A 72089-nucleotide genomic window follows, 5' to 3' on the forward strand; every position below is an offset into this window, starting at 1 on the left:
CCCTACACACCAAGAAACACTCCAGCCAGGGAGTCACCCCGGGGGCATCCACATATCCCATACAGAAACAGTAACACTCCGACAGGGAGGATAACTGGGGGTGTTCACAGAACTCACAGAACACGCAAGAACTGGCAACCCAGCTAGGAAGCAGGTTTAATTCTGCTACTGCTTCCAAACGGAGGTCCTATGTAAGTGGGGCAAGCAGAGAGGCCTCTCCTGACTCAGGCACTGCAGACATGACTGTGGGGTCCGCCGAATACACAGACCTGTTTCACAGGGCACGTTCGAAAATGGTCGCTGGCTCGAGGACATAGGTTCTCAGGAACCATCCAGACTAGTTCTAGAATTCTCAGGCAAGGTTGGGAGAGTGCAGCTGCTCTCACAGAGCCTGGGGGAAACTCTGGCATTTCTGCCAGTATGCCCTACCAGGGGTCACCTGCAAAACCTGTGCATAAAAGTCCTGGTCTATCGAGCCTATCAGGCGGGCCGGTAGGCCAGGCGCCCTTAAGGTCAAGTCCTGGTCTGTCCAGTCGAGCAGGGGAGCTGTCAAGCCAGGCACCCTCCCTCATCCTGCGAAGGTCCCAATGGGTTAAGGCCCTTCCTAAACACCTAGATGAGTATGTAAGGTTCTTGTCAGCATAAGAACAGTACAAATCTATGGTGAGGAGATGGAACCTATGTGGGTAGCAACAGAACCTGCAAAGCACACATTAGAGAGTGGCAATAAGTTGTAGCAGAATGGAGTGTCTGTAGGATGGAAAGAAATTTATTATTATTTTATATTTTGTATGGATTGTAAGAACAAGTACCGTGTGTGTTCTAGCTAAGAAGGGAGGAGTGTTGTGTCCTGAGCCTGCAAATTGCAAGGTTCCCGGGCAATTGCAAAAGCTGCCCGGGACCAGACTGAGTGGCGCCGACCAAGCGTGCATGCGCAAGGCACAAAAAGTGCCTAGTAATGTTGCCATCTTGTCTGGGGAGTGGGGATGTATAAAAGGAGGCCTGTTTGCCTTTGCTCGTTGTTGGAGTTTGAAATAAGCACAATAAAGAGCTGTTCCAGAAACGTGTATTCTTCGTTCGCCATTGCTCCCAGGACTTAACAAAGACCATATTGCTCTAAGAGATTTGCTGATTTAGTTCATATTCCAGGGTTAGTTTTACCTGTAGAAAAAAGGGCCCAAACCATCCATTTTATCTAGTTCTGGTGACATCCTGGTTAAGTCGTCCAGAACATTGAGTTGTACTATCTCTAGGCTGCAACTGATGTGCCCTTTCCTTTACAGTAGTGCGAAATAACAGTGATGGTTTCAAACCTTGGGTACCTAATGTTGATTGGATGGCTGGAAAAATGATTAAAGGTAAAGAATTAAGGAGCACGAGCGATGGCTTCTGCTGGGAGGTTGAGATCAGGTTTATGTCAGGTTTCACTCTTTTTTTCAATAATATGTTCACTGATAAATGTATTTTCATTAGTTCTTTATAAAAGAGAAATGTTGCCATCTATACAGATTCTTTGCAGATAGAGTGGTTTAAACCTTTCAGAGTTGGACTTTCATAGGATTTCTTGATTATTATTGAGTTCAATAGGATTTATGTCCTTCTGTCTATGCTTGGAAGCATAGCAGCTGTAATAAATAAATACTACTGCAAAGCAATAATTCAAAGCCTACAAAAATGCTACACTTTGGTACAAACCCTCAGAAAATGGGATTATTTGAGGATTATGAACTTTGTACTGGAAATTTGACATGGAAGAAGTAATGAGTCAAAAAATGTGGACAAAAAGATAATCTTATCAAACAGTTTTAAAGGGATGGGGTAGATGAGAGGCAGAAGCTCACATGATTAACTGTCATGCACACAGGACATGCTATTAGCCGTGCCAAAGCCCAGCTTGAGACATATTAAATGTTTCAAGCTGTGTAAGCAAGCATTGCTTTAAAACGGTAAAATTGATTACAGTGATCACAGGCAAAAACCTTAGCAAAACAGAGGGCAGACAATTTCTGTAAATCATCATGCTGTGATTATTAGCTATTGAAATAAATGGAAATGGTGTTGAATGTTTATTAGCTTTAGAATTATTCCTGCCCTCTCACCACCTCTGAGTTGGTGGATAGCAAACATGCACATACGCATACATATTACATAGAAACCCTCATACCTATATTTATCGTTAAGTTTTTGCAAACCCTTTGATGCTATCCAGTTACACAAAAAAGAATGGCTACCACAAATAGCACAAGATTTTCCTATTTTTCTATAGTCACTCTATACCTCATCCATATACTATATGCTCCAGAGAGTTGTAGAACCCTCTGTCATTTTTGGATTTGAAGGAATATGTCACTTCTTTGATGTAGCCAACTTTGAGAAACAGAAACTGTATTATAAGAAATCTATTCTATTGTTACGGGGCAGTGGCTCCCTCTCAGAATTCTCAAGAGAGAAAAATATGTTAATGAATTCCTAATATATTTCTATCATCAGAATAATTATCTCTACTAGTTTGGGGTTGTATTATAATATACTGTAGGGACAATATCCTTAATTATTATGAAGAGCACTAGAGGCAAGAACTGCTTTTTAGAAGGCCAGATCCTGAAGTTGAAACTCAAATACTTTGGCCACCTAATGAGAAGGAAGGACTCACAGGAAAAGGGCCTAATGCTGGGAAAGATTGAGGGCAATAGAAGAAGGGGACGACAGAGAATGAGATGGTTGGATGGAGTCACTGAAGCAGTAGGTGTGAACTTAAATGGACTCCAGAAGATGATAGAGGACAGGAAGACCTGGAGGAACATTGTCCATGGGGTTGTGATGGGTCAGACACGACTTCGCAATTAACAACAACAACAACAAGAGGCAAGATGGGTCTGTAGAATTCTAATTAGTAAGCTGTATGCTTACTTTTTCAGAGGTTTTACCAATGTATAAGGAACAAAATGGAAAAGGCCAGCATATAGCAGAATTCAACATGTAGGTAAAGGAGTGGTGTAAAGAGGAAGGCTTTGGTTATATTAGTCACGATGTCTGCAGTTGGTCTAATGAAAAAGTGTACAAAAGAGATGGTTTGCATCCATCAAAAAAAGAGACTGAGTTACTTGGCAATAAATTCACAGTCTTGTACAATACCAACAAAGAAGAAAAATAACAGCTCTCAAAAGAAATCAGCATGGCTGCATAAAGAACTCTCTGATAAATTGAAAGACAAAAAAGGACAGGTATAACAGGTGGAAAGAGGAGTACATAAGTAAGGCAGAATATTAGCAAATAGTCTAAGCCTGCAAAGATGAAGTGAGGAAAGCTAAGGCTCAAAATGAGCTAAGGCTTGTGACAAAAGTCAAAAATAACAAAAAAAGCTTCTTTCAACATGTAAAAAACATGGAAAAGGTCAAGGAAATGATTGCCCATTACTGAGAGAAAGTGGCAAGAAGGTGACAAGCAACAGGGAGGAAGCAGAACTATTTATCTCGTTTTTTGCATCTGTCTTTACACAAAGGGAAAAAACAGCCCAACCTATTAAAAACAGTACCGCAAAAAAACAGATTAGAAATATAAGTTAAGATAGGCAAGAAAACAGTAAGTGAGCACCTGTCCAGCCTAGACGAGTTCAAATCACCAGGACCAGATGGATTACACCCCAAGGTTCTCAATGAACTGGCAGATGTGATCTCAGAATCACTGAACTATATCTTTCAAAGATCCTGGAGCACTGGAAAAGAGCTGATGTAGTTCCCATCTTCAAAAAAGGAAAAAAATTGGATCCAGGAAATTACAGACCTATCAGCCTGACCTCAATACCTGGGAAGAGTCTAGAAAAGATAATCAAACAACGAATCAGCAAACACCTAGAGGCAAACAAAGTCATTACCAAAAGTCAACATGGACGGAAGTGGGGTGCCCCAGGACTCTATTCTGGGCCCAGTTCTCTTCAACATCTTCATCAATGATTTGGATGAGGGGATAGATGGGGAACTCATCAAGTCTGCAGATGACACCAAGCTGGCAGGAATAGCCAACACTCCAGAAGATAGGCTTAAGATATAGAAGGCTCTTAACAGACTTGAACATTGGGTACTATCTAACAAAATGAAATTCAATGGTGAAAAAAGTAAGGTTTTACATTTAGGCAAGAAAAACCAAATGCTATAGTTTAGGAGGTACCTTGCTCAATAGTAGTAACTGTGAGAGGGATCTTGGAGTCCTAGTGGACAATCACTTAAATATGAGCCAGCAGTGTGCTGCAGCTGCCAAAAAAGCCAACAGAGTGTTAGGCTGCATTAATAGAGGGATAGAATCAAGATCACGTGAAGTGTTAATACCACTTTACAATGCCTTGGTAAGACTATATTTAGAATATACTGCATCTAGTTTTGGTCATCACAATGTAAAAAAGATGTTGAGATGCTAGAAAGAGTACAGAGAAGAGCAACAAAGATGATTAGGGGACTGGAGGCTAAAACATAGGAACAGTTGCTGGAATTGGGTATGTCTAGTTTAAAGAAGAGAAGGACAAGGGGTGACCTGATAGCAGTATTCCAATATCTCAGGGGTTGCCACAAAGAAGAGGGAGTCAAGCTATTGTCCAAAGCACCTGAAGGAAAGATAAGAAGTAATGGATGGAAACTAACCAAAGAGAGAAGCAGCCTAGAACTAAGGAGAAACTTCCTGACAGTTAGAACAATTAATCAGTGGAACAACCTGCCTGCAGAAGTTGTGAATGCTCCAACACTGGAAGTTTTTAAGAAGAGACTGGACAGCCATTTGTTTGAAATGGTATAGGGCTTCCTGCCTGAGCAGGAGGTTGGACTAGATGACTTCCCAGGTCCCTTTCAACTTTATTATTATTATTATTATTATTATTATTATTATTATTATTATTATTATTATTATTATTATTATTACATTAACCCAAGTTGTTTACTCATTTCTAATAAAACAATGAACTCTTTTTGTTTCAAAACATTTCTAGTCAGACATAAGACAAATCTGAATGTTTTCAACAACTTACTGTAAGATATCAAAAGATGCTAGTATAATATAATAATGAACAAAATACTTTTGGCAAATAAAGTGATTTCCAAAAGTATAATGAAGAACAGTATATTCAAAACAAGGTTGATTTAGTCAAGGAACACAGTTACAAAAATAGAAGAACCAATTAACTGGTTTAATCAACAAAGTATTATTTAAGTTGAGATTTGATTTTTTAAAAAAAATCCATAGCATACTGTATATTATCATTTATTTATAAAATTTATAGGCCACCCATCTTACCTCATGGTAACTCTATAATGGAAAGACATTAAAGTATTGATAACTGCTCCAATCTTTGACAGAAGGGATGAAAATAGCAGGGTAGTATATTTTTAGAAAATGTGAAGCCTGTCATGTATCAGTTCAATCAGTTCATAATTTAATTGCAGTTATTTAGTTTAAATATTCCTATTTCATCTCTTTTAAGGCAGAGATGACACAAAGTAGAATTGATTTCGAATGAGCTTTCAGATTGTCCAACAAAGAGCCTATGTTGGGTGGAATATTGCAGAAAATACTCCAACCTAAACATAAACAGTTTTAAAAACTAAGTTGTTTCTTTCTAGATGCTTTTTGGGGTTACATAGTAGGAAAATACTATTATAGAATGCCCACTGATTTGTTTTTGTAGATGGGATGCTTTGCTGCCTATGATTACTGAGCTTTATGGGATGACAGCAGGGATTGCATAACTGGTTGCAAGCTTGTGTTGTCACGGGAACAATCCATTCATTGCTAGCAGTAGTCCAGTACAAGGTTGGGAAGAAGCCACTGTTGAAACATCTGAGCAAACGTGGTTTTAATTTTTGGCAGTATATATATTATTACCGTATACATTGGCAGGGGTAGAAGAACAGGCTGGGGCAACAAAATACAATTATACAGAGATAGGAAGTCCATAAAGAAAAAGTCTGGCACACAGAAAGTGGAATCCAAAATCCTTTTTAGAAACAAGTATACGAGCCATCAAATGGGTCCCCACTACTATTCATGAATTGGCCTTGTTTAGAATGAATCTCCATTAAAGACCTCTTTCAATGTTTTGCACAAGTCTATCACAAATTATTTAGATAAGTAAGAGTGTACCAGAGTTAGATATTCAAGCTCAATAGAGATTGAGATGAAATCATAAATACAGAAGAAAAATGGATTGCATAAAATAGAAAATGGCAGATGTCAGTAAATACAGCTGCTTTCCACCTAAGCTCACTAATTATGTTGTTCTGCACTGTACGTATGGCTTTTGTTTTGGATGTTAATAACATTTCAGAAGCTCAGCCCTTCAATTATAGGAAAATATCTGTATAAGATATTTGAATGATTGACATTTTAAAATAGTAAATGAATACTTAACAGTTGGTGCACTTACAAGTGAAGACAACTCAACTGGAACCAAATGTACACAAAAGGGCCAGATGAGTGTTGTGTATCATGTGGCCACTAATTGGCAGAAAGAACTCTTTCAAATCAAGTTCACATGTACTATGAAATAAATAAACCTGCAGCTATCTGTATGAAAGAGGGCACTGTTTATGCATAGCCATAATAAGAACAATGCTTTTTTCCACAGTCAAACCCTATGATTCATTCTCCAAGTCAAATGCAGTGATGGAAAAGAGTGTGTCAGGTTCAATGCACAATGCAGATCAAATTATGTAAATCTTTCCAATGAAGCTCTGGTATTTTAATAGTGCTAGGTTACCTTCATTCAGCCTTCACATTTTGGTTGCGTTGGGAGGATGGAGAATGTTTTCTATATACTGTATGTGTACAGCCCAAGACAACATTTTTTATTCTATAATTTATTTCACAGTGACTCTGTAGTTGTTTCTTTTTATACTCTTGTTTTTCTCTTTTCCTATATCTTTCATCATAACATGGGTTTTGCACGTGGGTGTGAGAGGGAAGTCAAGGTCATGCCACTTGGAGCTGAAATGTGTTGCTTTTCCCAAATTGATTGCCAATTTCAGCATGCTCTCCCTCTTCTCCTATTGAAGATCTTCCTCCTACAACTAGACATTTCCCAGAGGTTTCCTTATCATACACTGAATTTCTATAACTTCATTCAAGAGCAGGTAGCTTTTTTTGTTCAACTTTGTGATGTGCACTAGTTGCACCCTTTCCTAGATTGTGAGGTTATGCACCTTGTCACTCATACCTTGATCATCTCCCAGTTGGATTACTGCAATGTTCTCTACATGGACCTATCCTGTAAGAACATTCAGAAGCTACAACTGGTACAAAATGCAACAGCATAGACAGTTCTGGAGTCCCCTTGGGTGACACGTGTGACACTGCTGCCAGTTTGCTTCTGGATCCAATTCAATGTGTTGGTTATCACCTTTAAAGTCCTTTATGGCATAGGTCCAGGTTATCTGATGAACCACTTTACCAAAATGGGACTAAACTGCCCCACTCATTCCAATGGAAAGGGGACTATTTTGGATTTTGTCAACCAAAGAATTTCAACTGGTGGGGTCCAGGAGAAAAGCCTTTTCTGTTTTGGCCCCTGCCTTCTGGAACATTCTCCCATCAGAGGTAAGATCCACCCCCACACTCCTGACCTTCTGGAAGAGCCTAAAAATTTCTTCCTGCTATACAAGGGGTGGCCAGGCTGTCCATCATCTTGGTTCTTAACTTTTAATATTTTTATTACAATTTTAGTTGCTTTTAGCAGCCTTTAACTTTTTATTATATTTATTACATTGTAAGCCATCCAGGGTCACTATATTAATCAGATAGGCAGCATAGAAATTTAAATAAATAAATAAATAACTTCTCTGAAGAAAATGTTCTCTAGCATTTTATAGCATTGAAAGTTTATTTCTCATTCTTTGTAAAAAAAAATGAATCAGAATTTTAGTGTGCAAAACCATTCATCAAAGCCTGATATGGTGTGATTTGTTGCCCTAAAAGAGAATGGGAGGAAGGAGATAAAATCATGATGAGAAGTACTGTCTTACTGTAGAACCTCACTTGGTCATCAACTGCTTAGCTGGGGCTCACAATTATCCAAGGGTTGGAAGTAGAAAGCAAGGATTAGAGGAGGAGATGAATTTACCTACTTGCTTCATGGCAAAAGAAAAGTTGGGATAAAGAGCCAACCAATGTCATGTAACTGTAACTAGAAGACACACAACAAAATATACTCAAGCAAGACTAGCTAACCAGGGAAAATGGCTCTGAAATTGACATAGCATGGTGTTTCTCAGCCTTAGTAACTTTAACATGTGTGGCCTTCAACTCCCATGCTGGCTAGGGAATTCTGAGAGTTGAGTTCTGCACATCTTAACATTGGTAAGGTTGAGAAACAGTACTATAGCATTCTGAAATTTCCCAAAAAATCAAACATCAGTACTAATCTTTGGAACTGCAGGATGATAAAAAAAACAGTTGTGGACCTTGAGCAGGCCTTAAATAGCATGCCTCCTATTGGTAAGACTGATATTCTCAAGGTTTTTACCACTTCTTTCTTTGGCAACTCTGAATAACCAGCTCAGTATTTATCTGGCTCACTTGCTATCTATAATGGACGAGAGATCACCATAAATTCTTAACTCTTTCATATAGCGACCAAATATATTTCTGAGAAACTCTTGATATGGAGCAAGACTTAGTTATGCAAAATATACTGTATAAAAATCCAAAGAATTACTATCTGAGAGTCAATGTGAATGAAAAATCATTAATATCAGTATACAACCCCTTAAACAATTGGGGACCTATTAACTTAAATAATATCTTCAATTACATCAGCCATCCAGACACTAAAGATCCTTGACAGAAATACTGATCTCCACAGCACAGAACCTTGGGGAATTGCGGCTTTGTGGCAATACAAAACAAGCCTTTCTTTTTTTGCATTGATACCTGTCTTGCTGAATTATCATCCTTCTGTATCATAGGGCATATTTGAAGAATATTTTGAAAACATTCCATTTTATATTAGTTTTCCCAAGTGCTAACTTTCTAATGTTATATTTTAATGTTTTGTTTTTAATGATAATATTGCTTAAAGCAGAATTGATTGATTGATTATGTGCCATCAAATCAGGGTTGACTCTTAGCAGCCACATAGTTTGATCTTCTTCAGAATAATCTCTACCCAATCTGGCCTTTCATATCTTCCAAAAATGCATCATCACCTAATCAAGTCAATCTATTTTGATGCTAGACGACTTGTCTGACCTTCTACCTTTCTCAGCATTACAGATATCTCAGGGTAGCTAGAACTTCATATAACACATCCAAAATATAACAATTTGAGCCTGATCATTTATGCCTCAAATGGGAACTCTGAATTGATTTGCTCTATGATCCATGTGTTTGTTTTCTCGGTTATCCATTATATTCTCAGGAGTCTTCTCTAACATAGAAATCTAAAAGCATCAATACTCGTTCTGTTCTGCCATTTCCGTAGAGCATCACAGAGAATAAGATTGCTTGCACAGTTCTGATCTTTGTAGCTATAGTCCCATCTTGGCATCTGCCTTTATAGCAGCACTACCAAATGCTAGTCTGCAGCATATCTCTTCACAGCTTGTTCCTTTACTATTCATAGGGAGAAGCTATCGCTATCTACCATACCTTTATTGTTAACACTTCTAATAAAAGCAGTATATACACATTTTAAATAAATTTAATAAATCGTTGAATAATACTGTGCCAAAATCAGTTTTCTTGCACTGCAAAAAAGGGACTTTTGAGCTTTACTTCTAAGGCTGTTTCTGAGTGTATTTCAGCTTTACCTCAATAATTATTTTACTTTATTGTGAAGATGATGGACGATGTTACCACTGATATTATCTATTAAACAACTTTTCACTATTTTGAAGTTTTTCAATTGCCTACTTTTCCCGGCCTGGAAAAACAAAGTGAAAAAACTTCCCTCATGTTGCCTCTCCCTGGATTTAAGTGAGGTATGGAACACCAAGAGACTACAAACCAGTTGTAAGATTATTGTAGAGGAGGCATTCATATGCACATCCCTACTTGCCCCATTAGCACAAGAACACTATGCCTTGTTCCTGAAACTTTCAGTGACTTTTTTCCCCTCACAAAATAACTTTTAAAAGCATTTTTTCTGTTATTAAATTGAATGAAAACTGGTAATAAAACATGCAGGAGAATGTTTCTGCACTGTACTGTTTTGAATGAAAGCATCTTATCCACAGAAGGAGCCTTAAAACAGCATCAATTTAATATTATTGTCATCGTCGTCGTCATCATCATAGAAGCAAATTATCTTTATCCCTAACAATGGAGAAAGCTATAAATTGTGCCATATGCTTCTGTTTTGAGCAAAGGACAAGGAGGAACACTACCTGCCAGATTTCCAGAGTTAACTTTATTCAGTAGAGGTAAAATCTCCTTCAAGTCAAACTTGACTACTGATCATTTCATGGACACATTAATGTAATTCCTTTGACAGCAATACATAAGTAGTTGAAAGCAGTTAACAAAATAAAGCAGTTGCCTCCACATTAAAACAGAAGTTACTTCTGACAATACTTTATGTAACTGGATAAGATATTAAGAAAAGGTTGGACATTTTAAAGGACCATTCACAAGAGCGATATTTTAATGTATGGAGAAGATGGATAGAATATGTTCAGAAGAAGTATGGAACTACAAAGTTTCACTTATTTTATGAGTAATGAATTTGTTTATAAACTTATGATGTTAAAGTTTGAAGAGAGTTAAGGGTTAGTATGATTTTGGTTATTGTATAATTAGTAAACTTAAATAGATTATGTTTAATATGTTTGTATAACCCTGTACTTGGCTCTGGGAAGTCAGGGGGGAGGGGGTGGGGGGAGGGGGGTGGGGGGAGGATGGGTTGAAGTTTAAGTGGCTCAGATAAGTAGAAATAGTTTTATTGTATATAATATTGATGTTTTAATTTGGAGAGAGGAATTGCTGGGCATTTCCCCTGGACCACATCCGGAGCGAGAAGATAAGAAGAAGGGGAGAAGCAAGTAGGAAGGTTGAGGAGAAGGAGGAGAGAGGGAGAGTAAGGAAGAGGAAGAAGAGGGAAAGAGGGAAGTAGGTTAGAGGGTGGATGCGGTTTGGGGGGAAATGGATGAGCAATACCGAAAGTTGTGTGTATCAATCTGCTTTATTCTTTATCTGAAGTATTTTTATGAATGTAATGCATTGTAAAATTGAAAATAAAAATTTTTTACAAAAAAAAAGAAAAAAAAGGTTGGACATATTAAAGAAACTCTTAAAAAGACGTAGTTGAAATTCTCTTTCCATTCAGTCTAATCAAGAAAAACTAAGACATAGGCCATTGTAATATGGGTCAAGAATGAGATTATGAGCATTAAATTAAAATGAAAAAACTGGAAGGTGTAGGTGTATTATATTACCATAAAAGCTTGCACACATAAAAGGCTCAGGGTTTTGTGCAAACATAACTAAATATTAAATAAAAGAATTAAATTAAAGGTAGAAACAGTATTAGTGAATTCTCAATTGGAAAAATATTTCAGCACAACAATGAGCACTTTATAAAGAAACCTATGTCTTGAACAGAAGGCAAAATAGAAAAGCATTCTTCTATAAATATGAGAAAATAAGAAACAGAGGGAAAGGAGGTAATGGAGAATGTTCATTACCTCTTAATCTTTCTCATGTGATATTTATGCAAGATGACAAAGCCTGCATTCTGCATGAATTAATCTGGAATGAAAGCTATACCTGACAAGGGGTTGCATATACATTACATGTGCTAAAATCCCCAATCCATCCATAAGTCTGTACTAAATGGAAGAAAAGATATTTTTACCACTCTTATATTATAACTTATACATGATGTAGGTGGATCCTGGAGTACACATCACTTAGCTCCTACTCTTTTGTCTAACTTTTGTCATTTGACACTTAGAAATTGTAAAAAATTAAGCAATTAGTAATGACATGTAAGGCTTGCAAAAATAATGACAGCCTCTCAAATAATATTTATTGCAAAAGTAGCCCTGGATCCCACAGAAATAAACATGCTGAAGGCTATAACCTGGTGCTTTGTTTGGACAAAGGCCCAACTGAACAGAAAACATAGATTGAAGTAGTAAGATTTGGGAAAGGTTGGATGAGACACAAATCTCTAGATTAAATCCAAGGTCATAGAATATCTGTTACTCAAAGAAACCTGAGGGCTTGGCCAGTTCTCCCACCATTTTTCTATTAAACAATGAAACTAATGTCCATCACAATAATTTAAGATTTTTCTTAAATAAAACATAAATGAGGAGTCCAACAATATATGGAGAGAAGTTCCTTTAATTCACATGTTATAAATCAACAAAACACATTTTTCAAATGCAACAATTCATACTACCTGATTGCCTTGTCTTGAGTACAGACCTACCAACAGTTTCTAGATTCAATGTCATCATTTACTTCATTTATTTATTTATTTTTAAAAAATAAATGTTTATGTTTGCCCATCACCCCAATGAGGTGATTCTGGGTGTTACTTATCTCCAGCCACTGCAAATAAAGCCAGGAGAAAAGTTGTTATTTGTCCATCGATTTTGATGAAGACCTTGACATCTTGAGGGTTATGGGCCATCAACGATGTGTCCATAGGTGGCTAATAAGACCAATGTTAGCACGGAATGTTCTGCCACATACTGAACAAAGAAATGTAAACACTGTTACTTCTGCATTTACAGCTCTGGCTTTGCGGAGTGCTCACTTCTCTTGTGCCAAGATTGTCCTTCTGTGTTCATATGTCTGGCAACCCTGGTACACCAAGGTGCGCCATGTCGGTCGATCATGTGCCAGAAGTTCCCAAGAGATGGTGTTAATATCCAGGGGCTTAAGAGAGGCTTTCAACGTGTCCTTGTATCACTTCTTTTGTCCCCTGTGTGATCGCTTTCCTTGAGACAGCTCACCATAAAGAGCTGTTTAGGGATGTGATGATCTGACATCCTTACAACATGGCCTGCCCAGCGCATCTGGGCTTTCATCAACAGAGTGTAAACTAATGATAGGCCTGCTCTGGAGAGGACATCTGTGTCTGGTATCTTATCCTGCCATCGAATCCTCAGAATTCTACGAAGGCAAGTCATGTGGAAGTAGTTCAGTTGCCTAACGTGCCTCCTGTACACTGTCTAGGTCTCACTAGCATACAACAGGGTAGTTAGCACTGCTGCCTGGTAAACTTTAAGCTTGGTAGCAAGACTTATTCCACAGCGGTCCCACACATTAGTCCGCAATCTGCCAAATGCAGAACTTGCCTTGGAAATTCTACAGTTGACCTCAATGTCAATTGTCACTGCACGGGAGAGGGTACTACCAAGATACATAAATTGGTCCACTGCTTGCAGCTTTTGTCCCTTTACTGTGATGGTAGGCTCTTGATATTGGGCTTTTGGAACTGGCTGGTACATCACTTCAGTTTTCTTCATGTTGATGAAGAGGCCAAAGTTGTCACAAGCAGCTGCAAATTTGTCCATGCTGGCTTGCATTTCCTGCTCTGATCCTGCATTAAGGGCACAGTCATCAGCAAAGAGGAGATCTCGTAGCACAGTCTCCTTTACCTTGGTGACAACCTGAAGTCTTCGCAGGTTGAACAGTTTCCCATCGGTTCTGTACCTCAGATTAACTCCCACTGAGCTGTTCTGAAAGGCATCTGCCAGCATGGCTGAGAACATCATGCTGAACAGGGTTGGTGCCAGCACGCAGCCTTGCTTAATGCCATTAGTAACAGGGAAGGCCTCTGAGGCTCCACCGTACTCAGAACACGAGCCGCCATGCCATCATGGAACTGTCGAACCATCAGAATAAACCTGTCAGGGCACCCAAACTTCGACCTAATGCACCATAATCCTTCATGACTAACTGTGTCAAAAGCCTTGGTAAGATCCATGAAGGTGGTGTATAGTTCACGATTCTGCTCCTGACATTTCTCCTGGAGCTGTTGAGCTGCAAATATCATGTCCACTGTGCCACGCTCTTTGTGGAAACCACACTGTTTCTCAGGTAGTATACCCTGTTCCAGATGGTCACTCAGGCGATTTAGCAACACTCATGCAAAGATCTTGCCTGCAATGGAGAGAAGTGATATTCCTCTATAATTATCGCAGACTTGTTAATTTCCCTTCCTCTTGTGGAGGTGCACGATGGATGCATCTTTCAGTTCCTGAGGAATGGAACCTTGTTTCCAGAAAGATCGAAACAACTGGGTAAGTTTTTCAACAAGCACAGCACCACCAGCCTTATAGACTTCCGCTGGGATTGCATCAGATCCTGGCCCCTTACCACTGGAACATTGACTGATGGCATGTGAGGTTTCAGACTTTGATGGTAGGGCATCCAGGCTATAGTTGATATCTACCTGGGGTATCCTGTCAATCGCCTCATTATTGATGGTGGATGGGTGGTTCAGCACAGAGTGGAAATGCTCGGCCCAATGCTGTAAAATCAGGGTCTTCTCAGTGATAAGAGTTGCATCACTCGAATCCAGTAAAGGAGAGCTTCCTAAGTGCTGAGGTCCATACAGGGCTCTAAGGGCTTCATAGAATTGTTTGGCATCGTTTCTATTAGCAAACTTCTGGATTTCATCTGCTTTGGCACTCAGCCAGGAGTCCTGCATCTTGCAGAGCTTGCTCTGTACAATCCTGCGAGTGTTTATAAAAGCATTTTTCTTTGCAGTTGATGACGGGTCGTTCTGATGAGCGCGGTAGAGATGGTGTTTTTTGGCAAGCAAGGCCTTAATCTCTTCATCATTTTCATCAAAATGCTGCTTCCTATATGAGGGTCCAAGAACCTTAAGTGCAGAAGAATGCAAGATGTCCCGGAAACATTCCCAGTCCTTCTCAGCATTTTCCTGTATTTGCAGCTCCAGGAATTGATTGTCAAGATCTTTTACTAATGAAGCTACTACGTCGGGGTTTTCCAATGTACTGACGTTGATCTTTTTCATCACAACTCTGTTTCCCTGTGGACGATTCTTTGGCTTGATGTGAATATTTAACTTGGAAATGATGAGTCTATGGTCAGTCCAGCAGTCAGCACTCGGCATAGCTTTAGTTACTCTTATATCTTGCATGTCTTTCCTCTGCACAATGACATAATCAATGAGATGCCAGTGCCTGGAGCGTGGATGCATCGAGGACGTCTTTTTATGAGTAGGTAGGCGAAAGATGGTATTAGTAATGACCAGATCATGAGCAGCACATGTCTTCAATAACAACAGGCCATTGCTATTACACGTGTCAATTCCATTTTTACCAATAACGCCATCCCAGGTAAAGTGATCGGACCCCACTCTCGCGTTGAAATCGCCAAGTAAAATCAGCCTATCGGTGCACTTCACAGATGAAAGTAGGGCATCAAGATCTTCATAAAACTTGTCCTTTACTTCATCTGGATTTGTCATTGTGGGTGCATAGGCACTGATCAGTGTGGCTTGTTTTCCACTTTGTAATGGGAGATGAAGTGTCATGAGTCGATCATTCACACCCTTAGGAAGACTGGCAAGTTGGCGAACAAGATGGTTCTTAACAGCTAAGCCAACTCCAGACTCACGACATTGGTCACTGCTACGTCCACACCAAAAGAATGTGTAGCTGCCTCTTGTTTCTGTGAGCTGACCTTCATTGGCTAGACGAGTTTCCCACAGGGCCGCAATGTCAATGTTAAATCTTGCAAGCTCTCTGGCTACCAGACCCATTCTTCTTTCTGGGCGATCTGCTAGTGGATTGTCTTGAAGCATACGTACATTTCATGTACCAATAATAAGTGGTAACATCTTGTGTTTCGTCTTAAATTTTGTATTTCGGTCACATGAGATGGGATCCCCTCCAACCGCGGTAGGCTGGACAGGGTTCAAAAGAAGCAGCAATGTTTAGGGCACATTTTCTAGCCCCTTCCTCATTCTACGGAGGTGAGCAGTGTGATCCTAAGAAGGGCTACTCAGTCGCTCAGATAGATGCTGAATCCAGCTGTTGCTTCATCAGCAAGAAGCGACCATTAGACCTGAGCCGCCTATGTGCAGGTCCGCGTTCACAGCTCCCAGTGATTCCACACCTGCTGCTTCTTTGCTCGCCTAGTGCTACAGGACTTTGAGATTTATCAGAGTTAAAGAAAGTCAAGATGTCAAGACTTGCGCATGGATTGGATTTAAGTGAGGGAGAGGTGCGGATAGTCAGCCTCACTCTCTCTCCACAGATTCCATCTTATTCCAATGGCAGGACAAAAGTCGAGACAATTGGAGATGGGCTGGGTGCAGTGGTTGACCAGGGCATCTTTCGTGTCTTGCCGTGCTCTCAGCATACCACGTCGCTTGCAGAAACTGCCTTCATGACTGTTGGTTCTATTTTAATAGATCTCATCCGCTCACTCCGCCAGAGTCTGTCTTCACATGCTCGAGATAGACAAATCCCTTGCTCACCGAGTGTCGAAGACACAACGGCTACTCTCAACCTGGTTTGGCCAGCCTGTCAAAGCTGTTGCCGGGGGTGTGGCCGCTGCACATGTTACAGCTACTAGGAGCCACAGGTGAGAGTTGAATGTCAGGTGGGGACCAAAGGTGTACGAGCTGCCCTAAAAAGGCATGACATGCCCTACACCAGAGGTACTACCCCTCCCTGAACACCCCATACACCCCAGGAGAAAAGTAGATGGCACAGGGAAAACAACATTCTTGAAATAAAATAAAAAACTATTATGTTTCTGATCAATTTCAAACTGGGAATGCTATGTATGTTAAATAAATGTTATATCCACTATATAGTACCCACTATATTAGGTATATCTAGTAAGACATTCACAGTGGAAGGAAAGAGACTAGCAATTGCTTTCCTGAAGCAAAAAAAAATAATAGGCACCAAAGCAAGGGAATTGTCCAATAGATTACAATCCAAACTGAATTGGTTGCAGGCTATTGCCAAAGGATCTTAGTGTGGCCAGTTTTTTCTTAAACTGGAAGGCTGAGGGTGCATTTCAAGAACATAAATGCTCACTCAGAATTGGCCCATTTACAAATTGGCTGCTATGATATGTTTAGTCAATCACTGAACACCTACCCACCAGATGGGGAAGTAGCCCAAAAAATTTTCTGCCATCCTAGAAGAACATTTGAGAACCCTAAACAGTCCCACAAATAAATGTGATCCTGAAAGCTGACATTATGAGTTACAACATGCTAATCTTGTGCACATTTTTAAATCTTTCTTTTTTAAAAAATCAACTGGGAGAGGGAACCTGTAAGGAATCAAATGTAGTGTGCCTACCATATTGGGGTCCATGAGTATCATGTTGCCTGTTCTTGAATAAACTGGAATGCAATTATCATTTGTTTTTGTAATTCTCTAAAGTTTAATTTCTAAAGCTCAATTAAATTTTTTTAAAAAGTGCATTTGGGTAATACTTTTTTATTAGAAGTGCAGGACATTAGAGAAATGTATATATAAAAAGATATATGGAAAAAGTTATTGGAAAATAATAAGGAAAAACATGGAAAAATTATTTGAAGGGACAAAAAGAACTTTGGCTCAAAACAATAACAGAAAGAGAAAGCTAAACAGATAATCTTCTCTCCAGTTTCAAGAAAATTATAACTTTTCTTCTTTACAATGTGTTGCATAATAACTTCTATCTCTGATATCCTTTTCCTTGTTTTATTTTCTTGCCTACATGGTCTTTGAATTATTTTTGTTCAGATATGGTGTTTCTTCTGCTGATAGTAAAAGAAAAATAATTAGATGTTTTTGCACACCAGCATCCATTCAGGAAATGACAAGGAAGCAACTTCAGCAGAGTAGCACAAAGTGACAGGACGAATATCCTGAAGGGCATAGTGTGATGCAATTGGTGTCAAGGTTCTGTCATGTAAAGTGTCATGTAGACATAAGCTTCCTGACCAATTAAGACACACAGAGATACTTACCACGAAAGTGGTGACAATAAGGCTTGATTGTCAAGCTATGAATTAAGCAAGACATGCACAAGCAGATAACCTTATTGTAGTCTTCCATATGGTTGGACACCCATTAGAAGTGATGAACTACATCTCCAAGAATTGCAGACTAGTATACCTAATGGAGGATTCTCTCATGATGGTTGGTGGCTTCTATTATATCTGAATGAAACCAGACTGATGTGGGCTGAATTGTGGGAAAGAAAAGCAATTGATGTTCTGTATTCATGGGAAACAGAATTAGTGTAGGCTAGGACTAAGAGGTTTGGTGGAATCAAAGTGAGACATGGTGTTTAGGATGGGCACAGGAGATAATGCAGTCCTTTCATGGGTTTGCAGTTGTTTGAAGGCATTGTCATCCACTGACTTTTTAATGAAAATGGCATTATTTGCTTTACCTTCTATTGAAAAAAGCCTTCTGATCTATTGAAATTACTTGTTAATAAACAAGTTACCAGATAATCTCTACAAAGATCAACTGACTTTATTTTCCCACAACCAAGTTTAAGTGGTGTTAAGGAAAGACGTATCTTTGATTTATGAAAGTTATTCCAGGGTGTTGCTAACCAAAGTTAATAGAAATCATCTACAGTATCTGCATTTATTTAGAAAAGGGGAAAAAAGCTCCTGAGGAATTTTCCTGAGTCCATTATATCAATAAAAATGTGAGAAACCTTTCAAAGCCAGATTTTCTCATAACAGAATAAATGTTAAATTGATTCTTGGAACAAAGAGGATGGAATGTGAGAAGTCTCCAGAGAAGCCATTTAAAATGTATTCTATTATTGTTCTGGGCTATGGATTTTTGTTTATATTCCCATTCCCAAATACTGTGACTCATAGGAAATCACACAAACCAAATCTGGAGTGGCCCTGATCCAGCTCTCCTTCAGCAACCTCACTGCATGATAGTTCAGAGTTCTAAATCTGCCAAGGAAACTATCTCTTTTTAAAGGACTGCAGCAAGAGAGGCATTAACTGGTCTTCTTTATAATACTCCCGTATATGAACAATCTTCCCCAACCATCAGATATATTGTAGAACAATATTAGACTCCATTCAGATAACCATTCTCTATTCATTCTTCAATGGACAGAGGGAAGAGAGATAGCCAAATCTTATTGCACTGGCACATCAATTGATTACGCATATCACCTGCCAGAAAACATCAGAAAATTTGTCTCTGAATTTCTGAATCTGTTGACTGTGAATCCTCTAGGAAATCAGCTGCTGAACTGAGGGTGTGTGGTTCACCATTCAATTTGAGTCGTGTGTTGATGTATACATGGACTATAAGGGATTAATAAATAAAGAAAAAAATAGTTCAATAAACTAAGCATATAACTGGTGTTGCTAATGGATGTGCAAGACCAAGCCACCTCAAAGTGCATGTGGATGCACATGCATCCTCATATATGCAAATGTCAAGAAGACATGGTAAAAATATAATATTGCCTAGGACTCTAGGAATTAAATTTGACTTGGGTCACCTATTATCTTACAACATGACATATTTCACAGGAATATAGTGAGTGCAAATGAGGCTAACCATAATGTATGGCAGGCATGTCAAACTCACGACATCACATGACATATCAGAACTTTTTCCCCATTGCCGGCAATGAGGTGGGTGCAGTTTTGGCCTGTCGCATCCGGCCCACGGGCTGGCAGTTTGACATGCCTGATGTATGGCATGTGTTCTCTGGCTGATGGTTCTAGAAGCTTTTAACTACAACCTATTTCACTTTTAAATAAAATCATGCAAAGTCTTTTTCTATGGAAGAGATGTCACGCCTGATGTTAACAAGGAATTTGATGCTTCAGCCAACATGTTTGATTTTCCTCTTGTTGACAGTCAGTTTGTTCCAATTATAAGCAAGCCACCCCAAACATCATTTTAACCTGGCAAAAATGCTCTGTTTTCAGTGCTGTTAGAGCTGTGTGGACAGATGCTGTCATACAAAAATAAGTATATTGTAATGGAAATTAGAATATGACACTTGTTTACCTTGTGACATGCCATAAATCTCATCAGAATTATGCCTTCACACCCAGTAGTGATGCTGAACAGCTGTAGAGCTGAACTAATAAGTGATGAAAAAATGAGGTAGGGAGCAGGGGTGAAATGGGAAGCTACTATTACGGCAGAACCTAAACTGGAGACAAAAATACACCATTCTATATCTTTATTAGGCAAGACATGAAAGCCATAAATATGAGACCCCAGCAGTATAAAAATGTAATTGGGGAGGGAAGGGGTGGATAATTGTTTACTTCACTGTGTTTACTGAATTTATCCACATATGCGGGATATTAAAATGCCTCCTACATATTGCAGTGATGCTCAAAATGAGCACCAGGTCTTCCTAAAGAGATCTGAGGAGTTGCCAAGGAGGGATTATGGACAGCACCAGGCAATTGTGAAAACACTCGAGACACATTGCTGTCTGATAGGACAATTTGCATAGACCTTGGACTAGAAGGAATATTGAGTTTTGTATCAGTCCTGGCCATGGGACACCATCCTCCACTACTTCTGACAACAGCAGGCTATCTTGGAAGGCATAAAACAGGAGTGTCCAACCTTGACCATTTTAAGATCTATGGACTTCAATTCCAAAATTTTCTCACAAACCCAGTTTTGCTGATCCCACACCACACCCTTGGGTTAGTGGAATGTGACGTGTATCTGATTGTATCCATGGCATAGCTGTGTCAAGAAGAGAGGGAAAAAAACAGTTTTAACACTTTTGTAGTAAAGGATGGCTTAAGCAGGAGCTAACTAGGGAGCAAATGAAACATCACAGGGACATTGAAGAAAAGTGACAGTGTACAGGAGTTAGATTGCAACTGCTAAGAGAAAAATGTAAAAGCCTACATTCTGGGCACAAAGGGAAGAAATACTGTAAATCTACATAATCTTAACCCAAAATTCCTATTGCTATCTGTATAAATTCAAGTCCTATTAATATCATTCTAAAACAACTTAACACCCGTTTCTATCACCAATTCCTATCTTCCCGGTTTCTTTCTTTCTTTTTTCCAGTCCTCGCAACGCTCGATTATTGCACGATTTTACACTGATTTACTCAAGACTGGATTCCTGTGAATGCAACGTAACCGACTCTCAAAGTAAACGTGGGTGGTAATGCAACCTTTATTTTGGAGTAGGGATAATGAATGTTTAGAACAGCGCCGATTATTAGACAGTGAGTTCTTGGAAAATCTGAAGGCGGAAAAACACAGATAAAAGATATCTGTGAATGTCGTTCTCTTCAAAAAGCAGCGTTATTGCCTTTAACAGACTTTACGCTCTTTTCTCTTGGCGTTTCCCTTGCAAATGCCAACTCATAGAATTTAACGCGTTCACAGCCACCTATTTCAAAGACTTAAAAACTGGTTTAACACAGCATTGCCTGGAGCATCACAGCACCTACTCTCCCCCCCCCCAATCTTCCTCTCACCCAGACGCACAACAGATACCCACGCCCCTCCCGCTCCGCGCGGCCGAGTCCCTTTCGCTGAACTCGTGGGAGGCGGAGTCTGGTGCAGCTTTGCTGCGAGAACTCCGAGCGACTCCCAAGCGCGGTTGCGCCGTAAGAGGCGGCTTGCTTTTATTTTTTTTCTCTCCCCTTTCCCCTTCGGCAGGGGAAGGAAATAGGCGATATGGCTGTTCAGACGGCGTTGCAGAAGAGCCTGGTAGCGGTGGGCCCGGCGGGGAGACATACGGCATCTGTGATCTTTCTCCATGGCTCAGGTGGAAGCTCCCGATCCCAAGATGGTCTGCTGGGGGCGTGAATCTCTGGGCTAGCTTGTGGGGGCCTTTCCGCCGAAAGAGGTCACGCGTGCATCATTTTGGCTTATGGGACTGCGGGTGGAATGGGGCAAGCCCTCGTGGTTTGTACAATAAACAGAGAGGTACTCGGGAAGGGAAAGGCTGCCCAGGGAGGTTGATTATTGCCCTATTTTTCCTTCCTTTCTTAAAAGTCTGCCTCGTAATTCCTGGTGCGTTAATTGTTCTGTGTGGCATAATTATAATGAATACAATCAACACTTGTCTCATTGTCAAATCCAGCTCAGCTGCAAATCTAACAGGTTGTTGCCAAGGGCAGTGGCAGCTCCGTTCAGACTTGCACAACATACTGCAGGGGTCTTGTGTATTCCAGAATCTTTTTTATGTCTGGTCCAGTTTATACAGATGTGTACCTTTCCTGTTCCCGGTGCACTTCTACATCAAATAGATTCATGTATGGAAAAAAAGACCATTCATATGAGAACCCTATTTGCATAGGCAGCTGTACAAATGCCCTCATATTTGTGGCCTTCCTTTTACAAATCGTTACAGTCATGAAGATACAGGAAGTCCTTGACTTACAACTATTCATTTAGTAACCCAAGTTACAGCAGCACTGAAAAAAAAATGTCTTATGGTAGTTTTCACACAACTGCTGCAGCATGCCCATCGTCAATTTGGGTACTTGGCAACTGGCATGTATTTATGACAGTTAAACTGTCTTGGGGTCATGTGATCATCGTTTGTAACCTTCCCAGCCAGTTTCCATCCAGCAAAGTTACTGGGAGAAGCCAGATTCACTAAACAACTGCAGTGATTTGCTTAAGAACTATGGCAAAAAGTTGTAAAATGGGGTGTGACTCACTTAACTGTGTTGCTTAGCCGCAGAAATGTTGTGCTGAATTGGAGTCATAGGTCGAGGACTACCTGTAACAGTGGCCGCTCCAGACACCTGTAATTCACATTAAACATTTCTCCACATAGCAGAGGAACAGAAAATAAGAAGTATGAAGCTGTAGAAATAGCAATGCTTGTTGCTTGGAAGAAATAATTGATTTAAATTATGCTTACCATAATCAAGGAGACTGTTGGTAGTTTCCCCATAGCTAACACTCCTATTGTCTTGTTTATGTCATGTTCAAGATACCCACCTCTTTGTCATATGATTGACATATGCTATAAACCTCTATTGCAACGGCCCCCAACTTTTTGGGCACCAGGGATCAGTTCTGAGGAGAGAAGTTTTTCCATGAACCGGAGGGGGTGTGGTTTTGTATGCTGCCTGCATCCTGTGGATGGGATTTTACTTGTTTGAACAGCCCAGTTTCTGGCATGCCATGGGCGGTGCTGGCCCACAGTCTGAAGTTGGGGATCCCTGCTCTATTGGAAAGTGACTGAGTATTCACTAATAACAATAGGGAATTGTTCCTCCTTCATCCACAATAATTTGGAGAACTGTTTAAAATCTGTATTTGCTACCCAAGTATTGGAATTTTCAGGTTTTCCCTTTTACAGTAAAAAGTAGTATCAACAGTTACCTTTACTCTTAACAGAGCCAAACCTAAGGTCATTAGTCTGTTGATTGGCATTTTTTTTAAAGGCACAGTTTTAGGGTTGCAATGATGTAGGACTGTGTCAACCAAAGCAGAGGGTCCATATTCTAAGAAGTTGTAGTTCATGATGTGTTGGTCAAACCCTAATTGGCCTAGTTCTGTGTATCACGTATTATATTGAAATATATTATATTGAAATATAAAGGCAATCTTCAATTATCTCTCCCATAATAGAAGGCCAAAAATTGCTGTCTATCACTTCAGTGTATAAATCGTGGAATTATGGTCTTAAGTTTCAGAAAACAAATCCCAGTTAAACATTAAGAGAGAAATTCTAAGCAATAAGAACAGGTTGGTTGTGGAATCAACCAGCTATCAGGGAGGTAGTATGTGCTCCTTCATTCAAGCAGAGACAAGAGAGCTGACAAGGATTCTATAAACTTGGATTCTTGTACTCAGTAGGATAGGGACACCTGAAAGGGCTTCCTTAGTGGAGATGAGTACAGGCCTTGATTTACAATCAGTTGCTTTGCAACTGCTCAAACCTATGACAGACCCTTCCAAAAGTACTTATAACTCAGTTTCGAAGCATCTGGCATCTGGCCTGCATTTCAGGCATCTGGCATCTGACCTGCATTCACAGGGTCCCGCAGTCACATGATCACAACTTAACAGCATTTACTCCCAGATTTTGGCGAAAAGGCCCCATGGCAAACAATGAGTTCATTTAACAACCTCAAGTATGTGTAATAACTTCAGTGATTCATTTAATGACCACTACAAAATGGTCATAAAATAAGTCTCACTTTACAGCCATTATGACTTACAACCATAATGACAAGCTCCATAATAAGGACTTACTTGTTGATGTTTGAAAATTGGTTGCCCATTAGGCTTGGTTTCTATAAGCAGCCAGTTGTACCTTTTCTAAAATGAAGTTTGAAAAGAGAGTTGTATGGACAAGATGAATTCTGAGGTTCATAAGACAGCTCACATTGTTCCATTGTATAGATGTCTAATTCAATTCTATCTTTTTGTGCTATATTCAGGTGATACTGGTCAAGGGGTAAGAGACTGGATCAAGCAAGTTTTGAAGCAAGATTTGTCTTTCCAGCATATAAAAGTCATTTATCCAACAGCTCCTGCCAGGTACTGTGTTCTTTCTTATCTCCAGTAGACTAAATCTAGAAATTATATTGAAAAGATAGAAGTTAATTTTTATAAGGATTTGAAGTTCCACTCGTGTTTAAGAGATCAGTATCCTTCTGACTTGTTCTTTCTTTCTTTAGTAGGTGAAGTTACTTATAGAAGTAAGAACAAGCCCAGTAGGGATTCTTTTTTTGTGGTAACTCCTTGTTGATTCTTCATGTTGTCCTTAATGCAGTCCTCTTCAGAAAACATACTTCCTATCCATCAGTCATAATTATTTTTTCTAAACATGCAAAGTACCATCACTTTCTTCCCCTTAGGGATAAAATATTTTCATGTAGTTCATCACAAAGACTTTTCCTACCCTTTCAGCTAAATGGAAAAGTAAGCTAAGACATTATAGCTTATAGTTGCAGCTGATCCTAGAAAGATAAAGATAAAGAAAGATAAGATAAGGTGATTATTGTCATTTTTTACTGTGAGCACACTTGGCCCACATTAAAAATGAAATTCTGTTGCCTGCTCTCAAAAGAAAGTATATATCTATCCATACATATACATAACACACATATGTACATGCTATATACATATACATACACACACACACACACATATATACTTACACACACATATATAAATCACTGTCCATTTTGAATACATAGCAGAAAGAGGAGACTTGAGAATTCACAAGGTTAATGCTATATGGAACAAAACTGTGATTGAATCTGGATATTCTGCTTTGGATAAAAATGCCAAGCTATGAAACCATGGTTTAAATAAGACTTATTTTTCCAACTTCTTATAAAACTCTTATTTCCCAAGAATTTCTTAATCCTAGCATAATCCTAGCTTTCTAGGATATTTTTGTAAAGTAAAGAGAAACATAGTTGCATTCAGGTGCACAAAGCTTTTTCATTTTTTTGGTTAACATAGCGTCTATTCAGAGAAAACATTCTCATGTAAAATTCATCATTTCAAAAATGTTTTAGTAGATGTTGCATCAATCACAAATTGGATTAAATTACTTATGTGAATCCTTCCAACTCTATAATTTAGACTCTGTTTGAAAAGCAACAAAGAACATTCCAGTTCATGAGAAAGCTATCTTATGTATCCAAGGGCTTTCTATTGCAGAGATCAGTGGCACACCCAGAATTCTTACTGATATCACAGCACAACTCAGAAAGAAGAGGGATTGCACATCACTTCTTGTACACTATGTTCTAAACACAAAGGTATCTGGACTTCCAGGGAAGAAATGGCAGACTGAAGACAGTTCCACAAAAAATAGAGTGAGTAGACTGGGTCTTCAAAAATCCCTCCACAGATAGAAAGGACATATATTGGATTTACAAAAGAGGCTTGTTAAAGATTGAAGAATTTTATGAGAAGGGACAAAGTAGAAAATGAAAATAAATCAAGTTCTAGCACATTATAAGAAGGGATTAAAGATTAAGATGGTTAAGTAAAACAATAAAGTTGGTTTATTTGATTAAAATTAAAATTATATGTTGCTATCTCTGGCAACACTTAAAGGATTTTTGCTGATATCAGGATTGAAATTATGAAGTTTTTTATGTATCTGTTTATAGAAAAGAGATAGAATATGGGGAAAAGATATTATTTGTTGCATTTTTTAAAAAGGTGATAAATTACTAAAATTATATTTGTAATGAAGAGGAAAGTCATCTCTCTCTCTCTCTCTCTCTTTCTCTCTCTCTCTCTCTCTCTCTCTCTCTCTCTCTCTCTCTCTCTCTATATATATATATATATATATATATATATATATATATATATATATATATATATATATTATGTTTTCTGAGGTTTTCGCGGGTATTTGTATATAGGTCTTTGGTTGTTCGGGTTTTCTCCCGCGTAAAATTGGAAGTGTCTTGGCAACGTTTCGACGAAGTCACATTCGTCATCTTCAGGCTGGTGTTTTTAGCTTCTTGCTAAATTTGCTGCTCAAAGCAAGAAGCTAAAAACACCAGCCTGAAGATGACGAATGTGACTTCGTCGAAACGTTGCCAAGACACTTCCAATTTTACGCGGGAGAAAACCCGAACAACCAAAGACCTATATATATATATATATATATATATATATATATTATATATATATATATATATATATATATATATTCTTTATTCTTTTTTTCCATGTTTCTTTCCTGAACCTTTCTATTATTCTTTGTAGTTTTTAGTTTTGATTTGTATTAGTTTGTATTGTTGTAATTGTAATTTTAAATAAAATTATTATAAAAAATAAACGGAGATATCATTTGAACCAGGTTTGAGAAATTGAACTCAGCCTGTGTTCTGATGCAGGTTGAATTAAGATGCGCAGGTTGAATTAAGATGAAAATCTGAAAAAGTTGAATGGATGAAGAACTAGCATGCAGTGTTTTCTGTCAAGTAGATGACTTTCACAAGAAAGTAGAATTTTAAGACTTTGGAGAGTGGGGGGGGGGAAGACTGAAGATTTCTGACCCAGAAGTAAGTTCTGATCTTGAATTGGTATGCTAAAGGATGCAAATGGATAGATAATAACTGATTCCAAGTGGATCATTTCCTATTACTAGAAGAAGTTAGATCGATACCCCGCATATTACCAAATCAAAAGGCTACAAATCAAAATATGGCAAGTAACAGAAGAAGAATCAGTAAAGGTTGTAACCAATCTATGCCAGCAAATTTGGAGAACAGCATAGTGGCCAGTATATTGAAAGAGATCGGTCTACACACCAATGCCGATGAAAAGAAGATTTAGTGAAGTGTGCAAATTACCTTACAGTGTCTTTAATTTCACATGCTAGCAAAATAATGCTCACATGGCTTTAGAAAAGGCCAAGGAACAAGATATATTATTATTAATTCATGCTGAATAATTGAGAAAGCCAAAGAATAAGAAAAAGCAGCCTATATATGCTTCATTAATTATAGATAGACTTTCAGTTGTGTCTGTTATGATTGCAGGAAGGCAAAGGAATGAGTCAAGGCTATATACTATCACCTTATTTATTCAACCTGTATATGAAACATCTACTGCAGGAAGCTGCATTGGAGTATTTTTAAAATTGGGGGAAAAATAACAATAGCCTGCACTATGTTGAGGACACTACTTTGATAGTTGAAAATATGAATGATCTGACAGCTCTAATAATGAAAGTCATAAAGAAAAGTGGGAAACGAGCTTAAGTTATATGTATAAAGAAGACAAAAGTTATGGCAATCGGTACAGCAACCAGCCTTATTGAAGATATCACTTCAAGAGATTGAAGTAATGGGTGTTTTCTATCTTTTAGGATCAACCAGCAGTCAAGAAAAGACTGCAGTCTAAGCACATGGTAAAATAGTAGTAAAAAGCTTGAAAATATATTTTGATATATAAGATATCTGTACTTACAAAGATTAGAATTGTGCAGTTAGATTTGGAAGAAGCAGGATAAACAGAGTATTGACATTTTTGCACTTTAGCGTTGAAGAAGACTCCTAAGAACACTATGGATAGCCAAGAAAACAACTGAATAACTAAACAAATGAACCCAGAGCTCTCACTGAAGGCAGAAATGAGCAGCCTCAAATTATTATACTTCATAAACATTATATAAAAACTGGTTCTTTAGATCAGCAGTTCCCGATCTTTTCTATACTCCGCACCCTTAGAATGCTTCTGATATATTCTTGCACCCCTTACGAAAGTTCAAAATAACAGCAACAAATTATGCATGTACACTATAATTTTGAAAACCCAAGTTTTCGCACCCCCAGGAATATGATCACTCCTGGTTGGGAACGCCTTCTTTAGATAAAAGTATAATGCTGGGAAAGATGGAAGAAAAGACCAGAAGGCAGCGAGAAGCATCAAGATAGATGGCTTTGATTACAGTGGCTGGGGGTGCAACATTAGGAGACTGAAGAACTAGATTGGGGATAAATTGTCCTGGAGAAAATCTATCTTTCTGATTGCTAAGAGGTGATATTGATTTGGTGTCATAATCATGTTGAACTGGTAGGCAAGCTCTTCTGCATTTGTTTCTTGGTTTTTACAACAAAGCATTTATGTAACTTGATTTAAAACTTCAATAGATTTTATAGGCTATTCTTCTCCAACCTTCTTTTATTTGTTGTATGCAATTAAAAATGTCACTTTGTATGTGATACTGACAGCTGGAGAGTAAATCACAAAGTGTTGCGATGCTGTCACCTTCCTGAATATAATTCAGTAACAAGTTGAAACAGATTGGATGAAGTTATGCTGTATGTATTTTGTAAATGGACATAGAATAGATTTTAGTAGAAAATCCTTTAAGTCAGTGTATTTTCATGGATCCGGTTCTATACCTATTCCTGAAAGATCAAGTTTGAAACCCATATTCAAATATAACAGACTATCTCAGTCTCAGTCTCCAGATAAATAGACAGAACTATTACACTACTAAGACTTCCCCTTGATAATTTGTTTAGTAATTTTTGCATTAGTCTTTCATGAGATTATGGAAATAGTGAAATAAGGTTTGCAAAACCGATATGTAATGCAATTAAAATGATTTCAGGGTTTAGAGCAGAGATGTCAAACTGCCAGATGCATCATAGTGAAACCGCACCCGCCCCATTGCTGGCAATTGCAAAAAAGTCATGATATGTCGCGACATGTCATGTGACGTTGTGAGTTTGACACCCACCTCAGTTGGCTTTTTGATACCAGTTCACAACATAAAATGTTCAAGTGGTTACAACAGATTTGTTAGTCGAGACAGTTGTTTCATTGGAGTTTGATAGTATTTTTTGTGCATGTGCAAAAAAGAGATTTCCATCAAAGCAAAGCAATCCACCTCAACATATCAATTGGCAGCATCGTGATGGGACACCGTGCTTTCCTTTGCCATGGTCCTAGTTGATTCTAGCAGTGGGAGTCCAGACAGTTCTGTGAAGTGAAGCTGTGCCATGCACTCATACTTTACTGGTATCTCTGCGTAGGAATGTAAAAGCTTGAGAGGCTTTACTATATTCCTTCCAAGAAAACAACAAATGTTATTTGTTAGAGAAGCATTCAAAGGCAATGGAGGAAGAGCACAAATCTTGGTATTTCCTGGATTTATCTGCAGTGGATTTGCTGTTCTTGCATTCCAGTTATTAGAGGAAAGTTGCCAAAGACAAGTTCTTTCTCTTCTATTAAATGTTCTCCATTCAAAGGCTTTAGACAAGATTATGGGAATGGCAGTTCTAATCAGGGGAAGGACAGTATGAACAAAAGTGTTGCTTCAGTCATAGTCAGTGCTGCCTTCATTTGCTTTCAAAAGCTTCAGACTTGATATACTGCATAGTCAAACAGAATTACTGAAGTAAATTTGATTCGTTGCCCTGATGCCAAGAGGGTAAACCATCTCACTCTAAAATTGGTCTTATACCTTCAAATCAACACTTGGAATGCCAACCGTAACATGATCATGAGAGCAGATTTTTTTAGCTTTTTGTGATAGGACACTGACTGGGTCTCTTAGAAGTGACCTTAGACTTTTACTAAATACTACTTACCTAAAAATCTAGTGTACTTTCGGCAAAAATGCTTGGCCAGCTTGGTGGATCTGGCTGAAAAGCTCAGCTCTGATTTGTTGTGAATCCTTCTGAACGCATGCTGCCTGAGGAATTCTGGAGGTTGAAGTCCACACATCTTAATTTAGCAAGTTTAAGAATACTGAGGTAGAGGATGCTTTTTCTCAAAACTAGAATTAATATCTATATGAGATTTCAAAAAATGGCTGATTTCTAATTCCTTTGATTGGTGTGCCTACTTGCAATGTATTTGGCTTGCTTGCTGGCCTTATATGAATAGGAACATAATTTGAAGAAAGGGAGCCAGAGCATACCAAAACCAGCTCATCAAAACTGGATTATGCCAGATAGCAATAATAGTGCTCCGGTGACTGAATGGTTTGAGACTTGATCAAGGAAACAGATTTTTTTTCTGCCTTTCAGAATTTAAAAATAAATCTAATTTCCGGTTTTAATTTAAAAGAAAAAGAAGGAAGTGCTTCTTGATACCATAAATTGTGAACAGTTTGCCACTGTAATCTCATGAGTCTCATTTAACTATGATGTTTGCTGCCTATTTTCATTTTCTGAACTTTCTGCTGGGCTTGTGTAGATGATGGATGATCAATCTTGATAAAAGTTGAGGTGAGAGTTACAAATAAAGCCTATGGCTGCTTTACTGGCTTGAAGTGTGACATTGTTGAAGTAAAACATTTCTTCAAAGATCTGCACAGCCTTCTTTACTATAGTAATTTGGGGAAAATTAATTGGAGGATTTCATTCTATTAACTTTAGGTTCAGAGTTTAGCTGCTTAATAACTATATTCCTTAACATAGATTATAGCTCATTTGCAATGCACATTTTACATAAAAAAGACTCAGATTTAGTCTTCAGATCAAAATGGATTGTGCTACTACTGTCACAAAATATTTTCTTCCATTTAAAACTATAAAGAGCCTCTGCCAATCTGATGAACTGATTAGGCTACAAGTCAGCTTTCAGTTATTACAATAGTACAGTGAAGTTTCTCATGAGCTCCTGCATGCTGCAGTGAGCAGCATCAGGCAACTTTGCTTAAAAAAAGCTGGCGGGGGGGGGGGAATTCCTTTAATCTTGTGGAGAACAGTGGGGATATTTGTTTTAGTAACTGACAGTTCTTGTTTTCAACAAGAGTTTCTGTTACAATCAGACTGCCAATGGTCATGGCTATTAAAACGGGGGGGGGGGGAATTTGATGGTTAGGTTTATCCTTCATTTCCCTTCACTGTTTTCCAGTTTGTCAAAGTTGCAGTGTTGTGCATTAGCTGGTGACCAATTGAAACAGCTGATTCATTTGGTGAATATACTAGTCCCTTCCTCTGTGCTCAATAGTCAATGCGGAAGATACGTTTAAGGGCTGTATTTTCCAAAGGCCAATTTCTAGAAGATTTATAATTGTGGCCAAATAATAATCTTGCAAAGATTAAGTAATTTATAGGTTAAGGATTATGTACTACTTTATATTTCCATAGGTCATTTAATTATTTACAGTGCCAAAAACAACTGATTCAGCTTTCTCTTATGATATATAATTTCATCTTTTAATTCCCGCAGTCCTTGATTATTGTGATTAAATGTGTTGCAACTTTGGTTGGGATTTTAAAAATAGCATCTGCTGCCACGTCTCTCAAAATGCTTTTTTTCTCTTTTCAGCAGGCATGGCTAAAACTTTAAATACTGTTACAGCTGCTAGCGGAGCAACTTAAACATTTGTTTTCTGTTGAATGACTAAATCAAGAGAGAATATTTCTTATATTTCTCCTAAATAAGAAAGTGATAGTTTAAATTGGCATTAAAGCAGGTAACGTGTTCAAGTTAAAATTATGTTGTCCCAACTTTTTGAAATAACTACACTGTACCTTGTTATGCTTCACTAAATCTAGGTCAAGGAATCTTTGTACATTTCCTTCTCACAATCCTTCCCACTGTAAATCCAAACTGAACTTAGCAAGAAATGGACTCTACATGCACTCTTTTCAGTTACCAGCAGATAATTTTTACAGTTTTTATTGTGTATTTTGTGAAGAATGTTGATCTCTTTCCATTTAAGAAAATATTGATGGAGCCTTGGAAAATGGCTTTGTAGAATAGTGCAGATATTTTTTTTAAGCTTTCAATGCAGATTCTTTTTTTTTTTTTTCTTGAGTTCCTTGTAGCAGTTCTCTCTTCTTTGGCTGTGGTACAGAACCATCAGTCAGTTTGATACTATTTTAAATAGATTGGCAGATACTTGATCCACAAAAACCCTGTTGATAGCTATGGAGATGAATTGATAGAATTGTATTGGGAGACTTGCTATGAATAACTCTCCCAAATACCTTAGTCGGATTTCTACTCTTTTTCATCAACTTTAACTATGGCCACATATTTTTTTTATATTCTAAGCACACAGTATTTTTATTTACATATACAAAGCAATCCAATGAAATTCAATAAAGCTAGAATTTCATGAGATGCTCAAATTGGATATTTTTGTACAGAATTCATTTTTCTATTCTAAATAAAGTTACAGTTGGTAATTTTATATATTAGCATTGTATTCCGAATTTTTTTTTTTAGAATTGTAGGTTTCTAGGTATCTGCTTTTTAATGTTTCCTGAAATTATAGGAGCTAAAGGAGCTATAATTTTCTCATTTTATGTTGACTTGCTCCAGCTACAAAATTTCCCAGTAGTTTTATTATAGCGGCTATTTTTTGTTCTCATTTATATGTCTTTGATTCATACTAAAAAAAGACAAACAGGAGTCGGATCCAGTGATTGGGAAATCACTGGAAATTCAAGAATTAGAAACGTAGTCTGGGAGGGGGGATCAACCTGCAAAAAGGCAATAGTAAATCTCTTCCATAGTATTACATGCTGTGGTGGGGTTCGCACCAGTTTGGCAGAACCAATAGTTAATTTTTTCTTGCCCAAGCCCAGAACGTACTTCCGGAAGCGGCATCCACATAGATTGTTCACATATTTGAATCCCATCATATGTCCATGTGATTGTCCTGTGCCAAGACTGACTTGGAGACCTTCCTGTATTCTTTTTTCATCTTGTTTACACTGTTATCCAGTTTAATCTCACTTTAGACTTCTTTTTATGGAATAATAGTGTGACTTTTACAAATTGCTTCTGACTTTTTATGAAAGGAGTACAAAAACTCTTTAGAAATAAACTAATTTTTTAGTCTATACAGTCTACATTTAAAGTTGGCTGGATCTCTAGGGTTTCAGCTTGTGGAAATCTGGTGTAAAGATATCTAATGCCTGTTATTCTTCAATCCTCTGCACAGCATGGAGCTCTATAGCAATCAGGGTGGAATTAATTTAAATACATTATTTTTAAAAAATTGAATAGTTTTTATAAAGCCATTGTCAAACATATATAAAATAAAAATACACTCACCAAATATTAAATAAAAATATTATACAAAAAGTAAACAATTTAAATACTTGTTTGAATCATTTATTAAGAAGATCCAGCATAGTTATTTATAAAATCATAATTTATTCACCAGTCAAAATGTTTCTAAACTTATCATTTCTAGGAAAAATACTTTCTTGCTATATAAAATAACCCAAGTATATATTCTTCATGATTCAGTTCTTTAGTATAGACTTCATTTTTATAATATAGTATACATCAGTGGTTCTCAACCTTTTTAATGCCACGACCCCCAACCGATCGTAGGTCAAGGACTACTCAACCGGTCGTAAGTCGAGGACTACTCAACTGGTGCAGCACCATTTGCAGAATGGAACTTTTGGCGGGCTCAGCAGGGCAGAGACAGCCTGGACAATTCCTATTGGCTTTTGAAAGTCAATAGAATTAGACTCTATTCAAGAGAGTCTATTCTATTGGCTTTCAAAAACCAATATAATAAAAGGGAGTAGCACAGCTAAGGAAAAGGGGGAAAAAATGGCAGACTGCGCTGTTTGGCGACCCCCATGAAATCGTCATTCGACCCCAAATGGGGTCCCGACCCACAGGTTGAGAACCACTGGTATACAAAATCATGCAAAGTAATTATTTAGAAATTTTTCAGGATCATTTTAATCAAAAAAGCAGAATGTTGATGTCAATATGAAACAAGTAGGTGTATACTGGTGAAGTTATTAGGCATTGAATGAGCTCAAGTACAATTAACTGATAGATATTTGGACAGTATTTTTGGCATTGATACAACAACAGTAACAATAACAACAACAACAACAACAACAACAACAACAACAATAATAATAATAATAATAATAATAACAACAATAATAAAGTTGGAAGGGACCTTGGACATTGTCTAGTCCAACCCCCTGCTCAGGCAGGAGACCATATACCATTTCAGACAAATGGCTGTCCAGTCTCTTCTTAAAAACTTCCAGTATTGGAGCATTCACAGCTTCTGAAAGCAGGTGGTTCCACTGATTAATTGTTCTAAAAAAGAAGCAACCTAGAACTAAGGAGAAATTTGTCAGGAAATTTGTCCTTAGTTCTAGGTTGCTTCTCTTTTTGGTTAGTTTCCATCCATTGCTTCTTGTCCTGCATTCAGGTGCTTTAGAGACTAGCTTGACTCTCTCTTTGTGGCAGCTCCTGAAATATTGGAACACTGCGGTCATGTCACCCTTCGTCCTTCTCTTCATTAAATTAAACATACCCCATTCCAACAACCGTTCCTTATATGTTTTAGCCTCCAGTCCCCTAATCATCTTTGTTGCTCTTCTCTGTACTCTTTCTAGAGTCTCAACATCTTTTTTACATCGTGGTTATCAAAACTGGATAAAGTATTCCAAGTGTGGCCCTACCAAGGCTTTGTAAAGTAGTATTAACACTTCACGTGATCTTGATTCTGTCCCTCCATTAATGCAGCCTTAGCACTGTGTTGGCTTTTTTGGCAGCTACAGCACACTGCTGGCTCATGTTTAAGAGATTGTACTAACCATCTTGTTTGCCTGGCTAGCTTTCTTCAACTAAAAATAGATTGAACATAAAAGAATCATATGAATTTTGAAGTTATACATCTAACTCTGCACATGAAACATTTTATAATTATATTCAGTTTCTCCTAAATTTCTACATGGCAATGAACGAGGGAGTCCAAACAGGCAAGATAACAGCCATGACCGGGAAATTAAACCTGTACCTCTTTTGTATATGTATAAATATCATGTGGTAGAATTAATTTGATTCCCCAAGCTTTCTTCAAATCAGTTTCTACAAAATGGTTAATATGAAAGGAGAGTTATCTGTGCAAAATCATGTTCTAAGTATTTGAAATTATTTTGGCTACTTGCTACAGCTTTGCCTTGGCTATATATTAAGATTTAATGCTATGCCTAGCTCTTGATGTATCAATTGTTCTTTTAGAAACAAAGTTTCCTTATTTTTTATTGTTTCACTAATACCTTTGACAAAATCATTGTACATATTGCTCCATTTATCAAATCTCAGGATAACAGTTTTCTCCTCTAGAAAATCATTACTTATTTAATTTCTTTAATTATACATTTTATCTAAGAATTTCCCTGTAGTATTTGTTCTGCTTGATCAACTATTGCCTGGTTCAAACTGTTGCCTGGTTCAATTTATTGCATCATATCAACAAAGTGTTTTTAGTCACATGCAGAGTTATATAAACAAACTAAACATTTTTTCATTGCCTGCTTTTTCCTCTGACCTAGTTATGCCTGTGTCTGTGGTGTATTTTGTTTGGGGGTGGGGTAGCTGAATCAGTCATTAATCAATGATATACTCGGTCTTTCTGTCATACATTACATGGCCAGAACCTTTTTCATCAGATACTTCTGAATACCATTCCATCAATAACAATGATGTTGAAGGAGGTGCAGATAAACAGCATTAGAATTTCATTTTCAGGAATGGTACAGCAAAAAAAGCCCAAGTTAATAATGATAGTCTGTCTAGTGTTTGGTTAACATTACTGAATGCATACACTTAAAAAAGTAGAACCGTAAAAGAAATATATGTTTCCTATTAAACCACTATAATGTGATTAATAATTGTATTTTTTTCAACTACAAAGAATATTGATAGTAACTTCAAAAGCTGATCCATAAGTTATGTCCAGGGCAAATAGTCCTTAAGAATAAAAGAGTATGATGCTATAACAAGATTTCCTAATCTGAATATAAGAGTTATTCAAACCTACCTCCAGTGTCTGAAAAGTGGGAGCTATTCTCAACATGGGCAACCTGGTCCTGAGGGGTTTTTTTAACTGCAGCATTTGCATTTTGCACACAAGTGAAATAACTTCATTAAAATATTCCCTAGTGCAGTCTCTTTTATGACCCGCTTCATTCTGAAGGTTTTCGATGGCTCTTATTCCTCAAATTTTCAGAACTACTTTTCACTTGTTTCACTTTTGACTCTTCGTCTACAATTGCACTCAAATTTCTGTTTCTAAGCAATACTTGTTAAGTGAGTTTTGCCCATTTTGTTAAGTGAATCACTGCAGCTGTTAACTTAGTAACTCAGTTGTTAAGTGAGTTGGGTTTTCCCATTGATTTTGCTTGTCAGAAGGTCACAAAAGGAGATCCTATGACCCCAAGACACTGCAACCGTCATAAATATGAACCAGTTGCCAAACATCTCAATTTTGATCATGTGACCATAAGGATGGCCGTAAGTGTGAAAAACAGTCATACGTCCCTTTTATCACTGCTGTAGTAACTTCAAAAGGTCATTAAATGAATGTTGTAAGTTGAGGGTTACCTGTATATCCAGACTCCTTGTCCAGACATAGTTATGCTATTGAACATAAATTTATGGATTATGAATAAGTTTTAAAATCATTGTTAGATTAAACAAATATTTTCTTTCTTTGGAAATTTGAGGTTTGGGGAGGAAGGCTATGTCACAGTATTTAATATAGTGCCTGAGAAATATTTTTGCACAGCCAGAGGTTCAGATTCAGAAAAATAATTAAGCATATATATCCATCTTCAGTGGGTAGAATATAAAAGGATAAAAGCTAGCCAAGTGGTTAAATCTCCCATGTTGAAACTGAGGACACTTAAAACTTTTCTTAGCTTTCTTGGATTATTTTCATGGAATTAAAAGAAACTTCAGCTGGGGAGCATTTATTACAACAAAGAAGCTGAGTTGACAAAAAATGAATTTTTAAAACATGCGTATGTGCAGCTCTTCTCCAGTACGGCAATTGGCACCCATGCCGACCCTTCTATTGCCAGTGAACTGGAAGCCAAGAGCCAACAGAAGCTACCACCAGTGGACTGATCTATTTCAAAACTGAATCTCAGGAAAAGAAAACCAAGCTTCTCTAATGTAGAAGAGATGGTATTATTCCTACAGACATGTCTACCTAAATTTAGTGCTAGCAGTTTTACAAGAAAAACTCTTTTAACTTTAAAAAAAGGAGGGCAGTGTATTTTGCATTGCTGAGACTTCCTTATTGCCCATTAACATTATTCTTCAGATTCAGAATGTATCATTCCTTATCTGACATATGTTTATTTTTCTACTAAACTGGATTGACAGTTCTGGGACTGAGGGCTAGGTTCCAGAGCTTCATTTTGGAAGAAATGGAATTACACATCCTTCTTTCTGACAGACTTTTTTTTAACCGATTAATAGTGTCTTTTCTAAACAGCCGTTTATTTTTAAAAAATCTTCATTCCTTAAAAAACATTGTTTTGTTCAAACTGATAGGTTGTCCTCTATTAGTGGATATCTAGAATTATATAATTATAGAGTATAAGCTGTGTGAAGAATTTGTGTGAAAAGTACAGTGTTGACTTTCTGAAAGTTTAGAAAATGTTTCTTAATACATTTAATATTGGTTACTGATGTTAACTCTGTTACACTGATAACTGAAGAAACTCAAGATATTATTAAGATTAATTATTAAGATAATTAATATGCCCTATTCTATCAAGTGTTTCTCTAATTATGAATGGGAGTGTTTCTTTAATTATGGATTTTTGTAACTACTACTTTAAACAACTTGCTTTATAGCAACAGCTGCAGTCTTCCCACATTAGCTTTATATTCTTTGTTTTCTCTCATAACAACTTTGTAGAATAAATTGCAGTTAATTGTATGATATAAGGAGTAAAGCAAGGCTGATGGGAGAAAGCTGGATTCTGAGTTTAAAGGTTTGTCACTTTACTTAAGGATTAGAGTAGTTATTCTAAATATAGGCTCTTTGTATTCCATATTTTTTAATCTATGCTAAGAGAAGCTCTAAAGCAAAGATACAAACAACCAAGTTTAGGAGAGTATATGGCAAACATGAGGTTAGGTTCATGCATATGAATAGCCTATTTGCTCTTAATATTCTATAGACATACATACCCTTAAAAAATGAGCTAATCTTGTTTAAACAAACATAGATGTTTGATGTAGTTTTGTCTTACCTCCATGACTGAATGGCAGTTTTACACACCACAGTCTCCTAGGTACAAAGAGAATGATTCTAAAACACAAAGAACTTTTGTATGAAATTTGTCTTCATGCATTTCTCATCCATCTTTCTTTCAGACCATATACACCAATGAGGGGGTCTTTGTCCAATGTGTGGTTTGACAGATACAAGATCTCTAATGATTGCCCAGAACATACTGAAACCATTGATATGATGTGTCAAGCACTTAACAGTTTGATTGATGATGAAGTTAAAAATGGCATCAGGAAAAACAGGATACTGTTGGGTAAGATTTGTAAGGAGAAATATATAACATTTGTAGGAGAACTCATCCTATGAGCCAAGGCAGGCTTAAGAATGCCAATATATTAAGATACCTTAAGTTTTCTAAGCTCTTAAGAAAACAGTATCTTATATGCCTGAAGCCTTATAGTGTAATAGATATGATACAAGATGAAAAATGGAAGAGAGAAAGCCAAACTTTTCTTAGTCCCATTAATACTATCTTTCCCACCTTGGGGTACCCCAGAATTAGTTGAATTACAAATCTCACCATTACCAGGTAGTACAACATACTGTGGATAATATATTCTGCAGTTCAACACAGTTGGAAGACACTGAGTTAGAAAATTCCTGCTTAGTCATTAGCAAGGTGGAATAGTAACTAAGAGTAAAAACCTAAGATAGTTCTAGAAAAGGGAGCAACTACATTTTGGTCCATCCTAGACAAAGTGTTGCTATGCTTCAGAAAGGTATCATAACTGTCTCTTTCCACAGTTTTGACAAAATTGTTTAACAAAATATTCTTGAAATTTTCTTGAAAGTATCAAAATTATGTTGTGCCTCATTTCTAAGCAAAGCCATAATTCACAAGTTCAATTTTTCCATTTTTATGCAAAAGTCCATAACTAGTTTCTAGTCACAATTGTTTCTAAAATTGCTAACCCTTTTATCGTTTCAAAATTTTCTTGAATCACAATCTGTTTTAAAGTTGTAATCCTTTAGGATAGCTTTTTCCCCCTTCTTAATGTAAAGAAAAAGGTAGCTAACCAAGAGTCTTTTGTCTTTCCTGCCATTTGGAATCTCTCTTGGGTTGTAAATTCATATCAACTATGATGAACCACAAAAAAAAAAAAAACCAGTTCCTGTGATCTCCTCACAAGGAGCAGCTCTTCCAGAGCATACAGTAAGTGGGTGATCACCATATCTCTCCTTTTCTCTGGGAAGATTTTTATCAGCCAGTAACTGGTTCCTGACTGGCATTTCCATCACAGTGCTATCCCTGCTCGCAAGCCATTCACAGGGACATCTAACGAACCATCAATCCCCAGTCAGAAGAAATTAATGAGATTTTAAAACTTTTAAAGGTAATTGCTATAGAAGATCCAGATAAAGCATTTGTGGTCATTTTTGGATCAGCTCCACTAGCTATCTCAGAAAAGCATGTAGTTTTCAATATATATTAGTTTTATAAAGGCTAAATCAATCATTCAGTTTTATGAACAATTTTAAAAGGTACTAAAATAAATATGGCAAGGATGCAAGAAACCTGAAACAGAGATTTGGAGTTTACCACAAAATCAATTATCTTAGGTCTTAAGAAATATGAAATACATCTTATTTTCTTAAAGCAAAGTTAATTCATCAAAAGAATTGTAAATTTATAAAATCCAAAGGTGGTGTTTAGGAAAGTAGCATTTGTCAGTCAAATGACAATTTTAACACCAAGATTCCTGCTTGCTTTTCAGTCATTTGCTGTATTATTTATATCTCCTAATCATTGATTATTTTTTTAATATATCTTGTGGTCAGAGAATCTAAGATTCTGTCCTCACTAGTAATTATTTTAGAGAGAAAAAACTCTTATTTAAAAATATACAGTAAATGCAGCACAAAAGAAAAGAGTTCTAAAATCCTCTAAGTATTTAAAGTTTTAATCTCTTTTTCTTGTCTTTAAAATACATCCACAGGTGGTTTTTCAATGGGTGGAGGCATGGCTTTGCATTTGGCTTACAGACATCACCAAGAGGTGGCTGGAGTATTTGCACTTTCAAGTTTTCTCAATAAGAATTCAGCTGTTTACCAGGTAGATGCTCACTAGCTTTTAAAACACCCTCAGTTCTACCTTGTATTCATAAAATTATTCCAGAATTGGCAAACCAATAAACAATAAAATTCATTATGAAGTATTTCTTTCATCTACTGAATTGTTTTTGTTTGTTGAATGTCGTCTTTTATCAGATTGACAAGATGCAAATCAAACAATTGGGGGAGCATATGAGGATTTATCTGTAAGACTTAAACTATGCACAAGAAGTCTACCACACTTTTCATTTTGTAAAATTTATGGATTGTCCACACATGGATTGCCCAATGCTATATTTTTCTATGGAATCTAAATTACTCAAAGAAATAAAGTTCATTGAAATCTTACATAACCTTGTAAAAATCTGCCTTGGTTATATAATTTCTTTGTCTCCTTCTCTTGAAGGCATCCTTGAGCAAATAGGTTAGGAACAGGAACAGTAGTAAGTCAACCACAAGTAAATGATGCTTGTAATTTTGTGCCATGTACTAGAGCAGTGGTTCTCAACCTGTGGGTCAGGACCCCATTTGGGGTCGAACGACCATTTCACGGGGGTCGCCAAACAAGGTCGTCCGCCATTTTTTCCCCTTTTCTTTGGCCACGCCTCTGGCACCTGGTGATGTATAAGTGGTTGGGGGTCACCACAACATGGAGAACTGTATTATGGGGTCGCAGCATTAGAAAGGTTGAGAACCACTGTACTAGCGCAAGGGTTGTCGGGTTCTTTCCATTAATGGAGTTACATAATTCCAGAGTATGTTTTTCTTCAGCAGAGATTTGGTGAAAAGCTTTAGCTCACAGGCAAAGTGACTGCAGTTGAAGAAACTATAGCTTAGAGGCAAAGTGCCTTTGTTTTGGGGCATTTCCATTTGAGGCATCCCTAGTAAATTGCTTTGTCTGGTTTGAAAACTCATTAACACTACTGATTCAAGCGCTCATAGCTTCATACTATGCACAAGAGAACAGGGACTTGCTAGCTGAGTATATCACATGCTTGTCCTGTCACCTTCTTCTTGTGGGTTGGAAAACAGGTTTGTAATAAGGAGTCTGCTGCAGTTTTATAGAGTCTTGCCTGATTTAGAGCTGTGATCATGCAATATCAGTGTTGCATATAGAGAACCTACTTGGTTATAAGAGGCCTTTCAATGCAGACCTTTATCCTACATGTATAATAATTATTTTAGGTGGCAGAGCCAGATAGTACATTTCTGTTCATACTATTTTCATTGCATAAAACTTGTATACTGCCTTATTGTCCAATTGTCTGTCTTTTAAATGGGAAAGATAATGAATTCAGACACTAGTCTGGACATCTATTTTCTTTTTGTTAACAACGTACATGATTTAAGATTGTTAACATAGCAGATGTCTCTTCTGCTCCTAGGCACTGGAAAAGAATGAAAGAGAACTCCCAGAATTGTTTCAGTGTCATGGAAGTCCTGATGAACTGGTTCTGTATTCTTGGGGAGAAGAAACCAACAAGACTTTAAAAGCTCTGGGAGTAACAACTACATTTTTGAGTTTACCAAACCTTTATCATGAACTAAGCAAAACTGAGCTAGAAAAACTGCGATCTTGGATTTTGAAAAAATTGCCAGAAGAGCCTTGATTAAAGATTAATAATGAAGAATGCCATGATATAGCAAAATAGTGTTGTTTCTTACTACTATGTGGAGTGACAATGTCTGCAAAAATACATAAAATTATATGGATATTGATAATTTTATACAGTGTATTTCAGTTCTTCATTTTTTTATTTCTGTATTTCAAATGATATCAGTCTTTCTCATGTTGAAAAAATTGTAGTACATGCCAGGACTTGTCTATATATTTCAGTTACTTGAAATTGATTATCTGTATGATTTTATTTCAATAAAATCAATTTTGTGATTATTTTCTTTGTCTACATTGCATGATAAATGGCAGCAAGTTAAATATTTCCCAGCAGATCCATATAAGGGTAGAACCATAAATAAGCCAAAAATTTCAAGATAGTTGTAACTTGAGTTTTGCTCCATTTTACAACCTTTCTTGCCACAGTTGCCACAGTAAATCACTGCAGTTAAGTTAGTAGCACATTTGTTAAGTGAATCAGATTTCCTTATTCACTTTCTTGTCACAGGGTCATAAAAGGTGATCACATGACCCTGAGACTGCAACTGTCATAAAGACATGCCAGTTGCCAAGCATCCAAATTTTGATCACATGACCAAGGGAATGTTGCAATGGTCATAAATTTGAAAAATGGTCATAAGTCACTTTTTTCATGCCTTTATAACAAATGATTGTAAATCAAGTACCACCTTTATCATTTTGCCTTACTTCAGACAATTCATCAAAAATCACTTGTCATCAATATATATTATATTAATTACATTTATTCAGGAATGAGTGTTTTTGCAATGTGTACTATGCATCTTGTGATTGCATAATTAGACTGCAATTGTTTGTACCATTCTTCCTCCTGGATAAGCCTAGTTTACAACAGATATGTGTGGTGAAGGGGAGGATGTTTTACAACTTTCATAATAATAACAAGAATACTTAAAAGCCAAGAAGCAAAATAAATAAAAAACAGAGTTAAAGGCAGTTGGTTCTTGGAATAGTTAAAGCTAGAATCAAGTCCACTTGGAATGTTTTTGTATGGCACTTTTCTTTTCACACTGCAATGTTGCAAAATAATTTTGAAATGCAGTTGTCCTATGATAACGGGAGAAAGAGCTGCTTTTTCAGAAATTCAAACTCAATTTTCTGTGGGGCGCAGAACATTTTCACTTTGAAATATTTTGAGTTTTAAAACTGTTTGTTCCATCTATAGCAGGGTTATCAAACTCAATTTCATTGAGGGCCGCATCAGCATTGCGGTTGCCCTCGGGGGGCTGGGTGGGTGTGGCCAGGGTGGGTGAAGCCTACTGGGTAAGCATGGATGGAGTGGGTGTGGCCAGCTCTACATCGTTCACGTCAACGGTGCCTGTGGGGTCCTGGGCAGGAGTGGGACAGATCTGAGGGTCTCTGGCAGAAGGGGGTGGGACCGGGGCAAGCACCAAGGCATGGTTCATTTCGTCATTCCTCACAAAGGGTGACACCTCCCCAGCATGCACCCCAGGGAAAGAGGCGACGTGGCAGGGGCTGGTTCCTCGCTGTTTCTAGAAGACCTTGTGGAGCTACGACTGAATGCGTTTCAGCATAGATGGCCACCACAAAATTGTACATTGGCTTCCAGCCGGCCTGGGCCAGGGCAAAGGTAGCGGGGGCCGTTCCCTCACTGTTTCCAGGATCGCTTTGCGGGCCACATGAAACCACGGGCCGCATCTGGCCCCCGGGCCTTGTGTTTGACATGTCTGATCTATAGTGTCTCCGTGCTGAAAATGTTCCAAGCTAAATATGAGGGCAATTTGGAAATAAACTTCCATTTGGTTATCAATGACAGACACTCGCAGATACAGAACGTTTATTATACACATTAGAAAACTACAACATGTTACTTTTTAACATAATCACCATTCAAATTGAGGCACTTGTCATAATATCTTACAAGGTTTGAAATATCTTAGTAGTAGTCACTTGGTGCCAAATCTGGCTATAGGGGGGTGATCAAAAACATCCCAATAGAACTGCTTCAAAAGTTCTTGGGTGTGTCTAGCAGTGTGTAGGTGAGCATTGTAAACCAACACCACACCCAAAGTGGTGCCATAGAAAATCCCACCAAATGTGAAGATGACAAAGAAGTACTGCTAGTGAAGTTCATGGAGCATGGTTCAACCATCAATTCAGAAGTCTACTGTGAAACATTACAAAAACTCAAGACGAGCTATCGGGGCATGCTGACTTCTAGTGTGGTGTTGGTTCACGATAATGAATAATAGTGAATAATATAATATCTTCATTAATGACTTAGATGACAGAATAGAAGGTGAGCTTATCAGATTTGCAGATGACACTAAACTGGCAGAAGTAGCCAACAACCAGAAGATAAGCTCACAAACCAAAAAGATCTTGACAAACTTGAACAATGGGCCCTATCCAACAAAATGAGTTTTAATGTGGAGAAAAGCATTTAGGCAGGAAAGGTGTTTAGGCATTTACATTTAGGCAGAAAAAAATCAAAGGTACAGATTGGGTGAGACCTGGCTCAAAAATAGCAACTGTGAGAGAGACCTAGTGGATGATCACTTGACTATGAGCCAGCAGCGTGCAGCAGCATCTAAAAAAGCTAATACAATCCTGGTTGTACAAACAGAAGCAAACTATTAGTACCACTTTATAAAATCCTAGTGAGACCACACCTGGAATACTGCAACCAATTTTGGTCACCCTGCTATAAAAAAGATGTTGAGACCTTAGAAAAAGTTCAGAGAAGAGCAACTAAAATGATCAAAGACCTGGAGACTAAAACATGTGAAGAATGGCTGCAGGACTTGGGTTTGACTAGTCTAAAGAAAAGAAGAAACAGTGGTGACATGATAGCAGTATTCCAGTATTTGAAGGGTTGCCACAAAGAAGAGGGGTCAAACTATTCTCCAAAGCAGCAGAAGGCAGGACAAGAAACAATGGTTGGAAACCAACCAAAGAGAGAATAAACCTGGAATTAAAGAGAAACTTCCTAACAGTGAGGACAGTTAACCAGTGGAACAGCTTGCCTTCAGGAATCGTGGGTGCTCCAGCACTGGAGGTTTTTAAGAAGAGACTAGACAGTCACTTGTCTGAAATGGTATAGGTTTTCCTGCTCGAGCAGGGGGCTGGACTAGAAGACCTTCAAGGTCCCTTCTAGCTCTATTTTAATGCTTGCCCGCACACTGCTAGACATGCCCAAGAACTTTTGAAGCAGTTCCATTGGGATGTTTTTGATCACCCCCCTATAGCCTAGATTTGGCACCGGGTGACTATTACTAGGAATTTCAATCCTTGTAAGACATTATGACAAGTGCCTCAATTTGAATGGTGATTATGTCAAAAAGTAATGTAATGTTGTAGTTTTTTAATGTGTATAATAAACGTTCTGTATCTGCAAGTGTCTGCCATTGATAACCAAACAGACGTTTATTTCTGAATTGCCCTCATACATTTCAAATCTGAAATGTTTTACACACCTCTACATGGTGAAATAACTTTAAACTCTGTGTGTGTGTGTGTGTGTGTGTGTGTGAGAGAGAGAGAGAGAGAGAGAGAGAGAGAGAGAGAGAGAGAGAGAGAGAGAGAGAGAGAGAGAAACTGCTCTGATTTTAGCATGCTTAATTTGAAAACTCATTGGATGAATGTGATTCTCAATCTTGGAAACGTTAAGATGTGTGACTTCAACTCCCTCCAGCCAGGGAATTCAACTGGGAGTTGAAGTCCACACATTGTCAAGGTTGAGAAACACTGTCATATAGTCAGGGAGAAATTCAAAAGTGTATAACAAAAGTATGTTTCCTAGCCCCTGGTATTAGCTGCAATGTTTTAGACAATATAATTGTTGTGACCATAAACTAGTAGCCTTACTTTCTACATATTTCTCTACACCATTTTAAAAAGGGGGAAACCACCAGGCAGATCTGCAAACAAATGCTTGTGCTTCAGACTCATTTCTGAAGCTGCCATTTGACATTTGCAAAATACTTAATTCATCAAGCATATGAAAATGACATCAAATTAACCTTTAACTTCCTTGGTTGCCACAACTCTAACCATATAAGTGAAAGAGAGTAACAAAAGTCACTCTGGTGAGATTCAGTCCTCAACTTAATCATTGTGCTGCCTGCCATGGACTATTGTTTGTGGTAGAAGCAGTAAAGCTACCAGAATAGGACTGATCACCAAAAGGCTACTTATCCCTGTACACTAACAGTAAAGCCTTTCTTTTTCAGTCCTTCTGTAGCAGAGTCCAAAGGGAGGTGAGTAATTAAGAAGTATGATAAATTAATATAATTATAATATATAATATAATTATATCTCTTCTGCATCCATGAGCAAGAGGGTGGTATCAGTTGGTTTGGGAAATACCATCGTTCTCAGAACTACAAATAATCTTTTTTAAAAAAGGAAGTAGCTGACTGAGGTTGAACAAGCTGGTTTAGATGCTTGGGAGCAGGGAAAGGAAATAAAAAGAATAGAATAAAACCCTAGAAATACGACATGGCTAGCAGAATGGCTAGCGGTGGGAACACTCAAGCTACAACATTTTATTGCAAGGAGTCACTTGTACCCTACAACTTAGCCATATGTGGCCTGGAATCTCCTAATTGTTGGATTTATTAAAATATTTCAAAGCTGGATGATGCGATGGGAAACTTAATCACTGCCATCTGTAGACTTCTTTCAGAAACACGCATTATATAATTTAGTGTGACTGACTTTAGTGTGACTTACTTTCAGGAGTTAATTCAGCATTGATGATACAATGATATCGGAATGATTCTAAAGGTTGAAATACATTCATGCTGACATTAAAAAGAAAAAATAGGCAAACCTTTTGTAAATGTATCATGAAATCATCCTTGGCTTCCTCTCAGGTCATTTTTTTTTTAAAAAAAGATGATGCTTCTGTAAGCAAAATATGTAAGCTGCTTACAGGGCTGGCAGTGCTGTTCTTAAAATGGCAAGCTCCTCTTCCCTGCAAAAAACAAATGTTCTGAAAGTGCATTTGATTAATGCCAGACTGCTGACACCTCTAATATTCTTCATATGGTAGAGAAGAATTTTTGATCCTGCTGTCAGGACTGCAGAATTGAATTTGTAGGCTCATATAGGTAAATATGTAAATGTTTCCTTTTTTTTCTTTTAGGGGTTAAGGATTGACTGATTTTTTTAAGGTTGCTTTTTGGAATAATGAAGCAATAAGATTCAGAGACAATATGTTCTAAAAGGCTATTAAATACATAGATTTAACACAAAGGAGGATAGAAAATTCTGCAGATACAAAAGTTAAATATTTCATTTTGAGATACTTTGCTTTCTGGCTACATACCAGTTTTAAAAATCAGACATGATATTAGAAGTGTTCACATTTCTTTCAAGGACTTGCAACCTTGTGTGTCCTCATTTTGTTACTTTGCTTACAGAATAATTGACTTATGAGTTTGTGTTATGAGCCTTGTGACTATCTTCCTCTTAATTTATAAATTCTTTAGTTTCTATTGTACTTCAACTGGGAATACTTTTTTTATGAAACTATTATTATGTTATCACTTCATTGCCCATTTTTAAAGGATCAAGTAAAAAAAAAAGCTATTCACTTTTGTCCATTATGATGACTCAGCTAAAGGACATATAGTTTAGGAAATATTTGTTTGGTCTTTTTATCTTTCCAATAATGTAAAGAGTAACTTTGAAAGAACAGAGTTTTTCTTCTTGGGTAGTTGAAATATTTAGGACAAGTCAAAAGCCAGCAGGTTAGCATGTGGGATAACGAGTCAAATACATGTAGGTAGATTGAGCTCAAACAGTATGTTATCCTCAGATACACCGCTCAAAATTGTTTTAGTTTTTGTGTGACAGTTGATAGAAATGATGTGGACAATCATCATTTGCATATGTATTTACCATATTTATGTTCTGCCTAAGGTGTAGTTATCAAGTTTGTCAACAAGTGAGAGTAAATACATAACAGCATATATTAAGTTCCTTTGAAATGCTTTACTTGTGAACGTTGGTGTATATAGTGGAAGGGCTTGAAATGATGGAAAATATCTTTAAGTCTTAGAAGTTGCTTGGGGGAAGCTGTTTCAACTTACACTTCAGAAACCCACTCCATCACTGTATTATCTGGAAATTAGGCCTGAGCAGCATTAGATGTTGAGTCCCTGGATGGATAGTCATAGTGCATCTCCAGTGGGATAACTGTTGCGCTGCAAAATCTGATCTTTTTGATCCTTTCAATAAGATTGCTGATGTGGTATTTTAGAGAATTAAATACTCCAGCCTGGCTGATGACCAAGATTGAGCTTTTTGTCTCCATCCCACTTTTCCTTATATGTCTAGTCTTCAGGATCTGATTTATTTTGTTTTAGGTAAGCATTCTAGAAATTCACTAATATGGTGAGAAAAAAATGCCTTCAATTTGAAAATCAGATTCTGAGTAGAACATTACTCAGACCACAGAGAACAGAGACGTAGGCATCAGATACTAATTCAATTTGTCTTCTATTACACTTAATTCAAATTTTCTCACCAATGAAAAATGAAAAAAATGGGAAAGAACAAATACAAGTTTGATCTGAAAACCACTTTTTAAAGAAAAATTTAAAGCTCCTGAAAGTTGTGGTTCATAATGGAAATGCTGGCAAACTCTGAATAGTGCTGAGATTTTAAGGTTTTTTCAGTTATTAACTTAAAGATAAGTTGTAATATTTTCCTTACAGACTCCTCCAGTAAAAGCTGTTATATTTGGTGTTACCTTAAGGGGATCATTGAAATATTTTTCCTGTGTAGATGACAATTTGATTCAATCAAATGATGCACATGAAGCTTTGACAAATTCAGATAACCACCATACCAAATCATCACCGGATTAAGTTGCTGAACCACACAGACCAAGTTATATATGATGGTCGCCTCTGTACTTTCCAATGGAGAGCAATTATTAAAGGTAATATGGCATTCTTCCATCTTTCTATCAGTAAATAATTGGTAGAGCTTGTGTATGTGTGCACACAAATATAAATATATGCCTTGCATGGTTTCATTTCATTTTTGTTTAGGATTTCTGATTAGTTTTTTCTTTAATTTTTCTCTCTCCTTGTTATTTGTTTTGAATTTATATATACTTTAAACCTGAGGGTAGCCAATAAAAGATAACAATATTGGACACCCTATAAAACTGTGAATGGAAAGAGATATTATTTTGTAAGCCTTTCTGGAAATATCTCAGTTCATTTACAAAAGGTTTTGTACCCTTCAGATTTTTCACATTACCATTTCCCATGAGCTGGTAATATGAGGTAAATTTTCACTTAGTTATAACCATTATATCACTGTAGGGATACTTTGGAATACCTATGTAAATAAACTAGATTCCTGGGTTGTAGCTAATTGAATATAACATTGGGTGTACTACAAAAGGCTTATGCTGCTCAGTTGACCAAAGCATGCTTCAGATAACTTGAAAGATTTACCTGGGAGTAAAATAATGCAACTTATTTCTATCTTTGGCTTTTCAGGTAATCTGCCCCCTGGCCCCTTTTAAAATCTTTGAAGTTGGGTTGCTGGACCAATGGTGTTACATGTTCTCCTGTTCCGAAGAAAAACAAATAGTATAAATGCTTTTTACTAACAATATTTTGTATCGTTCCTGAAAGGTCCTCTCTTTTGATTCCATTTCATGTTGAATTAGTGTTTTTATACTAACATGTCAATCAACTTAATGCATGTTAACCTCCTATATGAAGTCATTTTTGTAACACATAAAGTAATGATCTAATTGCCTGGAAAAAAGTAAACATTTAACATCCAAGAGGCAAGATGCATAACTTCTCTGATACCTCTCACAAGTGAAAGTAAATAATGGTTATAGCCACAAAAAAATCTGCCATGCATCTCTGCAGTGATATCATGGGGAACCACCATCAGCTTAAATTATTTCACATGGGTCTATTTCAATGTAATTAGTTTATTTTCAAAAACCTTATTTTAATTTTTTTTCTCCAGTCTAACAAAATATATAGTATGGAAATGTCTGTTTGATTTATGAGTGTGTTCTTCTCAATAGTAAAAATGTTATAAAGCACCCCTTAGATTGCTCACTGAAAGTATGCCTCATTAATTCTTTTGAAAAGGTTGAATTTATCTTTTCAATTTATCTTGTCAATTTTTCTTAATTGCTCTTACCAAATGGCTAAGGAATATGTGTATAATGTCCTTTCTTTTCTGGTATTATTCTTTATCCAATAATTTTAATCAAGCTGACTCTTCACCATTCAATTAAAGTCAAGGGAAAATAATGATTATCTTCTATAGTATGGGTGTAAAACTTGATCATATCACGTGACGTATCGTGATGTATTATGACGTTTTTTACCTTTGCGGAGCTGGGATGGGCGTGGCCTGAGCGTGATGCATCCGGTTTGCAGGCCACCAGTTTGACACCCCTGTTCTATAGGGTAGGCAAATAAGGAGTTAGAAGAATTACCAACAGCACTTTGTCCTTTGCATTAAAAATGCAGACATCAATGAAGGACTTAGAGCAGTTGGATATTCACTATCAAGGGGTCAGTGTTGTTGTTATTATTATTGTGAGTCATACTGTAAGCCAGATGCTTAGACCAGTTTTGCATTTTATCCAATCTATTGAGTCCTTCCCAAAGACCTAGGATAGGCAGATGTTGTTTGATGGTGTTAAAGGTATTGTCACAAGATGTAAAGTTGTTCCAAGTGTCTTTCACAACTGACCAATTTTGTCAATGCCAATGGTATTCAAGTGGTGCTCCAACTGTTTTGGGATTGCACCCAAGGCATCCATTATTACTATTGGTGCTATCTTTGCTTTCTGTGGTTTGTTGCACAATCAGCCACATCTTCATACTGGATTTGGCATTTTTTATCCACCTATCAATTCCTTCCCAAGGACCGGGATAGGCAGATGCTGATATTTTATGGTGTTAAAGGTATCATTGCAGGATGTAAACTGTTCTGAGTAAAGTTGCCTTTTGCAATTGACCAGTGATATATTTGTCACCACAGATGGTGTTCAAGTAGTATTTCAGTTGTTTTGGAATTACACCCATAGGAAAAGAAATTCCAGGAAAGTAGAAAAATGATATTGGGGTAGAATTATTATAAACAAATTCAAATTGTAAATTTCAATATGACAAACTCAATAAGATGGATATTTTTAGCATGGGAACATAAATGGTCACATAAGAACTGCAAAATATGGTATAAAAGACAAGGAGGAGATTAAATCTTCTTCCTAGGGTCATTATCAGAAGTGAGTATCTACCCACGTCTGTACCACTCAACTTTGATTTCAGTAACAATATTTCACCTGATCCTCAAGTGAGCAAGCAATAAAAAGGCAGCAGTGTGGACTGATTCCAAAGGGACAGGAGAAATGAAAAGGTCCACATAAAGAAATGAGTCTCTTCAGATGTGGGGGGCACATTTGTCAAATGGCAACTCACACCTGAAGATATGCTTCTTTCTCCAGCTATTATAGTTCCACAACATGGTATAATATGTCTTGAATGCTTTTAAGATTACAATGGAAAAACAGTAAATGTGTGAAGTGTATTTTCTTCCAGTCTTGTTCAACTACAAACTTCACATCTACAGAATGCCCTGGTCTCAGCATCAACCACAAATAACTTTTACAATGCCAAGACTTCTGTGCTAACTCTTGGAAAATTACTGTTTGCGCAGCTTAATTTGCACCCAGCACATTTCCAGTCAACCCCTAGATCAGATCAGAATAGAGCAAGCATACACAGCATTCCGCTCAGCTAACATGAATATATTTTGTTGCTTGCTTATTAAACTTCAGCAAACATCAGGCAATAGGGAATGAAAGGGGGAAAGAGAAAGACACAAGCAACAGGCAAGCATTTATGTTATCTATAGATGTCTGTATCAAAAGGACATAGAATTTTCCAGAGCCACTGGAAATAATGTGGGTAATTAGCATGGATAACCCAAAAGAGATGATCTTTGTTCGTTCTAGCTTTAATTCTTATATGTAGATAATGGCAGCAGAAAAGATACAAAAGTAAGAAAATGGATCTTTATACCATGAAAGAGACATTTTGGTAGATTGGGATCATATACCCAACTATGCTGTCCTTGGAACATGTCAGAGCTGGCCATAGCAATCTGTAATTTAATAATATCTCTTATGTAATATACTTGAATTACCTTCGAAAAATGTCTGAAACTTTATGATGTTAAGAACCATGTCATATCAAAGTACTGACTGCCTCTGGAATCCACAATGTATTATTCTCTTGCTAAGATGTTGCTGATCGTGTTCAACTCCAAAGCCCTTATTTTAAAATTCATCAAAAAGTGGCCTTGAGGACATACACCATGGTTTTGCATGATATTATCATATTTCATTCTGCATGCCAAGGAAATGTGAAAGAAATTAAAGACGTCAGCCCTTTGTGGTAGGCCAGGTCAGAAAACAGACACTACAAGGATTACAGGATTTCTGCTTTATTGTTCTAGATTTTAATAACAGAATCTCGAACTCCTGCCAAAATCTCCCTCTTACACCAAGCAGAATCAAGGCAGGGTTATTTATCCTCTTTCTCACACCCCCTCCATTCACAAGACTGAGCTGTTTATTTCCTCTTACCAATTGCATTCCTTTGTCAAGGCTGTCTCCTCTACATAAGGTTTGTTAAGGAAAGTTCACATTTCAATATTTCTCCATGCTTGTGCTTCAATCATCAGGTAAACTTGTCTTCCATCAGCTATGTTACATCATTTTTGGAAATATAGATAGTCATCTTCAGAGATAAATATCAGTAGCTTTGAGACTATGTCTAAGACCATGCTCTTGTGTTCAAATCTAGTTTTGCTTGCTTGGGTTAGAGTGGGATGAAAATGTGGATGCAGTAGAGAAGGATGTCTGATACCAGGACGTTTCTGGTTTCAATTTTATTCCTGTTGGTTTTATTCTGTTTTATATTGCTTCGTACTATTTTATTGGTTGTAAGCCACCCAAAGTTTGTTTTAAGATGGGTGGCTATATAAATGTTTTAAATAAATAAGTCAGTGGCCATAATAGCAATCAATTGATTGGCTTCTATTAAATCACATTGACTCTTAGTGACTACATTAGATAGACCTTCTCCAAGATGATCCATCTTCAACCTTTCACTTTAGGTCTTTGAAAGGTGCATCCATTGCTACTGTAATTTAATCCTTCCTTCTGGTCATCCTCTTCTTTTCTTCCACATTTCCTAGAATTAGCATCTTCTCTAAGTCTTCCCATAATATGTACAGTATATAATAATATATCATCACATCATTTATATCTCAAGTGAAAACTCTTGATTGATTGATTTCAAAATCCATCTGGCTCTCCATGATTTTCTCTGGAATCTTCTCCAATATTAAAGTTAAAGAGCATCAAAACTTGTTCTATCCTTCTTCAAAATCCATATTTTGTTTCCATAGAGTCATAAGGAAAACCGTTGCTTGCATGATTCTGATCTCTAACTTTGCCAATAGAGGTCTCTCTCCTTCTGTGTTGTCAGTTTTTGTTAAGATATGAATGACATTTAATCTCCCAAATGTCTGTTTGGTATATTAAAAAAAAAAGTTTGTCTTGATTTTTGTTTTTGAGCTTGTAAAATGTTCCAGTCTGCCAGACAGTGCAGTAAATTAGAATTAACAGAACATTAAAAATGGTACCTTTATTACCATTGTCCATCTCTGGGAACGTTCATCCACCCACACAATATTTTTTTTTGCAAAGATCATGCTCACTGTGTTCATTATTAGTTTCTATTAGTTTATATTGTATTTGCCTCTATTAGCTTAGATTGTATTAGTTTGTATGCACATGTGGGTGTGTGCATATATAGATAGTCCTTGAGTTACGACTATAATTGAGCCCAAAATTTCCATTGCTGAGCAAGACAGTTATTAAGCGAATTTTGCCCCATTTTATGACCTTTGTTGCCACACTTGTTAAGTGAATCACTCCAACTGTTATGTTAGTAACATGATTCTTAATTGAATCTGGCTTCCCCTTTGACTTTGCTTGTCAGAAGGTTGCAAAAAGTGATCACATGACCCTAGAACAGCAGTTCTCAACCTGTGGATCGCGACTCCATTTGGAGTCGAACGACCATTTCACGGGGGTCACCAAACAACGCAGTCCGCCATTTTTTTTCCCTTTTCCTTACCTGTGCTACTCCCTTTTATTCCATTGGCTTTTGAAAGCCAATAGAATAGACTCTCTTGAATAGAGTCTAATTCTATTGGCTTTCAAAAGCCAATAGAAATTGTCCAGGCTGTCTCTGCCCTGCTGAGCCCACCAAAAGCCCCAGTCTGCAAACGGTGCTGCAAGTTGTCTGCAGCGAAGGCAAGCTGTCTGGAAGCTTCCACCCCTCCCTGCTGAGCAACTACTAAAAATGTAAGTAAAAGAGGGCCAGGGGTGGGAGGTGGAAGGCCGTCGGGCGCAGGGAGGGTTGCTGGCGCTCGTGGGGCCTGGCGGGTGCCTTACCTCCCTTGGGCTGGGCCAGCTGGTGGCCCAGCCAGTGGTCAGCCTGCTCTGTCTCTGCCGCTTGCCAGCTACGCCTCAGCTGGCGCAGGGGGCGGCACCACGCATGTGCGGTACTCCCAGGCAGGGAAAGTCCTCGACTTATGATCGGTTGGGTAGTCCTCGACTTACAACCGGTTGGGTAGTCCTCGACTTACGACCAGTTGGGGTCATGGCATTAAAAAGGTTGAGAACCACTGCCCTAGAACACTGCAACCATTATATATATGAGCCAGTTGCTAAATGTCTGAATTTTGATTATGTGACCATGGGGATGCCACAATGGTTCTAAATGTGAAAAACAATCATAAGTCACTTTTTTCAGTGCCATTGTAATTTCAGATAGTCACTAAATGAATGGTCATAAGTCAAGGATACCTCCAGTCAACTTTTGTTAATATGTCATATTCCAGTGCCCAAACTGCAACCCCAAACCCACTTATTTATTGCCGGGTGCCAAGTGGCGTGGCCCACTAGGTGGGTGTGGCTGTGGTGGTCATGGCAGACTCGGTGGGTGTGGCCAAGGTGGGCATGGTCACCTCAATGTTGCTTGTGGGGAGGGATGCCTGTGGGGTCTGGGCAGGGTTGGAGGAGATCTGGGGTCTCTCTGGCAGATGGGGCGGTGGGCAGGAAGCTCGTCCTGCAGGTTGAGGCAGGGTGGGGGTGCCATTGTCACAGGGCAAGGTGGGGCCAGAGCAGCTGCTGCCTGACACCATCAGCCCCCGCACACAGAGGTCAGCGAGCTCATGGGGGCCGACAGTGTCCGTCAGCAGCCACAGCCTGCCGGACCCTCAAGCAGTGCACTCTGGGGCTCCGCAGCCCATAGCCAGCAGTTCAGAGAAGCTGCCTCTGAGCTGGATGGTTAGCCAACAGCTGAGGAGGCAATGCAGTGGGTCGTGCCTGGGAAAAGGAAAGCATGCGAGGCTAGGAGGGATGGGACAGAGGGGAAGGAAACCAGCCGTGCTGAGATACATCTGGCCACATGGGACCTCGGTGAGTTAGCAGGCATCTGGTTGAAGAGGGATGGTTGCCATCTCCGGGGCATGGCGTGCATGCCCACAGAGAGGGCTCTGAGTGCCGCCTCTGGCACGTGTGCCATAGGTTCACCACCACTGTCATATTCCATAGGTCCAGGGAAATAAACTTTTCTTCTAGAGGAGGAGAGGATATAAAAATGCACATAACAAACATCTATTCAAACATGAGTAGATCTACCACAAAAAAACTCATAAACTTACATATGTACTTTTGACCCTTTTTATGGTTGCAAAAATCTTTGGGGCGCCAAATTTTGTTTAATTTTGCTGCTAAATCAGATTAAATCATAAATCATTTATAGTCATTAGGCAAGAACTATCTACATATTTCTCACCACTGAATGATGTTTTCTTGGATAGGATCCAATGTTCAAGACTATCAAAATCCTTTTGAACTTTGATACTGTTTTCTGAGATGTTAGCGATCTCTGCCTTCCTCCCCCAAAAGCTTTTTGACATCCACACATTTTAGGAGCATCCTTTCTATTTCCTCATTTAAGTCATTTTCAAACATGTTGAACAATACTGGGCCAAGGGCAGGATCTTGAGGTACCCCATCACATACTTCCTTTTATGTGGACATAGACCCATTCAGGACCATATATTGGCTATGGTTATTCAACCAATTGTGACTGTATCTGATAGTGAAGCCATCAGTCTCATATTGTCCCCATATTGTTCTAATTTATCAAAAAGAAACAAGAGAGAGAGCCGAGGTGGCGCAGCAGTTAGAGTGCAGTACTGCAGGCCACTTTAGCTGACTGTGTTCAGCAGGTCAGCGGTTCAAATCTCACCGGCTCAAGGTTGACTCAGCCTTCCATCCTTCCGAGGTAGGTAAAATGAGGACCCAGATTGTTGGGGGCAATGTAAATATATATATATACATTGCTTACTGGTGTACACCGCTTAGAGAGTGCTTGCACTTAAAGCGGTATATAAGTCTCATAAATAAATAAATAAATATTGAGTATGATTTTATGTTAAGATTTATCACACATCCCTCTGCGATTTTGAACCATTATAACTTGCATAATTTTAGAATGTGTCTTAACAGTGTGTGATTATTATACAAATCCATTGGTCTAAAGTTAGCTTACTACAAGACCCAAGAACCCATAATATAAAAACATCAAGTTAAAAGGGACAACACCCATCTTCCAATTAACAGCAAGATACATGATGTGTCTATATGAAGAGTTCATAGCTCTTTATGGGCATACCACTTTGTCTCTCAATCAAATCTTCCAAACCTGAAAATAAAATAGAAAAGAAACATTAAGTTCCATAGAAGAAAACAAGATAGAAGTAAAACAAATGTGAAAGAAAATCTCATGCTATTCAATGTTTCCTCCTTAGATTGAGTGGAATAGAAATATCATCAGGGAAGTTTATGAGAAAAATATATGCAGCGTTCAGTGCTGTTAAGTAATGACAATATCAGAAAGCAGCTAAGTAACTTGCCTAGAAAGAGTATGATGTTATTCTGTTTTGTTTTCTTTCACTTCATTGTTTAAACAGAAGCTTAAGGCAGGGATTGTATGCTCAATTTATTCATTAGTTAATAAAGTCGCAGGGTCCTAAATTACAAGCAAATTAATGATTTGCTTGTAATTTAGGACTCTAATGGCATCATTAGATGTTTAATCTGTCTTTTTGTCTTGACTGAACTGTTTTGTTATAAAAGATTGTTTAAACCTGTTGTTTTCTTCCTAGAACAAGAACAGAATATGAAATTACAGAAGGGCTGGCATAAATCTGAATCCAGGTAGTTGTCCTCATGAACCATCATAAAACTAGTATGCCATCTAAATATATCATCTGAAAGGGTCCTTGGGAGAAGTGCAGCTTTGCAAATTGTTAATCTGAGTAAAACCTGTTTTTCTTCATCTTCTCAAGGCTGACCTAGAAATGAGCTCATACTGTCACTGGGAGCAAATTTATCTTCCAGTTTTGGTCATAAATTATTATCCACTTTTTGATCAGTCCTGATTTTAGAAATAGATGCTTTTCAAAATAAATGCTGTGGGACTGAGGTGGAGATAGGGTGAGCCGAGGTGGCGCAGCAGTTAGAGTGCAGTACTGCAGGCCACTTTAGCTGACTGTGTTCAGCAGGTCAGCGGTTCAAATCTCACCAGCTCAAGGTTGACTCAGCCTTCCATCTTTCCGGGTAGGTAAAATGAGGACCCAGATTGTTGGGGGCAATGTGTGTGTGTATATATATATGTATATATTTGTTTTCTGAGGTTTTCGCGGGTATTTGTATGTAGGTCTTTGGTTGTTCGGGTTTTCTCCCACGATTGGGTGGGAGCTTGGCTGTGTTCTGATTGGGTGGAGGTGTGTTCTGATACAGCCAAGCTCCCACCCAATCAGTTCATACCCTCACTGGCAGTTAAAAGGAAGAAACAGCTAAGACCACACATTGCTGCTCAAAGCACGAAGCTGAAAGCACCAGCCTGAAGATGACGAATGGGACTTCGTCGAAACGTCGCCAAGACACTTCCAATTTTACGCGGGAGAAAACCGAACAACCAAAGACCTACATACAAATACCCGCGAAAACCTCAGAAAACATACATAATATATATATATATATATATATATATATATATATATATATATATATATATATATATACATACATTACTATATATATATATATATATATATATATATATATATATATATATATATATATATATATATTGCTTACTGGTATACACCGCTTAGAGAGTGCTTGCACTTAAAGCAGTATATAAGTCTCATAAATAAATAAATAATAAATATACAGAGCTATGGCATGAATTACAATAAATGGACACACAAGTGAGAAAGCAGCAAAGACAGCCATTTGTCTGAAATGGTATAGGGTTTCCTGCCTGAGTAGGTTTCCTGCCTTAGATCAGTGGTTCTCAACCTGTGGGTCGGGACCCCATTTGGGGTCGAACGACCATTTCATGGGGGTCGCCAAACCATGCTGTCCACCATTTTGTTCCCTTTTCCCTAGCTGCCCTACTCCCTCTTATTGGTGGCCACACCCACTTGGGGGTCACCACAACATGGGGAACTGTATTATGGGGTCACGGCATTAGAAAGGTTGAGAACCACTGCCTTAGATGATCTCCAAAGTCCTTTCCAACATTAATATTATTATTATTATTATTATTATTATTATTATTATTGATTGTTTTAACTTTGTACGCCGCCCTGAGTCCTTTGGGATTGGGTGGCATATAAACACTGAAAATAAATAAATAAATAAATAAATAAATAAATAAATTATTATGGATCATCACAGTCAGCCAGATGTTCAGACTGGATTTGGCATTTTTTCTACCTATCGAGTCCTTACCCAGGACCTGGGATATTATTATTATCGATCATCGCACAGTCAGCCAGATGTTCAGACTGGATTTGGCATTTTGTCTACCTATCGAGTCCTTACCCAGGACCTGGGATAGGCAGATGTGGATGTTTGATGGCATTACAGATATCGTCGCAGGATGGAAGCAGTTCCTAGTAAGGCCGCCTTTTGCAATTGACTAATAGCGAATTTGTCAATGCCAATGGTGTTCAAGTGGTGCTCCAGTTGTTTTGGGATTGCACCCAAGGAGCCTATGACTATTGGTACTACCCTTGCTTGCTTTTGCCACAGTCTTTCTATTTCTATTTGTAGGTCTTTGTATTTTGTTATCTTCTCCAGTTCTTTCTCGTCTATTCTGCTGTCTCCAGGCACTGCCACGTCCACTATCCAGACTTTTTTGTCTTTCTTATCGACAATTGTTAAGTCTGGGGTTTATGTTGCAGGTGCTTGTCTGTTTGAATTCTGAAGTCCCAGAGCAGTTTAATTTTATCATTTTCTATGACTTTCTCTATTTTATGATCCCACCAGTTTTTGCTTACAGGCAAATGATATTTTTTGCAGATCTTCCAATGCACCATTGTTGCTACTTTGTCATGCCGCTGCTTGTAATCAGTCTGTGCAATCTTCTTGCAACAGCTTACCAAGTGGTCCACTGTTTCTTCAGCTTCTTTGCATAGGCGGCACTTACTGTCTATTGCTGTCTTCTCAATTTTGACTTTGTATGCATTTGTCCTTAAGGCTTGGTCTTGTGCAGCCAGAATTAGTCCCTCGGTCTCTTTCTTCAATTTTCCTGCTCTTAGCCATTGCCAGGTTTTATTATTATCTGCTTTCCCAGCTATTTTTTTCATGTATTGGCCATGTAGTGCTTTGTCTTCCCATGCCTCTATTCTGTTCTTCATTTGGTCTTTCGTGTAGGCCAGTTTGGTCTCTCCAGTAGTCAGTAAGCCTTCCTGATATACTAATTTCAGTGCATCTTCATCATTGTTCTTCAGATATTCTTCCAAAGCCATTTTTTCTTCTTCAACCATCTGATGTACTTGTAGCATTCCACGCCCACCTATTTGCCTTGGTAGATAAAGTCTATCAATGTCACTGCGTGGATGAAGGGCATGATTCATTGTCATTATTTTTCTGGTCTGCCTATCCATTGCTTTTAGTTCTGCTTGAGTCCAGTCCACTATTCCAGCTGTGTACCTAATGACTGGGATTGCCCAGGTGTTGATTGCCTTTATGGTATTTCCTCCATTGAGTTTGGATTTTAAGATCTTCTTCACTCTCTTGATGTATTCACCTCTAATCTTTTTCTTGACTTCAGTGTGCTTGATGTTGTCAGCTTGAAGGATACCCAAGTATTTGTAGTACTCATCCTCATCCAGACTCTTAATGTTATTTTCGTGGGGCATCTTGATTCCTTCAGTTTTCATTATTTTTCCTTGTTTGATAGTAAGTGTGGCACATTTGTCCAAGCCAAACTCCATTACAATATCTTGGCTATATATACGGACAGTGTTGAGCAGCGATTCTATTTCAGATGATGTTTTTCCATACAGCTTCAGATCATCCATATAAAGGAGGTGGGATAGTCTGGCAGATGTTTTTGATGTTTGATAGCTGGCAGTCCTGAGTTGTTTCATCCACAGAGTTATTCAGTATTGTTGACAGAGGAAACAGTGCAATAACAAATAGTAATGGTGATAATGAATCTCCTTGAAATATCCCTCTCTTGATATTAACCTCTTCCAGCCTCTCACCATTGATCTGCAACTGTGTCTGCCATTCTGCCATCGATCTTTGCACAAATTTTCTGATGTTTCTACTGACTCCTGTTATTTCTAGGCACTTAATTATCCAATCATGTGGCAGAGAGTCAAATGCCTTTTTGTAGTCAATCCATGCCACATTCAGGTTGGTCTTCCTTCTCTTGCAGTTTTCCAAGATCATTTTGTCTATTAGGAGTTGATCTTTTGTTCCTCTGCTATTGGGGCGGTTTCCTTTCTGCTCAGGTGGAAAGAGATTGTTTTCAACTAGATGCTGTTGCACTGCATCAGCTACTACACCAGTTAGTAATTTGAAAGTTGTTGGTAAGCAGGTAATTGGCCTGTAGTTACCTGGTGTTGCCCCTTTTGCTGGATTTTTCATTATTAGGTAGGTTTTCCCAGTTGTTAGCCACTTTTCAATTTCTCCTCCTTGTAGTATATTGTTGAACTGCTTGGCAATGAGTGGGTGTATAACAGTTAGATGTTTCAACCAAAACCCATGCAGTTCATCTTCACCTGGTGCTGACCAATTTTTGATTTTCTTTGCTCTTTTTTCTACCATTTTTGTTGTTATTACTAGTTCTTTCATTTCAACTTCTGTTTTATTTGCATCCACCTCTTTTAACCAAGCCACATCCTTGTTGTATTTCTTTGGGTTATCCCATATCTGCTTCCAGAACTGCACTGTTTCTTCCTTGTCAGGTACTGACTGATTCCTTGCAGTTTCTCCATTGATGGATTGGTAGAAACGTTTCTGATTGGATTGAAATTGGAGGTTCTGCCTATAGTTTGCAATTCGAGCTTCATATCTACTGATTTTCCTGGCTATAGCTGTTATTTGTTGCTTTATTATTTCCAGTGCTTCCTTGATCTTCCTTGTTTCTAAGTGGTATTTCTTGATTAGGTATTCTTTGGTCTTCTTGTTCTTCAGCTTCTTTTCTTTCATCTGTTCTAGCTTGCTTGCATGTGATCTTAACTTGCTAATCTTATTTTCTAGTCTAACCTTCCATTTTTCTGGTGCACTGTTTGTTTGTTTTTCTTCTTTGTTGATTTTGCATCCCAGGTATTCTGTTATAACTGCAGCTGTGCTGTACATTAGTTGGTTTGTTTCTTGCAGTGAATTGGTGCTTATACTTGCTATTGCAGTATTTGCATCTTTTAATGCTTGTGCTAGCTGTTTCTTTGGAACAAGCTTCAATGCAGTCAGCCTTATTCTGTTGTTTTTGTGCTGTTCTAGATGCTCAATTATTCTTTGTTTCAATTCTTTTATTTCTTTAGTTAGATGGTTTTGTTCTTCCTGAGGAAGAGGTGCCTGGTTTCCAAATGAGAACAGTTGTATATCTCTACTGGATTCTTTCACTGCCAACTCCCCCTGGTTTGCCTCTACATTCTGAATTACTTCTTGTAAGGCCTTTGATTTTCTTTGCCCTGTAAACCTTTGCAGTTCGTCCAATTCTGTTTCTGTGATACTTTTATTTCGTGGTTATAATCGTCGTTGATCTGCTAGTCTCTGTTCTGTTATTTCTGATTCTAGATGTTATTTTTGTTTTCCAGAACTGGTGCATTCGTTTTGATATCCTCTTTTGTTGGACATTGTCTGTAGTAACAATCATTTTTCTTGTTTTCCCATCACTGTGTATCTGCGACGGGTAAACACCTTTTCTTCCAGTAGTTCTGCAGCTGCTGCCCTGGTTGCTCAGCCAACAGTCCTGAGTCCTGTAACCCATTTTTCACCAGATATCCAGGAACTCCAATATCTAGCGTGGACCTTGTTAACCCGGGCGACATCCGAGCCGGTATGGCATTCTGCAATTTACATCTCACCATATTTTTTTATGGGAGAGACACTCTTTGTCTGACTCCTCTGATGAGACCTGTCCAGTATGGTTGAACCTCTGGCATAGCTGTCATCTTCCTCAGAGTACACAAGCCCCACAACCACGTCAAGGTAACAGTCCTGAGTCCTGTAACCCATTTTTCACCAGATATCCAGGAACTCCAATATCTAGCGCGGACCTTGTTAACCCGGGCAACGTCCGAGCCGGTATGGCATTCTGCAATTATTATTATTATTATGGATCATTGCACAGTCAGCCAGATGTTCAGACTGGATTTGGTATTTTGTCTACCTATCGAGTCCTTACCCAGGACCTGGGATAGGCAGATGTGGATGTTTGATGGTATTACAGGTATCGTCGCAGGATGGAAGCAGTTCCTAATAAGGCCGCCTTTTGCAATTGACTAATAGCAAATTTGTCAATGCCAATGGTGTTCAAGTGGTGCTCCATTTGTTTTGGGATTGCGCCCAAGGAGCCTATGACTATTGGTACTACCCTTGCTTGCTTTTGCCACAGTCTTTCTATTTCTATTTGTCGGTCTTTGTATTTTGTTATCTTCTCCAGTTCTTTCTCTTCTATTCTGCTATCTCCAGGCACTGCCACGTCCACTATCCAGCCTTTTTTGTCTTTCTTATCGACAATTGTTAAGTCTGGGGTGTTATGTTGCAGGTGCTTGTCTGTTTGAATTCTGAAGTCCTAGAGCAGTTTAATTTTATCATTTTCTATGACTTTCTCTATTTTATGATCCCACCAGTTTTTGCTTACAGGCAAATGATATTTTTTTGCAGATCTTCCAATGCACCATTGTTGCTACTTTGTCATGCCGCTGCTTGTAATCAGTCTGTGCACTCTTCTTGCAACAGCTTACCAAGTGGTCCACTGTTTCTTCAGCTTCTTTGCATAGGCGGCACTTACTGTCTGTTGCTGTCTTCTCAATTTGGACTTTGTATGCATTTGTCCTTAAGGCTTGGTCTTGTGCAGCCAGAATTAGTCCCTCGGTCTCTTTCTTCAATTTTCCTGCTCTTAGCCATTGCCAGTTTTTATTATTATCTGCTTTCCCAGCTATTTTTTTAATGTATTGGCCATGTAGTGCTTTGTCTTCCCATGCCTCTATTCTGTTCTTCATTTGGTCTTTCTTGTAGGCCATTTTGGTCTCTCCAGTAGTTAGTAAACCTTCCTGATATACTAATTTCAGTGCATCTTCATCATTGTTCTTCAGATATTCTTCCAAAGCCATTTTTTCTTCTTCAACCATCTGATGTACTTGTAGCATTCCACACCCACCTATTGGCCTTGGTAGATAAAGTCTATCAATGTCACTGCGTGGATGAAGGGCATGATTCATTGTCATTATTTTTCTGGTCTGCCTATCCATTGCTTTTAGTTCTGCTTGAGTCCCGTCCACTATTCCAGCTGTGTACCTAATGACTGGGATTGCCCAGGTGTTGATTGCCTTTATGGTATTTCCTCCATTGAGTTTGGACTTTAAGATCTTCTTCACTCTCTTGATGTATTCACCTCTAATCTTTTTCTTGATTTCAGTGTGCTTGATGTTGTCACTTGAAGGGATACCCAAGTTTTGTAGTATCTTCCTCATCCAGACTCTAATGTTATTTTCGTGGGGCATCTTGATTCCTTCAGTTTTCACTATTTGTCCTTGTTTGATAGTAAGTGTGGCACATTTGTCCAAGCCAAACTCCATTACACTATCTTGGCTATATATACGGACAGTGTTGAGCAGCGATTCTATTTCAGATGATGTTTTTTCCATACAGCTTCAGATCATCCATGTAAAGGAGATGGGATAGTCTGGCAGATGTTTTTGATGTTTGATAGCCATGTCCTGAGTTATTCAATATTGTTGACAGAGGAAACAGTGCAATAACAAATAGTAATGGTGATAATGAATCTCCTTGAAATATCCCTCTCTTGATATTAACCTCTCCCAGCTTCTCACCATTGATCTGCAACTGGGTCTTCCATTGTGCCATCGATCTTTGCACAAATTTTCTGATGTTTCTACTGACTCCTGTTATTTCTAGGCACTTGATTATCCAATCATGTGGCAGAGAGTCAAATGCCTTTGTTGTAGTCAATCCATGCAACATTCAGGTTGGTCTTCCTTCTCTTGCAGTTTTCCAAGATCATTTTGTCTATTAGGAGTTGATCTTTTGTTCCTCTGCTATTGGGGCGGTTTCCTTTCTGCTCAGGTGGAAAGAGATTGTTTCAACTAGATGCTGTTGTACTGCATCAGCTACCACACCAGTTAGTAATCTGAAAGTTGTTGGTAAGCAGGTAATTGGCCTGTAGTTGCCTGGTGTTGCCCCTTTTGCTGGATTTTTCATTATTAGGTAGGTTTTTCCAGTTGTTAGCCACTTTTCAATTTCTCCACCTTGTAGTATATTGTTGAACTGTTTGGCAATGAGTGGGTGTATAACAGTTAGATGTTTCAACCAAAACCCATGCAGTTCATCTTCACCTGGTGCTGACCAATTTTTGATTTTCTTTGCTCTTTTTCTACCATTTTTGTTGTTATTACTAGTTCTTTCATTTCAACTTCTGTTTTATTTGCATCCACCTCTTTTAACCAAGCCGCATCCTTGTTGTATTTCTTTGGGTTATCCCATATCTGCTTTCAGAACTGCACTGTTTCTTCCTTGTCAGGTACTGACTGATTCATTGCAGTTTCTCCATTGATGGATTAGTAGAAATGTTTCTGATTGGATTGAAATTGGAGGTTCTGCCTATAATTTGCAATTCGAGCTTCGTATCTACTGATTTTTCTGGCTATAGCTGTTATTTGTTGCTTTATTATTTCCAGTGCTTCTTGATCTTCCTTGTTTCTAAGTGGTATTTCTTGATTAGGTATTCTTTGGTATTCTTGTTCTTCAGCTTCTTTTCTTTCATCTGTTCTAGCTTGCTTGCATGTGATCTTAACTTGCTGATCTTATTTTCTAGTCTAACCTTCCATTTTTGTGATGTACTGTTTGTTTGTTTTTCTTCTTTGTTGATTTTGCATCCCAGATATTCAGTTATAACTGCAGCTGTGCTGTACATTAGTTGGTTTGTTTCTTGCAGTGAATTGGTGCTTATACTTGCTATTGCAGTATTTGCATCTTTTAATGCTTGTGCTAGCTGTTTCTTTGGAACAAGCTTCAATGCAGGCAGCCTTATTCTGTTGTTTTTGTGCTGTTCTAGATGCTCAGTTATTCTTTGTTTCAATTCTTTTATTTCTTTAGTTAGAGGGTTTTGTTCTTCCTGAGGAAGAGGTGCCTGGTTTCCAAATGAGAACAGTTGTATATCTCTACTGGATTCTTTCACTGCCAACTCCCCCTGGTTTGCCTCTACATTCTGAATTACTTCTGGTAAGGCTTTGATTTCTTTGCCCTGGGTAAACCTTTGCAGTTCGTCCAATTCTGTTTCTGTAATACTTTATTTCGTATTATAAATCGGCGTTGATCTGCTAGTCTCTGTTCTGTTATTTCTGATTCTGGATGTTGTTCTTTCCAGAACTGGTGCATTCGTTTTAGATATCCTCGTCTTGTTGGACTTGATCTGTAGTAACAGATCATTATTTCTTTATTTTCCATCACTGTGTATCTGCGACGGGTAAACACCTTTTCTTCCAGTAGTTCTGCAGCTGCTGGCCCTGGTTGCTCAGCCAACAGTCCTGAGTCCTGTAACCCATTTTTCACCAGATATCCAGGAACTCCAATATCTAGCGCGGACCTTGTTAACCCGGGCGACGTCCGAGCCGGTATGGCATTCTGAAATTTACGTCTCACCATATTTTTTATGGGAGAGACACTCTTTGTCTGACTCCTCTGATGAGACCTGTCCAGTATGGTTGAACCTCTGGCATAGCTCTCATCTTCCTCAGAGTACACAAGCCCCACAACCACGTCAAGGTAGTGCCTCACTGGGGGTATTATTATTATTATTATTATTATTATTATTATTATTATTATTATTATTATTATTATTATATGTTGAAGGCCAAACAAGATGTACTATTGAATTGTCCAAACTCTACTATTAGACAGTTTGGAGCAGACTCTGAATTGTGGACAAAACTCCAGACCTACTATGCTATTGCATTTAAAGCATGCTGTTCTTCTGAAGGGCTTGTTCTCCCACCAGCTATAGGGGACCCCAAACCAGTACATGACTCTCATTGTCATGGCCATTTCACAATGCAGCACTCAGCACCAAGCATGCAAGGGAATCAATTGGCCACTGACTAAAAGTTAGGAGATGAATGACAGGTCTGTTTCCAAGTAGACCAATGTGTTTGGGGGGAAAGGGGATGGGGAAGGGGGAAGACCAACAGTCTGTGATGGGGGGAATCTCCTCCCCACTTCAAATAATTGTTGGTCCCTCTGGTTGCTGGTGGCCTTCCCATGGTTCTCTGACACTGGTATTTTTCCTCTAATCTTTAAAAAAAGCTGCTGTGGGGGAAATAAGAGCAAGAAGGGGTTTATTTAAAAAATCTCATCCATATGATATCCTCCAAGCAACATTTATTCATCTATAAAAGGAAGAATTTACAGTTAGGAGCAACTGGGGAGGATTTTAACAGATAATCCTACTTTCCAAGGTGCACATATTTTCTGAAGTTTGCATCCTGTGCCAAGTAAAACACCATTGTTTCTTCAAGAGCATCCTATAGCAAGCAAGAGGCAGGGTATCTGTCACCATCATTGATTCAAGATCCTCCCCTGAAAGCTCCCACCCCTCTACCTGAGTTCCTGGTATCTGGGTGTGGCTTTCCCCAGGTGAAAAAACTGTAGCCAGACATACAGTCATGCTGCCACCACCTTTTCTTAAATAGGCAGATGTCCCAGGACTTGGAACCTGGATGAATCTTAAATACATGACAATATGTTTTCCTTTTTTTTTTTTTTCAGGACCAAGTGGATCTAATGTATTGATACAAATCCAGTGCTAGAGCAATAAAGTGCAAACTGTTTTTATTTGAATAGAGTTAACAAAAAAAGGATGTTTAAAAAGGCTTAGTTGCATCAAGTTACATTAGACTGAGATCTGCATACTGAAGCTAGCATTAACTTGAACAAACACAAATTGAAAGGAATGAGAATATAAAAGTAAATTATTATCATGATCGGTTGCACAGTCAGCTAGATGTTTAGACTGGATGTGACATTTTCATTCATCTATCAAATCCTTCCCAAGGAACTGGGATAGGCAGATATTGTTGTTGAATAATCTTAAAGATGTTATCACATAATGTAAGCTGTTCCAAGTAAAGATGCCTTTTGCAGTTAACTGAGGATGATTTTGTTAATACCAATGTGGTTCAAGTGGGGCTCTAATTGTTTCGGATGGCACCCTAGGCACCTATTACTATTGATGCTATCTTTGTTTTCTTTTGCCACAATCATTCTACTTCTATTTGCAGGTCTTTGTACTTTGTGATTTTTCTTCAGTTCTTTCTCCTTTATTCTGCTGTCTCCAGGTACTGTAAGATTCACTAGTCAGCCTTTTTTTTTTTTTTTTGTCTTTCTTTCCACATTTGTTAATTTTGCGGTGTTAAGTGGCAGATGCTTGTCTGTTTCAATTCTAAAGGTCCAGAGCACTTTACCTTCTTCATTTTCTATTATTCTCCCTATTTTTGTGGTTCCACCAGTTCTTGCTTGCAGCCAAATGGTACTTCTTGCAGATATTCCAATGCACCATTGTTGTACTTTGTCTTGCCATGTTTGTGGTCAGTTTATACGATCTTCTTGCAGCAGCTAACTATGTGGTTCACTATTTCTTCAGCTTCTTTCCAGAGGTGGCATTTGCCATCTGTTGCTGTCTTCTGGATTCTGGCTTTGTCTGCATTATTATTATATACACAAAAATGTGAAAAAATGTGACAGTTCTTTAGCTGCTGTTGGCCTTCATATGGTTATTGTTGAGTCCGTGGCGGGAAAACAGACACGAGAAGCAGCTGGAGTTCTCTGTTTCATTTATTCAGCGTTCAGCTTACAGGAAGATGGCTTCAGCCTCGCCCAAACGCCTCGCAGCCTCTTATATAAGCAACTCCCGGGTAAATGGGTTACTTTTCCCGCGCCAGCACCCGCGCATGCGCACGGCGCTGGGGACAGCCTATCTGGTCCTGGGCAGCTTTGCACCTGCCCGGGACTGCCTGCAAACGCCCGAGCCGTTTGCAAAGGCTCGGGACATAACACCCCTTTCCCCCGGGCTAAAACTACTACCAACATACAACATTTATTTTATACGACATTTTGCTCCCCAATGTTCCCACTGTTTACTGGCTTTTGCTTTGCCAGCAATGTTATGTAGTCTTCTAGGTACTTGGGAGATTTCTTTGCTCTCTGTGACCTTCTTAGCTCTGGATTACTGGCATAATTCCCCTGACTGGAGGGAGGCGTGAGCCTGTTCTCTCTATTGTGCCCTGGTGTCTTCCAAGGACTGTGCCCCGATGCCTGGCCTGCTTGCTTGCCCACCGGGCTCGTCAGGCCAGGGCTTCTGTTACTTTGTGACCTGGTTGACCTACCTAGCTGTAGACCCTCAGGCCCCTTGAAGTGATAGCCGCTGCTGGGCGTCTCTGTAGAACCTCCTAGGTCAGTCCAAGACCTGTCAGGAGGCTGTCCATTCCCTGAACCCCATTCTGTGTTCGGGCTCGTGTGGGTTTCTGTACTTTCCCAAAACTCAGGTGTTCCCTGATTTGTGCTAGGGTTGTTGTAGTCGGGACTTGGTTCCTCGACTAACTCTGTGTATGTTTGACCCCCTGTAGGATTTGGGGTAAGGTCAGGCCAACCTTGGGAATTGTGTGCCAGCTCTCTTGCGGGGAATGATTTGTTGGGATGCCCCCGGGTATCCTCCGTTGCTGGAGTGCTGTGTGATGTGTGTGGAAAGTGAGTATGCCCCCGGGGTGACTCCCTGGCTGGAGTAGGCGTGAGTGCCTGTTGTGTGGGTAAGCTCCATGACTTTCTTTTCGGAGCAATTGCAGAACCTTGGGACGAGCCGTTTGTGGCTCCCTCAGTGGAGATGGGCAGTAGCTCTTGCCCTTCCCTTTGCTCCAAAGGGTCCCCCTCCCCCCCGGAAAAGACCCAGGAGTCTCAGCAGAAAAGTCTCGCCTAGAGCGAAGTTGGTCGATGTGCCGACGCAGGACACGACCGTTGTCCAGGGCAACCTCGTAGGAGAGAGGACCTGTGATCCTGGACACAGAAGCGGGGACCCATGTATGACCAGGCCCGTAATTGCGAGCCCAAACCGGGGCACCCACAAGTAGTTGTCTAGGTGCCCTAGGATGTGAGGTAGATGAAGGCAGTCTGTCCGGATGCAACCGGTCAAGTCTAGTAGTAAGTTGGCGCCCCCAACGAAGTTCAGCTGGACTTCTCCCTGTAGAAGTGGACGGTGTGGTGCGATAAGAAAGGAGAAAGTCAGCCAACCTGTGATGCCAGTCCCCGTAGGTGAGTCTCTTCAAGGCGTCCTTTGCGATGCGCACCATACGTTCAGCCATACCGTTGGTGGACGGGTGAAAAGGTGCAGATGTGGCATGACGAATCAGGTTTGCCTGTAAGAAAGCTTGGAATTCGGAGGAGGTGAATTGAGGGCCGTTGTCGGACACAATGACATCTGGCAGCCCGTGTGCAGCAAAAATCCCCCTCAGTACCTGAATAGTCTTTGCAGTGGTGGTGGATGAGACAGGCACAACCTCAAGCCATTTTGAATGGCTGTCAACAAGGACCAAGAAGAACTGGCCCTGAAAGGGCCCAGCGTAGTCAATGTGCACCCTAGACCATGGGGACTGTGTTTCCTCCCATCTATGCACAGGAGCTTGGGGCATCTCTGGGCGAGATCGTTGGCACAGGTGGCATGCGTGTACCTTAGCCTCAATATCTTTATCTAAACCAGGCCACCACAAGTGGCTTCGTGCAAGAGCCTTCATACGAACAATGCCAGGATGACCCTCGTGGAGGGATTCTAAGACCCTAGTCCTCATTGAGGTGGGAATGACAACTCTGTTTCCCCAAAGCAGACAACCCTGAGAAAGGGACAGTTCGTTCCTTTTGGACCAGAAACTCTGAAACTCAGGACTAGGGCAGTGCTCAGGCCACCCGGACAGGACCCAGGAGCGGACACGTGAAAGTGTGTGATCTGTACCTGTTTCAGCGGTAACATCCCTGGCACTAAGAGGGAGCTCGGGCAAGGCTTGGATTGATAGAATGTTGACAGCTGGCGCGGGGTCAGCTTCTACTACTGGCAGAGGCAATCTACTGAGGCCATCAGCATGGCCCATTTTTTTCCCAGGCTTGTGGAGTAATGAAAAATCATATGCAGACAAGAAAATAGACCACCTAAGCATTCTAGGGGAAATGATGTGGGGAGTCTGCTTACGTGTGGTAAACAGTCCCAGCAGAGGCTTATGGTCAGTGAAGACCGTGAAATGCCTGCCATATAGAAAATCGTGGAATTTTTTAATTCCAGCAACAACAGCCAGAGCCTCCCTGTCTATCTGAGCGTAGTTGCGCTCGGCAGAAGACAGTGTTCTGGAGTAGTATGCAATAGGAACCTGAGTTCCATCAGACCTGAGGTGACTCAGGACAGCTCCAACCCCGTAGGGGGACGCATCACAAGCGATGCACACAGGGAGAGACTCGTTGAAATGTGCAAGAACACTGTTAGAAGTGAGCAAGGCCTTGACTTCTTTAAAGCAAGCCTCATGCGCTTGTGACCACAGCCACACAGCCTGTTTGTCTAGTAGCCTGTGAAGAGGCTCAGCTACACTAGCTTTATGTGGAAGAAAAGAATTGTAGAAATTCAGGAGGCCTAGGAAGGCCTGAAGTTCGGCCTTAGACTTTGGCCTGGGTGCATCTAAAATAGCAGTTAGTTTGGATTCAGCAGGATGAATCCCAGCAGCATCAATTTTGAATCCCAGAAATTCAGTAGAAGGCACCCCAATCTGGCATTTGTCTTTTCTGAGCTTGAGGCCTGATTTCCTGAATCTTAACAGGACAGCCCTAAGCCTTTCAGCTAGAATGTGTGTGGAGTCTCCTGCAATCAAGACATCGTCAAAGTAGGGGCAGACCCCTGGTATACCTCGTAGTGTGTTTTCCATTACGCTTTGGAAAATCCCAGGAGCGACATTTACTCCAAACTGTAGCCTTTTTACTTTAAAGGCTCCCCTGTGGGTCACAATGGTCTGAGCTATGGCAGCATCATCATCAACAGGCAGCTGTTGATATGCTTGAGCTAGGTCAAGCTTTGCAAAAACACGCCCCCCCTTGAGAGAGGCCAGGATGTGACTGACCACAGGAACAGGATAGGCATGTTGCTGCAATGCCTTATTGAGTGTGCATTTGTAATCAGCACAAATGCGAATGTCCCCATTTGCCTTTAGAGGCGTGACAATGGGGGTCTCCCACGGGC

The 72089-nt window shown here is 38.7% G+C and overlaps 1 protein-coding gene across 1 annotated transcript; it reads left to right on the plus strand.

Annotated features, from left to right (window-relative positions):
• Positions 1 to 21525: 21525 nt before the first annotated feature.
• LYPLAL1 (lysophospholipase like 1) lies at positions 21526 to 42405 on the plus strand. Its single transcript, XM_039341615.1, has 5 exons — positions 21526 to 21728; positions 24367 to 24466; positions 38543 to 38712; positions 40397 to 40512; positions 41897 to 42405. The coding sequence occupies exons 1-5, from the start codon at positions 21638 to 21640 to the stop codon at positions 42119 to 42121; spliced, it is 702 nt and encodes a 233-aa protein (XP_039197549.1). The 5' UTR covers positions 21526 to 21637; the 3' UTR covers positions 42122 to 42405.
• The last annotated feature ends 29684 nt before the right edge of the window (positions 42406 to 72089 follow it).

The sequence above is a fragment of the Crotalus tigris genome, unplaced genomic scaffold (genome assembly GCF_016545835.1).
Source record: "Crotalus tigris isolate CLP2741 ecotype Arizona unplaced genomic scaffold, ASM1654583v1 scf7180000017771.5222438, whole genome shotgun sequence".
In the NCBI taxonomy this organism is placed as follows: domain Eukaryota; kingdom Metazoa; phylum Chordata; class Lepidosauria; order Squamata; family Viperidae; genus Crotalus; species Crotalus tigris.

What these genes read in the sequence shown, in the direction of transcription:
- LYPLAL1 (XM_039341615.1), top strand. Translation starts at nt 21,638, where the DNA reads ATGGCTGTTCAGACGGCGTTGCAGAAGAGCCTGGTAGCGGTGGGCCCG. An exon ending in GATCTTTCTCCATGGCTCAG is followed by an intron (nt 21,729 to 24,366) that starts GTGGAAGCTCCC and finishes TGCTATATTCAG; the next exon opens with GTGATACTGGTCAAGGGGTA. An exon ending in GAAAAACAGGATACTGTTGG is followed by an intron (nt 38,713 to 40,396) that starts GTAAGATTTGTA and finishes ATACATCCACAG; the next exon opens with GTGGTTTTTCAATGGGTGGA.